This window comes from Bacillus rossius, chromosome 7 (assembly GCF_032445375.1).
Source record: "Bacillus rossius redtenbacheri isolate Brsri chromosome 7, Brsri_v3, whole genome shotgun sequence".
Classification (NCBI taxonomy): Eukaryota; Metazoa; Arthropoda; class Insecta; order Phasmatodea; family Bacillidae; genus Bacillus; species Bacillus rossius.
This window is the reverse complement of record NC_086335.1, coordinates 23,276,078-23,335,333: the sequence shown is the minus strand read 5'-3', so window position 1 is coordinate 23,335,333 and position 59,256 is coordinate 23,276,078. Positions and strand designations below refer to the sequence as shown.

General features: G+C 36.5%; 2 protein-coding genes and 1 long non-coding RNA gene across 6 annotated transcripts in view; 1 reads left to right on the top strand and 2 right to left on the bottom strand.

Moving 5' to 3' along the window:
• Positions 1–17,335: 17,335 nt before the first annotated feature.
• LOC134533722 (uncharacterized) lies at positions 17,336–20,155 on the bottom strand. The gene is made up of 2 exons (XR_010075377.1): positions 19,600–20,155; positions 17,336–18,951 (listed from the first exon to the last, which is right to left on the bottom strand). It is a non-coding gene; the product is annotated as an uncharacterized LOC134533722 (long non-coding RNA).
• On the top strand, positions 19,783–39,961 carry LOC134533721 (ataxin-3-like). 4 transcript variants are annotated; one of them, XR_010075376.1, is made up of 7 exons: positions 19,783–20,188; positions 20,370–20,534; positions 25,197–25,333; positions 27,315–27,487; positions 30,603–30,935; positions 36,498–36,700; positions 37,398–39,961. XR_010075376.1 is itself a non-coding variant. In XM_063371304.1 (6 exons), the coding sequence occupies exons 1-6, from the start codon at positions 20,165–20,167 to the stop codon at positions 36,635–36,637; spliced, it is 927 nt and encodes a 308-aa protein (XP_063227374.1). In that variant the 5' UTR covers positions 19,783–20,164; the 3' UTR covers positions 36,638–39,961. The 4 variants fall into 4 exon arrangements, 3 of the variants coding, with proteins under 3 accessions (XP_063227374.1, XP_063227373.1, XP_063227372.1); XM_063371304.1 differs by having other exon boundaries at positions 25,242–25,333; positions 36,498–39,961; XM_063371303.1 differs by having other exon boundaries at positions 27,333–27,487; positions 36,498–39,961.
• Positions 39,962–55,243: 15,282 nt separating this feature from the next.
• Positions 55,244–59,256, bottom strand: part of LOC134534508 (uncharacterized) — a 130,404-nt gene continuing 126,391 nt past the window's right edge. The window contains exon 4 of the mRNA XM_063372986.1: positions 55,244–58,095. Within this exon, the coding sequence (XP_063229056.1) occupies positions 56,268–58,095 (1,828 nt within the window). The 3' untranslated portion in view covers positions 55,244–56,267. The remainder of the gene's footprint in view (positions 58,096–59,256) is intronic.

Sequence of the window (59,256 nt, the reverse complement as noted above, 5' to 3'; positions counted from 1 at the left end):
GGTGGATATATAAAACTTTTACCTCATCAATCCACGTGGAATCACCCCGCATGTCCCCGGTGACAGGACGATTACTAGTACCCGGCACCGAACCCATGCAGGGGCGCCGATTCCACAGCCAGCAAGTGTTTCTCTTCTTTTCCTTCCATAGTTCTATCATAAAATGCCAATCCAGTCCATCTGTTGCATCCGCAACCCTCTCCAACACCTGCTTCCAATTCCCTTACTTAATCATTCTAGTTCCATCAACAGTTGTCACTTTAGTAAGTTAATAAAATACCAGATCCGAGCATGGGTTATGTCTTGATATTCTTCAACTATTGTCTCTTGTCTAACTATTCTCCACAATTGCAGATGTTATTCTCCTTCTTGATGTTCTTGAAGGTCCATTGCTGCCATCCAGCTATCGAACTCTTCTAATCTCTTGCCAATCTCATTGCAATAATTTTTCCATATCCTTTGACCCTCTGGATCAGCCAACAAACCAGAAATGTTCCAGAGGGACAATTGTAAATTTGATGCGAGGTCTTCATAACGTTGCCGAATGTCATGCACCTTAGAACATTCCAACATAACATGGATGGCAGTATCTGGAAGCCCGCAGACTGCACACATTGGGTCGTCCACCAAGTTCATGGTGTACAATTTAGCCTTGAAATTTCCGTGACCCGTAAGATACTGAGTGCAGTAATGGTCCACTGGAATAGTCCGTCTCTCGAGGCGTTCTCTAATATTCGGAAGTATCCGATACGTATATCTGCCATTGTTGGAAGAATCCCAACGTTGTTGCCATGCATCAAGAGTGAGTTCTCTGGCGATCCGCTTGTCTCCTTTTGAGACTGGGCCACCGGTAGCAAGCAATGACAATTCTCCTCGTTCCTTCAGGAGTAAGTCAATAGGGATTGCTCCCGTGACTACTTGCAAGGCCTCAGTAGATGTTGTCCGATACGCCTTAGCCACAGTTAACAATGCAGTTCTTTGTGCAGTAAGCAATTTTCTCTTGATGTGAACTTGTAGTGCTGTGTGGTACCAGACCACTGCAGCATAACAAACTACTGCAATAAAGGTGGCTTCATAAATCCTCATCATGGTATTATACACTAGCCCCCATCCAGCCGGAGCCACTGAACGCATTTCATGAAAGAGGATAGTTGACTTGCAGCTCGTTTCTTTGGCATGTGTGTTAAATTGACCACATTGATCCAACCAAACCCCTAGGTACTTCAGAGATGACACAGCTTTCACTGGTCTTCCGTCGTACCTGATCACCGGGGGTCTATTTGAGCTAAGTCTTCCCTTTAGCATAACAGACTCCATTTTATCCGGGGCTATCTTAAGCTTGCACCGCATGGTCCAGTCTCGGACAATGGTAAGAGCCTCCTCCGCCTTTTCTTCGAGGAGCCGTCTTGAATTGCCTGGGATGATGAGCAGGCCATCATCGGCATATCCGAAGATGTCACACCCATACGGGAGCTCCAATCTGAGCAGTTCATCAAACAAGACATTCCACAAGAGAGGACCCAGGACGGATCCTTGGGGGCATCCCTTCGTAAGTACCTTATTGCAGGAGACATATCCCATAGTGCACACACATGTTCTGTCATGAAAAAAGGAAAGTACCAGTTTGTATAGGTTCCTTGGACAGTTTAGCTCCTTCAACCTCCACATGATCTGGGGCCACCAGGCATTATCAAAGGCCCCAGCAATATCCAGTGTAATAGCCATGACATACTGTGCGTTGATGGTGTTAACTTTTTGCATCATTCGCAGAATTGCCTTTTCCGTGCTCCTACCCTTCCGAAATCCATACTGCAAATCACTCAGTCCATTATGGACATCCAGGAATTGAGTGATGCGTAAGGTTATAAGCTTTTCCAAGATTTTTCCGAAGAGAGGAAGCATGGTCAAGGGTCTATATGATTTGACATGGCCAGGATCCTTACCATTGCCCTTATATAAAATCTTCAATATTCCCTTTTTCCAGTCACTTGGGAATGTCCCCGTCAACAATGCACTGTTATATAGTGCTAGCAAATCCTTATGGACTTCTCCATAGACTCTAAGAAGTATCTCAGATGTCACATTGTCGTGCCCAGGAGCCTTTTTTAATCTCAGGGTCTTAACGACCTGCAATAATTCGGCTGCACTAAATGGGGCCGTATCCTCCGTAGAGGGAATGGCAATCATTGCTTCTCTCTTGACCTTCTGGTCTTCTGTGTCATTTTCTGGACTATCATCCGGGAGCAATTCATGTAGCACCATATGCAAGTTTGCCCTTATAGATGGTTCCTCATTTTCATCCAACAGAGAAGGTATCTCCAAGGGTCGCTTAAGTTTGTTCGCACACATCTTATATATCAGACCCCATGTATCAGTATTTCCGGTCTCCGTTACGGTTTTCCGCCATGAAGCTCTCTTGGCACCCCTGACTGCTTTAGTATAACTTTTCTTGTTTCTTCGGTATTCCACGAGTGAAGCACTCTTCAACTCTTGATCAGTCTGCCGCTTCATTCGTTTCCTCGACAGCCAGATCATTACATACTACAACACACAACTATACACGACAGAGATCGTGGGACGTAAACAATCATGGCCCATCGTAAGGAACCGCCATTTTAAGAATATAGTTTTGAAATTGACAAATCATTACAGTTGTAGTCATTCTAAAAACACTAATTCAATACTAAGTTAAGGAACCAAGCATTTGGCAGTCTTCCGAGATGATGTGGACGTGTTTCTGCTAGTTACTAATGAAACCCTGCAGGGAAGAGCGCCCTTGCATGACCCTCTAGCACACCTGCCAACCTCATGAAGTTTCAGTAGGAGCTGGAGAGGAAAGCCCAGCAGTTTGAGTCTTTACGTACGATTTGCATGTGGTGGGTGCTCTTTTCTACCAGCTGCTAGTGACATCCTGCAGGTAATGTGATCTCGGGAAACAGGTCCGGGACTAGAACCCGGCTCCTCTACAGCGCGATTCCAGTGTCTTACCACTGCACCGCCTCGCTCAAGCGCGTCTGGGAGGAAACTTCTGATTGCTTGTACATGTTTTAACGCCAGTCGGTTATTTCCGGGGGCCTAAAGGTGACGGCACATCCTCGATAATAGTGGGTCGTGATTCTCCTGCTTACAAGCTTGGTGCCTGTAGTTAAGAGTCTCGTCGATGAGAATACCTACATTAGTTTAGAGGGTTCAGGAGCAAAGCGACGAGAAAACTTTCCGGGTTGACGACCTAGTGCAATGCATTTCTTATAGGCTTTCGTTTAAGATAACTGAGAACCATCTTTAATTTCCCGATGACCTTGACATTGGCCTTTAGACAGAGTTCATCATTTCGTGTACGCTATCTTCATTACACTTAAAGACACTTTGGCACCTGCATATAGGCAGAAAGTATAAAATATTTTCAGAGATAGGAGGTGTTGAACCGTTAAAACCTGTGCAACTTACACACTGCGAATCAGTGGAATTTCCCTGAAAAACTTTTGAAAATGCTCTGTTTGAAATATATTTTAAACATTCCTAAGATATTTTTTTTAATGAAATTCTACTAATTTGCATTAATTTTTTGACGTGACAACGTCTAATAAATCGATGAACGCCGGCTGCACGCACGAAAAAGTGTCCCGTAACGCACATTGTCCCGTTACGCTGTCCCGTTACGCTCATTGTACGCTTGCGCCGCATCTATCTCTCTTACACTCGATTGGAACAAACATCGATTTGACTTTTTCGAGGCACAATAAACTTGAAACACTCCCATTCGTTTCCTACTTTTCCTATCATCGTCCTATCCTTAACAGAATAACACAGATTGGAAGAAGTTAAATAGCAAACATGTATGAAAGTTATAGTTAAAATAATCTCTTCGTTAAAGTAATAAACATATTTGAATTAATGAGTGCAAATAAAAGTAAATTTATCAATTAAATTGTAGATTTCATTTCACTCATTCTTTGTATCCATACAAAATAGTGATAATTCAATAAAAATTATTCAATTTTATTCATAAAAGTATGCAATGATTTCATCAATGTTTTGTCGTCCGTAAACCGACTTTACAGACAACCAATTTTTTAACAGTTTCGAATGTATGGCTGTAAGATACTATCAACTCTTAGACTACACAGCCGCACTTGAAAGAGGGGAAGGACCAACATAATAAATGAGATACTATCGGCAATCGTTAAAATGTTTTAAAACACTAATTAACATAGATACTATTGAGAGCTTCATATTAGCAGCCGTCTTAGTGTCCATCATGAAAATCTTTAAGTATTTAACTGAATCATTATAAGTATAATATGTATTTGAAAAATATTTTAATAGAATTTATTTGTAAGAGACTTGTGTTCAAATCAACAGTAAATACACGTACTTCCACACCGCCACTTTAGACAGCACTCTGGACACTGCTATATATTTTTATAACCCCGACGGTAACTTTAGGGTCAGACGCAATATTTCTGAGAATTTTTTAACATACCTTAGCTGAAGTTAGCTCAGTTAGAAAGGTTTTTAGTCCTTCATATTAAAAAAAATTCCCACGTGATTGGGACAGTAAAGTTTAGTTAACAGTGAAATATTTACTGAGCAGGTTTTCCTTGGAGCGGCAGAGAAATAGTATGATTTCTCAAAAGGTATATTTTTAAAGTATACTGTTAGGACTTTAGACGGACGCCTAGCATTTCCTGTAGCGTTTTCATTAATACCACAACCAGACAGTTTAAAGGTATCCTTTATGACACCGAAATTTTAACTCAGTTTTCATAAACCCCACCTTAAGAGACGATATTTTTTTATTGGACAAAATTATATCTCACTGGTTTGTTTAAGACTAAGTGCAAAGACAATTATTAAAAAAAAAAACGAAACAGTTAAAACAATATTTTAATTTTGTTTTAATATTACCTTCTTGAGTAATTTTTGTGTGATGTAACTGAATATGTTATTTTTTTAAAAAAATAGAGTTTCATTCATTATCTGAAATAAAATTTCACACAAAAGGCTCTCGAAAATGGCTTATTTAGCAGAAACAACCTTAAAAAAACTGCTATTTAATTGCGTTATTATCTTGCATGTATCTGGAAAGTATATATTTTTACATAATTTTCAGATTTTAGGGGCATTCAAGACAAATGTTCAAAAGGATCATAAAATCAAATGTTAATTTGTTAATTTGTTGGGTAAGTCAAAGTCGGTTATTTATCATTGCTATCCTAGGGGGGAAAATTCACTGAGCACTTTCAACTGCAGACTAATACACACACAACAATCTTTCTAAAATAGTATATTAATACCTGGTTCATTCACAAAAACTATCCTTAACGAAGACAAAAAAAATTTGAAATTTTCATAGGCTCCCGTTACCATTTATTTGTCTAGAAAATTCGCTTATTTTTTTAAATTTTAATTTTGGTAAGATTATCATTAACGTAAAAAATATTTAATGTTTGGATTGCTTAAAACACAATGAAAAATTAATTTAAAGGCAGATTATCGCAGTGTTATGAATTTGTAATGTTATGTTTCTAGATACTTGTTTACTCTAAATTTAAGCTGACGCTAAAGTAATGAGTAATTACGCTACTGTAGTCTCTGGAATATCAGTGCGGGTAAACACACAAGAACCTTTATCTTGACGTCGCTGCACTGGGACACAACAATCTCAAGATTTATCTTGCAGGGGTCATGACAAAAAATACATATATTCTTGTTTGCAACTATGGCTCAAAAAAATAAAATCTTCAAGTCTAAAGTGCCATATAATTACAAGAAATCTATAATTATGAAACTACTACTACTCTAACAGATTGAGTGTTGACGTCCATGATGTAACAAAGAAAGATACTTCAGCAGAAATTATGTAAATTATCATTTGTATGAGCATATGTAAATATTAGAGTCTCGAACACGCATATTGTCTTCAGGTACTTAATACATATGATTATGACGATGATGGTCATTATTACAACAATGATGATGATTTTAATCACAATGATGATGACGGGTCTTTCAGCCTGAAGGCTCGTTTGAATCCTCAGTCATCTCCATGGCGAAATGACAATGGCGAGATTACCATGGCGAGGTGACAATGGCGAGATGACCATGGCAGGATGACAGTAGCTATGTGACCATGGTAAGATGACAATGGCTAAGTGACCATAGCGAGATGACCATGACGAGATGAGTTTGACATGACTGGTGTCTACTAGCTACTAGGTGAGATGACTCAGATACCGGCTCATAAAAGGCAACCAAAAAACATTATTAGTAACTATACGAACGAGTTTTTCATCCCAAATAGTGAAGGTGAAACATCTTAAATGCACAATAGTAAAAAAAGTAGCAAGTGTAGCAGTGTCTGCAGGTATTTCGTATTGCTGGCGTGAAAACAAGCAAAGGGATCAAACAAATACCATTATGGATGGGTATTGTATAGGCAGAGACAATTTGATCAATTTAGGTGTGTATTTATGCATCCAAATATAGTATTATACAAACAGATATTGCCAAAATTTTAAGTGATATTTGTTTATTGTAAATAAACTTTTAGGAGCCCCTTTTCACGAGGGCAGAGATCATTATTTGAAATAAATGATTAGTTTCTATACAAACTATTTTTTTTTCTTAATATATTTTCAGCCGAAATGTTAGTTACCATTTTTTCCAACTATGCATTTTCAACACTTTCGCGAGTTTATCGAATTAGGTTTTTAGGCCCTGTAAGTATACTGTCCACACGCCAGTGTCTTATTTGATTCGTTGCTAATGTTATGACGGATGGTTAATCAGGAACACCTTAAGGTGAACTCAGTATGAACCCAGAACTTATTTACCTTCTCAAACACTGGCCTTCAGAAGTTTCGTGACATAGGGCATGTGTCAAAAATTGCGATAGCAGGCTAAGTAAAAGCTTGTGTTTTATGTCGCTGAGTCTTACGTGGCGGTAATCGCTGGCGTGTTCCACCCAAGTGACTTATAGGGTCAATGTCAATCCCCTGCGTTCAGAATAGTTAGGTATTCAATTAAATAAAACAGTTTTTTTTTTAAATTTTAATACTAATTTTTTGTGTGTCAAAATAAGATTGAAATTTTGTTAATATAAGGAACCGAATATTTAAGTTTTATAATAAAAAATAATTAATTAAAAACAAATTCAGTATAATATTTACTTTAGTATATTAATAGATAACATGTTTTTAAAAGTTTATTTCATGTATTCTTTACAAACAGTCAAGGTACAATTTTTGGAATATTAAAACATTACTTTTCCAATATCCATAGGATATATTCGAGAAAAAAAACTGCATTTTTTTTTGGGATAGTCACTAGATGTATTTGTAGTATTATTTAATATAACCTAAATAACCAACCCTCAGAAATAAAACTTATTTAATATCTGCGATAAATATACATTTCAATTAATCAACAACTAATAATTTTTTGGTACACTGCAAAAAATATATATTGTTTTATTTCTTGAATTTATACTTTATCTATTATTGGATATCGTTTGGATATTATTTCTGTGAAAAGCAAACTTTTTGTATCATTATTTATTGCTTTAGTTTTCCTTAGTTCACGGTTAGGAATTATTGCACATTTACGGACTGTTCAACAAAAAAAAAATGTACCCAAATAAACAAAGAGTAATTTCTTTATTTTTCATAGCAACTACAGTAAAATCCAGTTTAATAGTTGTGTATTTGATTATAAACAAGGTAAAGATACACGTCAAAGAACTAAATGTACTGCTAAAGTATAAATTTTAAAGATATTTACAAAATTAGTGATAATTAAAAACTTCAAAATTATTTTCCTGGTTGCATTTCTGATTTATCATCGTACTTCATCGGTAGAATGACTGACTTTTCACCGCAAACGTTAAAGTTTTGACAATTAAGTTTCTTCTGCAAAATTATAAAATAACATGAATGTGTTATATTTTTTAGTTCAAATCGTATACTCACCTCGTAACAAGCTCTGAAATTAATTTCACAAATATTTAAACTCTAGCATATAGTTATATTTCATAAATATTGTATTTTTATTTAAATAAAAAAAAACATTGGAGTATGTTCGAAATAACGCTAAGAGATAAATTGGCGATACAAACTTCAGGAGTGTTATCGATTGGATGGTTACTACTAGACAGTACTTCGGTGAGCTGAGAGCTGAGAGTGATTCTGCGGAGCATGAATTGTGTAATTTGAGGTTCAGGAAGAGTTGGAGGAGAAGGTGGGTGACGTATGTGGACTCGGGAGTGGGCCACACTCGATGAGCTGTCGACCTGTGGTCTCCATCACTCGTGAGTCTCTACTCTTCTATATTTAGCATGTAGCAAACATATTGAAGTCTTCAAAAAACGGTTGAGACCGAGAGGAAAGTATAAAGTTGTATGTGGAGGGATAGAAGGTGTCAAGAAAAGGTTGAGTGAGGAGGAAATAGAGAAAATACTAGATTTAATTAATAAGATTTAGGATTTTATTTTGGAGTGAGTAGGGAAATGTGTGATTACCCTGTAAGTTCGAGCTCATGGACAAGAAGCCTGTTAAATGTTCCCATACCAATGTGCTCCCCCCAAAAAGAGGGCTACTAAACAAATTATCAATGATTTGGTGGAAGTTAGGATTATTGTTCTATTCAACCTAATGCTTCACTCTATTTCTTAGCTAAGAAGAAGAAGCCTGGCCAGTACAAATTGATTCTAGAATATCGCCAAATAAATGGTAAGATACGGCTCGAAACATTTCCTTCGCCCAAAATCGTGGTACATTTCCAATATTTGAGTAATGGGAAATTTTTACAATTTTAGATTTAAATGAAACTTTTCACAAGTGTGTGCTTAAGAAGAAAAGCCAACCACATAACAGGTTTGTAACCCCTTGGGCACACTATGAGTGGTGTCGGTTTCCATTTGGGATGAATTTTGGCACCCAATGCGCATCACAAATTTTAATTTCAATTTTTCAAGAATTGTAATGGAAATTCGTTTTGAGTTGGCTTGACGATATCTGTGTGTATTCGGATTCTCTAGAGGAACATCTGGAACATTCACGATAGGTGCTACAAAAATTGTATGAAGCAGGGATTACAGTAAACTCCGTTAAGTATGTTAGGCTCAGAGTAATGGATCCTGAGCAGATATGTCGATTGTTAATTTCCCTCCTCTTAAGAATGTTAAACGCATCATGCATTTATTGGAGATGTTAGGGTACTTTAGCCGATTATTGCTGATTACACGACTATCTATAACTCCCTTCCCCCCGAATGCTTTTAAAAGGAAAGGAATGGAATTAGTTTGGAGTGAACATCAGGAATAAGCCATTAACGAATTAAAGAAAGCTAATTCTCAAACCTCTGTAGTCATTTTGCCGAATATTAAAAAAGTCTTAATGTGCAAGTGAATGCTTCTAGTGTGGCTCTAAGCACAGTATCGCTGCAGTAAGGAGATAAAAGAATTTTACCTTCATGTTCGCCAGTCGCACTCTAAACCACAACGAACATCGGCACAGTATTTGTGAAAATGAAGCCTTGGGTTGCATATTTGCTGTGGAGAAGTTTAAAAATTTCTCGAACATGTTGAGTTTGAGTTGTGAATGGATAACCAAGCTTTGACTGGGTTATTTACTCATTCCCTTCAGCTCGGAAAATTAGGAAGGTGGCATCTCACCAGATTAAAATTTAAGATTAAACATATAAAGGATAAGGAGAACATTGTCACTGATGCATTGTCTCGGATATATGAACCACAGGATATTTGTGATGAGGGTGGTAGTGATAGTGAAGGTGCGGAATGGGAATAATGGTAAGGTGATAATAGGGAAGATTCAGTAGATTATAGACAAGGATGTATGTATTTGTGAAATATGAGGGAAATTACAGAAGCTAGGTTATGAAAATAATGAATTTATTAAGGGGGTATTATACCTACATTGTGTTAAGAAGTTAGTGGTTCATGATAGTCTTAAGAACAGGTTGCTAAGATGTTTCCACGATTGCATGGTTGGAGGGCATGGTGGGGTGAACACATTAAATAACATTTTTTGGACTTCTATAAAAAAGGATGTAAGTGAATATGTGAAAACGGGCAAGTTGTGCCAAATCGCTAAGCAGCCCGTGAATTGTAAAATCTAGTTAAAATATATAGAGAACATTAGACACCTGTGGGAAATAATTAATGTTAACATTTTTGAACCCACTTCTTAAATGCGGGTGATAGTGCAGACCTCTAAGAAAGAGAAGATACCATATTTGCTGTGGGTGATGGTGCGGTCCCAAAGGCATAAAAGGATAACATATTTGCTGTGTGTAATTGTAGGGTTCTCAAGGCAGGAGATAGGATTAGTTATACATTGTTGGTGATGGTACAGTTCTCTAGGCTGGAAAAAAATGCCATAATTGCTTAAGGTATGGTATGGTCCTTGAGACAGGAAAGAATATAATTTTAGCTGTGGGTGATGGTGCAGTCCTCAAGGTAGGAGAAGATGCCATATTTAACGTGGGAAACAGTGCAGTCCTCAAGGCAGTAAAGGATACCATTTTTTCTGTGGGTGACAGTGCGATTCTCGAGGCAGGAAAACTTGCATAATTTGCTGTAGGTAATGGTGGGATTCTCGAGACAGCAAAGTATGTCATATATGCTGGGGGTAAGAGTGCAGTCCTCGAGAAAGGAAAATATGCCATTTTTGGTTGTAGGTGATAGTATAGTACTCGAGGAAGAAGAGAATTCAAAATTTGCTGTGGGTGACAGTTCTGTTCTATAAGCAGTAAAGTATGCCATATTTGTTGTGGGTTACTGAGCGGTACTCAAGTCAGAATATGATGCCGAGGCAGGGGAGGATGCGATATTTTCTGTGGGTGATGATGCCATCCTCAAGGCACTAGAGTAGGTTTTATTTTCTGTAGGTAAAAGTGTGTTCCTCGAGTCAGGAAATGATGCAATATTTGTTGTGGGTGATGGTGCGGGTTTCGAAACATTAGGTGATGCCATATTTCCTGGGGGTGATGTTGCGATCCTCAAGGCAGGATGTGATGTCATATATTCTCTGGGTGAGGTTGTAATCCTCGAGGCAGGTGAGGAGTCCATATCTGTTGTGGGTGGTGGTAAAGTCCTCAAAACAGGGCAAGATGCCATATTTGAAGTGGGTTAAGTTGTGTTCTCGAAGCAGTACCTGGTACAAAGCAGAATAAGAGACTATATATTCTGCGAGTGAACGTACGGTCCGCGAGGCAAGAAATTATACCACATTTGCTGTGGCTGAAGGTGCAGTCCTCTGCCAGGAGAGGATGCCATATTTTTTGTGTGAGATAGAGAGGTTTTAAACAGAGGAAACGGTTCTATATTTGCTGTAAGTCAAGGTGTAGTCTTTGAGGCAGGAGAGAATGCCATATTTGATGTGGATTGCAGTGTGGTACTAAAATGCAGGAAATGATACCATATTTGATGTGGGTGTCGATGATGTCCTCGAGCAGAAGAAAATACCATATTTGCTGAGTGTGAAGCTGTGGTCTTAGAGGTAGAAGGTGCCATATTTGCTGTGGGTAATGGTGCCATCCTTGAGGCAGGAGAAGATGACACATTTGCTAAGGGTGATGTTGCGGTTCTCTTGGCCTGAGTTGATTCCTTATTTGTTGTGGTTGATGGCACATTCATCATGGCAGCAGAGGATTCCATATTTGCTTTGTGTGACGGTGTGGTATTCAAGGCAGGATTGGATGCAATTTTTTTAGTGGGTGAGGGTGCTATCCTCAATGCAAGAAAATATGCAATATTTGTTGTGATTGATGTTGCGGTTCTTGACATATCAAGATATGTCCTATTTTCTGTGAGTGGTGGTGCAGTCCTCAAGGCAGGTGATAATGCAATATTTATTGTGAGTGAAGGTGCGGTGTTCAAGGAAGCAAAGTATTTCTTACTTCCTGTAAATGACTGTGTAGTCCTCAAGTCAGGAGATGATGCTTTATTAGCTGTGGGTGATGGTGCAGTACTCAAAAATGTAAATGATACACAATTTTCTGTGGTCCATGCTGGGGGCCAATAGGCAGGAGAGGATAACATATCTTCTGTGGATGATAGTGCAGTCCTCAAGACAGAAGAGTACGTCATATTTGCTGTGGGTGACTGTGCAGTCCTTAAGAAAGAAGAGAATATATTTTCTGTGGGTGAAAATGCAGACCTCAAGGGAGAAGAGTATTTCATATTTGCTGTATATGATAGTGAAGTCTTGGAGGCAGTAGAGGATGCCATAACTGCTGTGTCTGACAGTGCAGTCCTAAATGCAGTAGAAGATGGAATTTTGGCTGTGGGCGACCATGTAGTACATAAGGGAGGTGATATTGCTATATGTTCTGCATTTGATGGTGTTGTATTCAAGACAGGAATGGATTATCTTTAGTACTTTTGTGTAAAAAAATGTATTCACTCTGCTCTGTCTGCCTCGCTGTAGAGACTGTAAGTCCATAAGGAAAATAAGTGGGTTCCAGGGTTCAGTTCGGCTATGTGACTAGAGGCAGAGGCGTGCCGACTGAAGGACTCCCTGAGTTGTTTAGGCTACCCAGGATGTTGTATTAAATAAAAATAAGAATACACAGATAAATTATAGTGGTTTATTAGCACTGGCACAAGGTATACAGTGCTATTGTACTCCTGACCGTTTCTGTTATTGGATAGACGTCTCTGCACTAACACAGCCCCTTCCAGTGACAGCATTGATTGCATTGCTAATGAAGGTCTCTTCCCGATGAGTGATACAGTGGACGTTTCTGTGTGGGCCTAAGTCCCCACAGCTAATACTAAAGCACATACATGAAACCCAAATAATTTACTTCAGATGTAGATACTTTCATGCTGACTGTGCACGTGATGTGCGGCACTATACTACCATGGCAGACATTCTGCATTGAAAAAAGTCTCTGAAGCTAATACTAATGTACATTCATGAAACTCCGATACTTTACTTAAAGCGTAGATATCGTCGTGTTGACAGTGCGCGTGATATGCAGTACTAAACCAACATGGCAGATGTCTCCACTAAATGCTCTTTCCACGCAAAAGTGCTGTTTTTGCATGGTATGGAGCCTGCCGGCCTCTGTGAGCTCCCGACGGTGACTGCCTGTCTCCCCACCGCCAGGCTAAAGGGAAACGCTAAGTCTTGCCAAAAAGCGCAGACCACAGGAAAACAGAAGTGGCAAGTTTTAAAACATATTTGCACATTGAACAAATTATATTTATCAGAAAAGTAATTGAAAGCTGTTACAAGTTTTAGTTTGTCCCTGAAAAGAAATACATAAACCCTTTTGCCTGGTTCGACGGAAGCTTCTTGCCACACCCGGCGAAGTGATATTGCCAAAGTGGCCTGTAGCGGCGCTATCTTTGTAGCGTTCGCGCACTGCTCACATCTACACTATACTGCGCGCATGGGCGTGTTCATCGCACATGCTTCTGGGCAGGTGTTGATGATGCATAACGGCCTGTGCGATGAGAGGAACATCAACAGGTGACGTCAGTATCAATGGTTTCAAAATGTGACTAGAATGCACTTGAATCAGTTGCTATCCTCGTGCAGAACACAGCTTATTAAAATGGTCGCTTTTTTGTTACTTAACAGGGATTAGAATATATGTTCTGGAATATGGCCGGTTGTTTACGTTATGGTTGTATCCCAACAAGGTAGTACTTATTCGCTATCGCTACCTATCCCGAATGTCTTGGAATGCCACCCTAAGGTATATAAAATAAAAATGCAACATAATATATTATTGAGATTTATTGCTAATGTAGAGAGTTTAAAAAATATAGTAAAGCACTTATATCAAATGTTAACTAAACAGAGCACTAAAATTATTGCTAAGTTTATGTTGCAAACTGACTGTTATCACATTGGGCGATGATTGCATTGTCCTCAGTTGATGGTGTTGTTGTTATTGAGTGTGCATACTGAGTGTAATCATATTGGGCGACTGTTCTGTTGTCCACATTTGATGACGTTGAAATTGTTGAGTGTATGTACTCGGTGACGAAGTACGAAGATAAACATTACGAGAGATGAGTTGCGATTTTTAAATTCAATAACAATTTGCAAGGATCTCATTTTGTCTTCTTTTATCAAATTTGGACTTCGGTATGCTTCGGATCTGTTCGGGTACCCAAGCTTCACGAATGTAAATTTTCTGGCGTGCTGAAATGTTTTTTGCTTCGAACGCTTCCTAATGTTTAGTTTGTTGCGCACTCTTTGCAGACAGTGTATTGCAACGACCATATATCATAAAGACCGGAAACTCAACGCTGTTTTTCTGTACCTACAAACAATCGCCGATTACGCTGCCATCTATGAATCTACAAATGAAATACCGTGATCGAAAGTGCGTTAACGATATAAATCGATATGTATAATACAAATCGATTAGCAACGTGTTTCGAGCTATCGAACTGGCTATTTTCCGTCGTATAATAATAATATTAATAATAATAATAGCCTTTTGAATTTGTTTCATAATCTTATTTGCAGGATGCTCGATACAATTTCAATGTGCTGAAAGTGATCCTGTGTTAAAAAAACTGTTCATTTTTTTTTTTAAATTTAAACTTTGGACTAAATGAGATCTGCTAATTAAAATTCTCCTTAGTTATCACAGACACGATCAGGTGGTAACTCAATTCTTTCAAGTCACGTTTGGGCACTACATTTTTCTTTTTCAAATGGAAAATCATTAAAAACCCATTTAACCTAGCGGGATGAATAAACAAAAAGAGTCAAAGTTACAAACATAACCCAAGAAAAAAAAAAGGAACATGAATATAACATTTGATGATTTCACAATTTAAATGAACTAAAAAACTAAGTTTTGTGTACATAGTGCATCTCACACAACTATGTAAACCATAATATGGCAAGGTTGAAACAACACTAAAAAGGCTATTTTTAAAGTTCAATACATCCATCCTTCACTGTCCACAGAATTTTGTTCTTTCGACTCAAGTAGCGACTTGAGTGGTGCAGTACGCTGGGGAATCGGTGGCGGGAGAATGGGGAGGAGATACCTAGGCATGCACAAGTGTTCCATTGGGCCATAAGTTTTGAAAGTGGGAAATCGATGCCACATATTGCATCCGGCAACCAGCATCAATGAAGGCAATATTCAGGCTGTATGTTTGGTCCACTGAAAGAGGCATTAGGAGGGTAATGATTTGAAGACAATGCTGCAGTCAAACAGTACATGTGCAGTTGGCTGCTGGAGCACCAGTCTTCTTTTCATGAAGGGATCAAAAATGGGAGGGGGGGGGGGGGGGAAGTATATATGCTTAAGGAAACTATGTACAAAAAAAAGGCATTCCACTTGTAGTTTTCGTATATCACCAATAAATCTGTATAAAAATATTCCGGTTTATATTTGAATGACCCTATTATCTAATTCACTTTTAAGAATAATATTGTATATTGTTGCATTCAAAATTTACATTAAAAAAATGACATTGTGACTTACAAAAAGTCAACAGTAAATACAATATTAAAGTTTACTAGTCAAGCCTTGAAATTTTGAGTTAAAATTCAGCATGAATTATTTTTGTGTTAAGTCTAAACCTTTAGACCTCATAAATCATAAATATTTTCTTCAAAAGTTGTTATTTCAAGATCAAAAGTAAAGTAAAAGACCTAGTAATTGTATCTCACTTACACAACTTTAAAGTGTACAAATAAAATCATATATAGTTCTCAGAATGAGTTTCCTTGGCCCACTCGTGTTTCAAGTATACCAGCTTTCTCACATTACACAAGGTAGCACACCACACTTTTCTGATGGTTCATAAATTTTTGTGAAGGAAAATAGTATAAATAATGCTGTAAAGACCTAATATAATTTCTGGTTTGAAGCTAACTACTGCTAAATAAATCTAAAACCAACTGTATAGCTCTTAGAAACATATGTACTATGGAGTAGATGAAAGAATTGGACTGAGGATACCTTCTTTCTCTTCACCCACAAGATGAAACAATTTATATTTAAACACAATGTGGGTAAATGTTCCGCACAGCGTATCCAAGCCTATCCCTTGATCCTAATGGCATGATCCTGAATATATTGATCCTGTGGTACATGATGCTTGCTGTTTTAATTTAGTACATAGAAAGATCCTGGATACAATAATGGGGTGATGTAACAATGAATTCTGATGGTATTATCACATCAAATAAAAATCTGAAAGTAATTTTTTTTTTACTTCCTAAAATTATTTTTATTGTAATATTTTTGTTATGTCCAGGATCTTTGATGTACTAAATTAAGACAGCAAGCATCATGTACCACAGGATCAATCATACAGGATCAAGGCTTAAACTTGAGTACGTGATAAGGAACAATTACCCACATATAACAAGAAGATACCAAAATTTAATTATAACTGAACAAAAAAATAAGATGCAGTAAAGGAATGCTAAGGGTAATGGAAAGTCCTAAATAGGTAATTTCATTTTCTGGTTTATAAAATAGCCTATTTGAAGCATAATATAGATTTTCATGTACACAGGTGAGATTGGCACAATTTTAATTGTTTCGCTATCAACATTTTGCAGAATACTTTATTTTATTAATTTAATTGGAGGTCTATGTGCATTTTAGCAATGCAGTCAGCATACAGAGAGCAAGTGCAATAATTAAAGTTATCATTTTTTGTCTCTGAATATATTATTTTCACTCATTGCAGTAATGTTTGGTTACATTAAAGTTTCAAAAGATATTTAGAAAGTTTTAAATAAATAAGAATGGATGCGATAGTGTACACTGTACAGAAGTTTTATTATTATTTTTTTAAATTTCCACCCACTGGTATTTTCAACTTCTTGCAGCACTGGTTAATCCTAAAAAAATTGTTTCAGATCAAAGTTTTATACAAGTTTTAGAAGAATTGCAATAATTGTTATAGATTTTATAGTTAACTTAATAGAGTAATTAAGAATATTTGTTTGTCCATTAACCCCTCATTATTTTACCCACAGCACCCTTGGTGGTTATCAGGTGGTTATAAAATTTTTTAAAATTGACAACAAATTTGAACAGATTCTATGGTGTGCCTACTAAGATAGTTAGGAGTTTTTTGTCCTCAAACCCTTGTTTTTTCCCACCCCTTAACAGTTATGGCTGGTCATATTCAAGTATGTAGACAAAATTTTTGGTAATACTCCTTTAAGTTATAATATGTTCAAACAGATGTGATATGTTTCATGTTATGGGAGTTGAAGTGATTTAAATGTTTTTCAAAAAATCTTCCCCATTTATACCCCTTTTGTTGGCCTATATCCATTAACAAACTCAACTGAGAATTTCCATAACCATATTTTATGTATTAAGTGATTTATTTGTACAAAATTATGGCAGTTATAATGACAATAAAAATGTGGTACATACACATGGTAACGACTGCAACAGGTAGTCTTTCTTCGAAACATACCTAACAGTACAATTTATTCTAGTCATGAGTTTGCTTTTTTCAGCTAATTTATAATACCTGAACAATTTTAACTTACAAGAAATGTAACACATATTTAGTACTTACAGTTAAATTGATCAATACTACTTTTCACACTTTATTCTACAAATGATATTTAATCCCTACAGTCAAATAAATTAACCAAAAACAATTCATTTGAAATCAAATAACAAAATACTACTAGTTTATAAGATGGTAAGAATTCATTTAAAAGCATGTGTTATTTTTTAGTATGCAGACTTTTTTGGGAGCTGCATGTATATAAAAGCTTGTAACCTTTTAATTTTATTTTAGATATTTCAATTTTCTCATGTTACTCAATACATGTATGTGTCCACTGGCTTACGTAAAACACTTTTACATACATAAAAAACTTTTGTATAATTGTGCGCTGTGAATACAGGTAATCCTGAATGTTCTTATGAAGTGACATCCAATTTTAAATATCATTTAATTTAACACAATAAATCAAATGAGTGGTTGTAACTTATAATGAACACAAAAGTAAGAAAAAAAAGGCCACACGGCAGAAATGGTAGTTAAAAAAAAGGTAGAGGGCTCAGTGGAATTTCATTACATTTACAAATCGGAATACTTTTGTAGTTTATAATGTAAAAAAAAACCTTTATACTGAATAGTTATTGAACATAAAACATCAAGTAAAATAAGTTTTTAAGTGTGGATGTAGAACTTATTGAAGGTTCAATTGCATACTATACTACAACTTACTTTCTAACTAGCTGTATATACATCACATGATCATAGGTTATAAATATGTTGAAGATCAACATTTTAAATTTTCCTCTACAATTTATGGTCAGCCTTGCTATGTTTAAACTCGAATTACAATTCTTTGAAGAGAGTGGCCCAATCCCATGTATTGTGACTTTTTTTGCAATGTGATTCAAGGAATTGGACTGATCGGAAAAAAATGTTAAGGCAACAGATAAGGGAAACAGTAGAGAACTGTGTAGGAGGTTTAATAAAAAAAAGTATCCCGGTCACCATACCAATCTTTAACATCAAATAAAAAGTGTGAAATACCCCACACATATATGTTTGTATGCGCCTGTACAAAGGTTGTAATGATGGACTGCATGTTGACCAATAATGTTAAATACTGCTTCATCACATGTAAATGCTACCTGTGAATAACAAAGGACCTTAGAGGCAGGTGAAAATATATATCTGCACAAGTAGATCTTACAAGTTATGTTATGTAACATAAACATTTCACCTATATTTGGCAGCATTCTAGACATAATAAATTATAACAATAGATCCATACTTCACTGTCCACAGAATTAAAATATGTTGTAGCAGCACCACGATTCAATTTGATGCAGTCACATGTAGTGAAAGCTCCAATATCAAAATGTTCGGAACATACATATTTAGTTTTAAATGTTTCAGCATTACTGGCATCAAGGTCATAGCCAATTGCAGCAATCCACTTCAATAACCTGGAAACAAAACAAAAAAATTTTATAGTGTGAGCTAGTACATACTTAAATCAGTATTTCCAGATTATTAGCTAGCATGTAGCATACTATAAATATAAGGTATAAACATACATGTGTTTAATTATGTGTATTTAGTTTAGCATTACCACTCAATGAACGTATATATTTCAGAGGTAATGTTTTATTGTTAAAGTGCTGTAGAGTGTAATAAATTTGGTGGGTTTCTCTTAATTACGATATATTAATTTTCATTGAATCACATATTGTATAAATAATATAAATTCAGTAACACAAAACGATTTTTAGGGTTCATATCACAAATCATTACATTTAAATTACTGATTTATGGTAATTTTACTAAGCCCATACTATCCCCAAATGGGTATATGTATATATATGTGTATACATATGTGTGTGTATGTATATATATATATATATATATGTATGTGTATATATATGTGTGTGTGTGGGTTATTAAAAATAAATAAATGATTATACTACGTAATTACAAAATTATTATGTGCGCAAATTCAGGTCTCGATAATATCGCTCTATAAATCCTGTATAATAAGCCTTAACATAAATGCCTAACCCTTAACATGTTAAACCACTTATTGTAATTTTTTTAATATAAACATCAGTACTCACTTGCTTCGGCTTCATGGAAATCTGAATGTTGTCACATCAGGATTAACAGTAATACTGTTCCTGCACGAAGACACAAAACATTGATGTGTATTCACAGGCATCTTCATCGGCTTCTTAATTCACAATCATATAGGAAAATAATTCAAAATGATAAATCAAACTCCATTGTAAAATCCATCTTTCACTCGACCAAAATCTACTACAAACCGAAAAAAAAAAGAGCGACTATAATGCTCAAATCAATCTGTAAACGAATATTACTGCAAAAAAAAAACAATTTTTACAAATCAACTGTTTTTGAAATCAAAATAAATTAATATTACACTATATTTATTGCATTATTAGTATTTATTGCATAAATTTAGTTTCTTATAAACATTCAATTGACATTTGATTATGAACACTAACGCTACCTATGAATTTACAAAAGAACTAGGTCAATCTACTAGCGCTATCTGTTGTGCAGATTAAAAATAGTATCTGGGTACATAATGGCCTATTAGAGTTGCCACCCCCGGTGTATTGTATTGTATTGGTCTGTTTGGGTGTGCTTATTTGCTTAATTATGGATATTATTTTCCATGAAAAGGTACGTATTTGTTTTACTTTGGTAAGATAATTTTTATTATTTTAATTTTGATTGGCGTTTAGTTATTTATTTTTTTCAATTTGTTAATATTATTTGACATAACCTGTTAATGCTGCGTAGCTGTGGATGACAGAGCGCAGAAATTGTAAGGTAGCCATAATATTGCTTTCTCTTTCCACAGCAAGAGGGGTCGCTTTGTGCACAGCATTGTCTTAATGCGTTGCTGCAAGGTTCCTATTTTACACCTGTTGACTTGGCAGAGCTAGCCCAGCAGATGGACGACGAGGAAAGGAGTCGGATGGCTGAATGTGGCGTCGATAGTGAAGAGTACAGAAGGTTTCTTGAAGTAATGCCGAAAAACAATTTATTTTAATAATAGTTTTAGTTTTCGTTATTAATTCTGGTCTCCTGAGTCCAAATATTTTCACGGTAGTAATCTATATCCCAATACGAAAACAATATTGATGACGTCACTATCATGGCGGCGCTCACGTTATTACCACCCCTACGTTCGTACGGGACAAGCACGGGCATAGGGGGGTTTTGTGCAGCAAACATTCACATCTTGTCTTGTGATTAAAAAAAAATGTTTCCCAATGAAACTCTATATTCTCTGATATTTTATTCTAGGTTCTTCCTATCCTAGACTAGGTCACAATATTAAACCTCTATTACCTACAGTATCATATTCTATACCACAAACCCACTCAGTTTAGTATATTTTGTGATTCCACTTTTATATATTTGGTTTATTAATATTCAGCTACTATTTAAAAGTCAGTGGTATCATTAAGTACATTTACTGTAACACTGCCCATTCTAGTATAGATGACGATACCAAAGATATATTACCCATCGTATTGAATTGTGAATTACAATACCACTTTAGTATATTTTGCAGTACGCTTTTATATAATTTTATAATAATAGTCAACTTATATTTTGTGTCCAGGTTTTGTAAAATATACTACAGCCCTACCTTTTCTAGTGTTGAACATGATACCAAAGATATATTTTTTTACATATCAGGTAATTTCCTCAAGATACGTTTATTTAGCCAAACAAGCAAATTAAGATTTTCTGTCCAAATGCCCTGTTCTCATGCATACTGGTACCTTCAGAACATACAGGCTGTACTTATTTCAGCACCGCCTTGTTGATGACTTCATCAATATCGCTACCATGTTGCAATGCAAAATTATGAAACCTGTTTTAATGTGGCCGAACTAACCTTGCCAGACCTTTCATATTGTTACTATTTCTTCATTAAGTACATAACTAACCTAATATAAGGAAACAAGCTGTTTTTATATTTCCGAATAAATTTTGTGATTCACCTAACAAATGCCTACAAATATTTCACCCAAAATTGCAAATGAATGACACAACAACCGCTTACCTTTTGTAGCTTAATGATAGTCAATATAACTGTCAATATAAATCTTGTATTTTTAATTTTATGCCAAAAATTTTAGCCAAGGCATCATTGCTTTCTTGAATTATAACCTCCATTTTTGTGCCAAAATTCATTCTATCATCCAAATAATTTTCACGACACTATTCAGTCTTTCTCTGTTACCAATGGTTATTACTACATATTCTGTAGTTCCTCCATTCTAGTCTATCATTAGTCAACTTTCATGATATACATTTGTCCTACTCTCTTTCCACCCAATAAAAATCATTTGTAATGCACTGTATCTTGTTACAACTTGCTTGTGCCATTTTGCAATAGAGTTATGGATTATCTCTAGCAGGCTGTGATACATTTGTGCAATTCACCCGAGCTTTAGGTAGTTTGCAGTAACCGCGAGAACATAATAATATAAAATAGATACAAACCAACAAAGAATTTTTTTTGCAATAACTTATTGCATAAAATTTATAAATGTACTAGCTGCAGCATCCAATATTGCCCAGGTTGAACACAGAATGAAGATAAATTTTTTCTAACTCAGATTAAAGCAGTAATTGTCTTCTTAATTTGAATGTAAATTTTTCCTTATGATCGGTTGATTGTTATAGTAATTGCTGCGCTGCAGTGCCATCTAGTAATGAGTTATTGCTAAATGGATAGCGAGATAATATTCTCAGAGTTCAAATATCAATATATACTAATTTTAATGGCGATTGGTTGAATGGTGTAGAAGTTGATGCGCTGCAGTGGCAAGTTATTCCTCTACTTGTGCGACTTGGGGGATGAGCATCTAAAACAATGTCTGAGACATCAGTCGCCAGCACTTCACGACATGGTAGCCCTACTGTGGAAACCACTTATCTATGCAAAGTTATTTGTTATAAAATTGGCAGTGTTCAAAATCTGTTTGATGTGTGTCTAATTTTCTCAATACTGCTGTTTGATCAGATTGCTTAATTATATGATTAATGCTTAGGCAGACACCAATTAGAAAGGAGAAGTATGAACAGCTAATCAGAGTTTAGTCTTATCCGTTGTAGACGCTTTACTGAAAATGTTTAGATAGCACTGAATTTTCCATGCTACTTAAAAGCAAGGAAGTATTGCATGAAGCTTTTTGTTTAGTTCCTGGCATGTTTTATAATCATTCTCTAAGAGGATGATCATATAGGTACTTGAAGTAGTTTACCAATTTCAATTAGTGGTTAGGTTAGGTTTGTATATTACACATACTGGAATATCATGAGGATGGGCAGTTGAGTTAGTTAGCTACATTTAAAATTACTGCAAAATCATTTAAATGGTTGGTTAGGAATTGTCATTTTAAAATGTAGATAACCATCCTTACTAGTAGTATATGAAAGCCGGTACTGGAACTGGGCGTGGAGCAGGAGCAGGTGTCCGCCATCTTGAATGTTGATGTCATGGCCGCCATATTGGTTTACCTTGACCCTGGACGCCATTTTGGAATCTTTAATTTTGGATTATGATGTTACTCTGCGATCTTGGATTATAGAACTTTCCACCATTTTGGAAAATGGTGTCCTGTCCTTCCACCATTCCCCCCCTTATTATTCTCACCCTTTCTATCCCCCTCACTGTCCTTTTACTGTATAAATATTGATTTGTGGACCTTCAGTTTGCAACAGTAAAAGAAATCCTAACATTCAGCTAACACGAGTAGGTACACATTAATTGAAAATTCTAGAACAATGAGTCACAGTGCTAGAATCGGCTGTCACAGTAATTCTCACAATACAACTACATCATTTAAATTCATGAATCAGAGACAACATTAACCTTAAAAATTTAACATAATTACAGTAGCAGCCCTTAGTGGCATCACGCAACATGCCCTTCAACATCTCCACTTGACTCATGTACATTCATCACATTTTTTGACGTCACAGATCTGTGAATGGAAACTTTCCAAGCTACACATACAACATGATACTTATCAAACTAGTGACATAATATCCAATTACAACTTACAATAAGCTTTCCAGAATAAATAGGCTGCAGGAAGGCCCAAGAACAAAAGGACCTCGTCACAAACTTGCTCCGCCTTTCAAACGCAAGAAAGACGAGACTCGAACATTAAGACAGGTTGTGCACAAAGCAAACGAGTAATGGACCTGAAGCAACCCACGTTCATCATTAACCGGGCAAGAACGCGCACAAAGACAGGTGTAAACTTAAACATGACAGGCCGCAGCGAACTGCGATTAACAACCCACTTGTGACGCCAAGAGACCTGGCCACAGCCGCTTCATGACTCAATAGTTCAAATAAAATAAGAGCAAACATAGGCACTCGCAAAACACCGGGAACAAAGTGTAACAAAGCTAATAAAGGAAATTTTAGAGGGCGGGCCGGAACAGAATTTAAATTAAAGTGAAACACTAAGTTCCTTGAATTACCTTACATGACTTGCGCCTCCCTCGCGAACGACTAACCAAGACTGGCCGAAGCTAACACGAGCTGTTGCTTCCTCAAAGCTATCGAAACGAGTAGGGCAGTAACGAAACGCATACGAAGCTACAACAGACACACACACGCACACACAGCTTACGGCACATGCGCAGAGGGGAGGAAACTTTGGAGGGGGGATGGAGAACATACTCATCAGGGAGGGGAGGGGGAAAACACGCGAGCCGGCGCATGCTGTTGAAGAAAGGCGGGCTCTTCTACTGACGGCAACTTGCTACTAAACAGATAATCTGGACAACGCAACAACACAGCATCAAACAGATGTACCAAGTGATAATACTAAACAGACAACAGAATGACAACAGCACAGTTACAACACAGTATGCTTCCTACAACAAAACAGTTGTGACATTTCCGTAACCGACATCTGCACCAGTCATCAGGCTGGAACTGACTTATCACTCAATATTGAACATTAAAAATTGTTGTGTCCTAAAATTGTTACGGATATTTAAATTTCCTGTCTCCCCCAATTCAATAAAATATTTTTTTGTTAGGGCATCGTTGACTGTTCTGGATTGTAGAATGAAGCTATGATGATGTCTTGATGTATTTAGTGTACTGTTACACTCATACAGAGTATTTTACGTTAATTGTTTTGGTTAATGAGCATCAAAATTGTAATTATGTTTATGGTATAAAATTAGTACTGTGATATGTAGAAACAAATTTTGCTCTATGGCACCTGATATATCTTTGGTAGAAAGAAAAGAAAACGGTTGTTATTACATGTAATGGAGAGGAGAATAAGCAGAAGAAAATAAAAGTGTGTGTTCATTTGGAATGGTGATGATTATTTTATAAAAGATATAAATTGTTATAAACTTGGTGTTCCAGACTATATCAATAAGGACCTTTATTACTCACTCAGTGGTCTGAAGTAAGTGGTCTTATGCTCGTTACGTAAATAGCTACGCCGGCGCGGAAACTTTTCATATTCATCAAATCAATGTAATAAATTTAAATAGTTACTGCTGAAACCAGTACATTAGACTTAAAGAGTTGCATTTCTTTGTTTGAGGGTAGCAAGATGTGTGTGGTTGCTTGTTTGGTGTTTGTGGTTGGAGGTGTCGGACTAAGCAGTTGGTGTTGGTTGTGCAGCAACCGTCGGGCAACTACGACGACAGCGGCTACTTCTCGGTGCAGGTGATCAGCGCGGCGCTGGAGGTGTGGAACCTGGAGCTGGTGCCCTACACCAGCACGGAGCCCTGCGCCCTGCAGGCACAGAAGTGTCCCGCGTGAGTGTCGACTGTGCGTCTTGTTTCATCCACCCACGGTCATCCCAGAGCTTTCGAAGCTAACTTCTGGAACAACATACACATCGGCCCCTTGAAGTAATGCACTGAATTATTGTTCCAATAAACCAGAGCACTAATCAAATAGTTTTCTCTCTGTATTTGATGAGGACAGTTAAAGGCAAACCAACGAAGACAATTGCTTCTCCCCTGGCATCCTTCATTCACGTAGCCGGTAGCCCTTTCACACACGGACTTCCTTGTGATTGGCTTACGATGTGGGCTGCTGTGTCCCAGTACGTGAGTCACCTTCCGGTTACTAATAATCCAGTCCATACAAAAATTCTTCACTTTATTCTTTTTAAAGTAAATAGACACTGAATAATTTTTTTTTTTTAATTCTATAAACTTCACAGAAACTAAATAAAATGTTACTATGCATTTTCAAACTTACAATTATTTTTATTTTGTATCTAGTTATAAGTTTACTCTGTATTTAGTATATCGTCGCTTAGCAAATACCGGCTGACATTTTTAATGAAATTGACTTTTTGGTTCTATTCCATTCTAGCGGACGTTTCGCATCCACCAATACGATTTTTACGGCAAAAATCCTAGACAGCAGCACCATAGCACAAAAATGGAACCACTTAAATGCACAAAGCAGACACTGCAGTAGGCTCCATAGGAGAATAGTTGGTTAACCTGCTTTATCAAAATATTGTTTTAAAATAAAAACAAGTACATTAAATACACTCTATATACATACTTGAAAATAATCAGTTTTTTGACCCTCCTGTAAAGTTACTGAAATGTTAATTAGGCTGTTTTGTTAGCTAAGTGACGATATAGAACAGTATCTAAGTATTAGATTAGTATTGTGAGAATATGAACTGGTGTCCACATTCTGGAAAGGCCAGGAATTAGAAACTGTCAGGGAAAGTCATCAAATTTACTTGAAATCCTGGAAGTCATGGAAATCTCCATTTGATAGTCCTGTTTTGTTAGTAAAAAATGTCATGCTCCAGTCTGCCAACACTCAGACTGGGAAAAAAAAATTTTGTTCAAATGTTTTAGTGTATAGACATACACACTATAAAGTGGTATGTGCAAGGTTGTTTTAGTTCTAATTTTTGTTAATATAGGTGAGCTGATGGGATGGTGGTGGTTGGAATTTTTATTTCTTTTACAAAATTGCGAAATAGGTAAATTATTTAAAGAAATTAGTCAGGGAAATTGTATTATAATTTGGTCAAGGAAACTCAAGGAAATTTTATCACAGACATTGATAAGGAATCCCATTTTTATTCTGACGTTCAGTTCGTAGCAAGCTAGATCCAAAAAAAAATCTATAACACTGCAAAACATTAGTCGTAGTATTATAATGTTAGAAAATTTCTCTGACAACAACTTTAAAACCATGCAATATCATTCAATAACTTTCTTGTTTACTTGGTAAGAAATGCTATGAACACAAAAATAAAGATAGTTGACAAATAGACATTAATTAAATTTGATTATTTTTAAGCATAAGTGTAACTTAGTCTATTATGTGTAGTATAAAACATAAACGTGTGATGCATGTTAGACATTCTATAAATCTAGAAAGTAAGTAATATTTCTTTTTGAAAATTGGTTGATTTAGTTTTTCACACCAAATAGAATTTATGTATTTAGATTGCAATACAGTAATACCCTGAACTTTCGCGATAGGTGGGTCCAAGTAATAACCGTGTAAGGGTCATTCCACAAAAAAAAAAAAATTTGTAACTTTGTCACATAAGAAGTACATATTCCAACAGTGCAACCCTGAAGGTACTGATTTTTATCTGCCACCATTTTGATCTTAGAGACCAAAATGGCCACTGCCGTTTCCGCCGGGGGGGGGGGGGGGGATATTAGCTGTTACAGGGAAAACTGGGGAAAATTGGTTGAAGTGAGAGCATGTGAATCACACATGCAGTGCAGTGCTGACGGTCGGCAGCGGGGTGCTTGCTCGCAGGGACATGCAGGCGTACATATGCAACTACAGGGACCACTGGTTTGCCATCCGCCGCCTGGGCCACCAATGGTTCAACCTCAACTCGCTGCTGACCGGCCCGGAGCTCATCAGTGACACCTACCTGGCAATGTTCCTCGCCCAGCTGCAGCAAGAAGGTATCTTCTGGTTTCAACCAACCTTAGGCCCTACAGTCAACAATATAGTCGTAATGCTTGGCTGTTATTCAGTGGGGAAAATGGTTGGCTCTTTTTTTTGTGTCCACAGGAAATAATGTGCGTTGTGAATTGTCTCGAGTCTATTCCACTACCTGTATGTTTTGTATATTTTTTCATCTGACCTCAAAGATTTTCTGTTTCCCGTCCATTCAACTTATTTTAACATAATCTTTTATCATCTTCCTATCCTTCGTCCTATTGTCTTATAGTTGAGGAACAATATTCTATTTTTGGGAAGTTATCCTCAATGAACTGCCACATCTAGGGAATAGCTATGATGTCATGGTGGAAAGCATGCCACAGTATTACAGTAAAACCCCTTATTTGCACTTTTCAAGGAACCCCAAGGAAAAAGTGTAAATTGCGGGAAAGTGTAAATTGTGGGAAAGCACTTTTATATGCAGTTAATGCTAAATTTTAGCTTAAAAAAATGTATCAGCATTTACTGGTGCTACAAGACAAACAATAGTTGTTTACAACACATTTAGGGCACTGCAAAAATATAATTTTCTTAAATATAAAAAACAATGCAACATAAAGCCTACATTAAATTTTTCAATAATTTTAATTTTATCTTCAATAGATAAAGTATTTCGTGGAACTTTATACCTATCCATCTTCAATCAAAATCTTGCCATAAATAATATCGTGAGCGATAAAAAAACACGTGCTAACCAAAACGAACGTTGACTAATGTAAACAATGAAAGCCATCATAGATATGTACTGTACATAATGCAGCACTACTAAATATACGTACTGTGTATGAGCGCTTTCCGGTAGTATCGATAGCTCAGCGCTTCGGACTATGCTCTGCTACGAGAGTGCTCTATGACACCATAAATAAAACTGTTTGTGGTTCTGCTACGAAAGTTCTCTATGGCAGCAAAGATTAAAATGTTAGTAGAGGAGAGGCACCATAGAACTTGTCGATACATCAAAACGAAAGGTTACAGACAATAGGCGAACTACTTCAAACTTTTCACATCTATGACTAACGTGACGAGTATTTACATTTTTACCGTGTTTTGAAACGTACATTCCGGGTTTTTTGGTTACGTAGCGGTGTAATTTCAGGGAAAATGCAACACGAAAGTTAATGTACAATAAAACGGACCTACATAAAATGACGTTATTTGCGGGAAAACGTAAATAACGAGAACGTAAATACGAGGTTTTACTGTACACACTATTTACATGTATGTTGTTATATTTCTGTTCATTATTTACATCATATATTTGTTTTTTGTAACATCTAAAATAGATGAGAAAGTATTTTTGTGTGTGTTTATGTGTCTCATATTTATTTGACATATGTAACCACTGAACAAGAGGCAGGGAATTGTAACTTTTAGTTATGAATTGGTTTCAAACAACAGGACCCTTGGCAGTGTATTTTACTGAAGGAAAGAATAGGCTTGATTTTTGATTATTTGAGCCTTAATGTAAAGTTAAAGTATTCGTTGAAGAAGGAACATATACAGGAAATGAGGTTCATATTAGGCATGTGCGAGAAAGACTTTTTTGAATTCGAGACGAGATTGAGAAAGCAATTTAAAAATTCTCGAGAATCGAGTCGAGATCGAGAAATCTGTACTTTAGTTAACAGGATAATATGATCCAAACAAGTAAAACTCAATAATCTGACAAACATACATAATTATTCAATAATTTTATCAAGTATCCACAATTGCAATTACAATTACAACTTTACCTTTACACTCAAGTTTATTTGCCTACTGTCGTATGTAAACATACGTTATTGACTCCATAGTCTATACAGTTTCCTTGAGCCATGGACGGTACTTGATCATGAAAGTCTGAACATTCGCCACTATCGATATGTCACTATCGATACGGACCGCAATTTAAACATCATGTTGCTTGTTATATACTGCTGGCCGTGTGTATAACCTAAGGCCATAAAACAAAATGCAATCGCGGAAGAATTCTGCAGTCATGTTTATATTTTTATTTTTTACTGTACCGTTTTACGTTGATACTTGATATTGATACCGAAAATGATTTATTTTTAACTTTATTGTTGGTTTTATTAACGGAAAATAATCATTTTCTTCTGTAATTTAATGTGATAACCACAGCACAATTCATTGTTTACGTTTACCGTTTCATGTAGTGACTTGTGAACGGAAGTTGTTCGTTTTTAACTTTTTAATAATTTATCGTGTATACTATCCTAACAAGTATATTTTATTTTATTCGATCTACGTTACGTTGAAGATATGTTAATTATTTCAACACGCAACACAAAATGCTGCCTCAATATATTATATTACCTAACCTATTTCTTGTTTAAAAAATTCTCGAAAATTCCGAGCCAAAAAAATTATCTGGAGACGAGATCGAGAAAATTTCTGTCTCGACTCGTTCTCGATGATGCCGAGACTCGCACATCACTAGTTCATATGTATTAGATGAGTTTGAGTTATCTCCCAATTTACACTTACTCGCAGCTTACACTTGTTTCTTTATTCCCCCTTAAGTTTAAATAAGGGGTTTGCTGTTTGTTTCCAATCATAATCTCACTGCCGTCGTCTCTCGTAAATATGGCAGGCACCCGCCATTTCCTAGACTTAAGATACTGTCAATTCTTCAGAGGGCCATGTGCACTCACGACCCGAGGTCCAGAACTCGTGGAGTACAATGAATAATTGATTTAGTTTTACTGAGCACTCGCACACATCTCACACATGCACTCACGGAGCCATTTTTACACTAACTACTGTTTCTGACATAAATTACCAACATCCCCCAAATTGTTCACATACGTAAATTCCCTACTTTGGTTGCGATTTAGTAAATTCTGTCTCTGCCAATATTAGCTTCGCTGAGGCTGACGGCGATGCCACAGTGTGATGATAAAAACTAATTAATTACTCTTCAAAAAAAGTATTTACAAGCAATTAAAAAAAATCTTTTAAAGAACAACATGTAGTTTACATAAATATAAATAATATTTTTTTCATCATTGTTGAGAGTATTAGTTCTCTCTGCTGACAACACGCATGGAAGCGAAGCCGGCTGTGTGCCCGCAGGCTACTCCATCTTCGTGGTGCTGGGCGCGCTGCCCGAGAGCGAGGCGGACAGCCTGCTGCGCCTGGTGCCGGCCGTCCAGACGGTGAAGCCCCGGGCAGTGGCGGGCGGCGGCTCGGAGCGGGACCCCGAGCTGCAGCGCGCGCTGAGGCTCAGTCTGGGCGCGGGCGAGGCGGCGCGCCGGGAGGAGGAGGAGGGGCGGGGGCCCGGGCAGGAGCCCCGGGAGGACGGCGAGGAGGAGGAGGAGGCGCTGCAGCGGGCCCTGCGGCTGAGCCTGCAGCAGGACGACGACGAGGAGAGCGAGCTGGAGCGGGCCATACAGCTCAGCCTCGAGTGTGAGTGCACCTTTGCGGCTCTGTGGTTCGACGCAAACTCTCTGCTCGGGTCGGGCCGGAATTACCCAAGAGCAGGCGGAGCCTACGGAACCAAATGCAGTAGTGTCTCGTTTTAACCGAGCTTCGATCAACAGTGTTTCGATATCATCCGAGCCGACCTGAAGCACCATCGCTGGCAGACTGTTGAAAAATTTGCTTGATACAACCATTGTCAATAACCTAAAGAAAAATTATCCTCAATGATGGCGTTTACTCGTGCAAATCATTGAGTGATGTGGTGTGGAAGAACCTACACTAAAGAATAGCTAGAAAAACATCACCCTGAAAAATTTTATCTCTGGGCCTAACTGACAAACAAGATGATTCATGTTGTCAGAGATTATGCTTATTTAAGGTTGCTATGGTCCACATTAACTCGGTTAATCAAGACTTACCGTAGTGCCAATCAGGCATGGCGCAGTTGCACACCAACTCTCATAACATGGTTGCTTCTGTTATAGAAAGCTGGGAAAAGTCAGGGAAATCATATATATATTTAGGGAATGTTTTGTTGTTCTGACAATTAGGAAATTTTTCTGTTGTGCTGACAAAAGTGAAATGGAAAATACAACTTTCTTCTAGTTATGGCACCTCAAAAAATGCTTAAAATGTTTAATATCATGAATTTTGATTGATTTTCTTTTACGTGAAATGGAAGGGATTTTACTGTAAACACTGAGTGTAATAAGAAAAAACCTGTGTCCGCATGTTTACATTCAAGTTTGGAACTATACTTTCAATGTTTCAATATTTGTTGGCAAATCAATAGTAGTTGTTTACAAACACTTGTATCTCTCTAAAATGGCATTATTTTTGCTACACTGCCATTTATTTTGATATGCTGGCATCACCTATTGTGATCAAACACAAACTTTTTTTTCCATAATTTTGGATATTGCAGACTCTGGTTACTAACAGCGGTATAATTCTAAATAGTTATTAAAAAAATTGTGAAATATATAATTTATATTGCATCTTTTAAAATTTCCATTATTACCTTTCTCATGGGAAAGAGATCAAGGTCAAAGTGTTTGCAAGTTAAATATGTTTATTTGTGATTTATGCAATGTTTGTGTGGACGGGATGTTAACGTAGGGCTTATGTTTTAAATATTAAACAAGATATAGCAAATGAAAAACCAGACCGTACATTTTTTGATGCTGGCGAAAAGAAAATGGCTCCAGGAATCATTTAGAAATTCAAACCTACAACAAATACTACATAATAACACGATGTGACAACTATCAGCAAATTTGAAAGGGCATCGTTATTATGGCACTTCAAAACTAACTTTCAAAATCATATAACTTCATCTGGTGAATCTGGGAGGTATACATATATAAATAAGTACGTAATTGTAATTACATTACTTATGCTTTTTAAGAAGTACTGCCTTTAGTATTTTTTATTTTTCTCTTTTATATCTTAATTGTAGTTTGTTAGTTTACTTTAGCTTATAGTATGTCATTCTTAACCACCTGTAAAATGCTTTCACAGTATTTAAATGTAGGTAACTGTACCAACTGTCCATGCTATTTTAAATTTAGCGGACCTTACCAAACGAACTGTTCACATTATTTAATTTTTTTTTTAATTTTAGAAAACATAACCCAACTGAACATTCTTACAATATCACAGTATTTGTAATATATAAAACCTAACCTAACCACTCGTTAAAGTGGTAAACTACATGAAGTATCATGACACCTTCTTAAAGACTGATTGGAAAACATGTCACAAAGTGAAAAGATCTTTTTGGTTTTTTTTCTTTCAGAAAAGAGACACTCCTTCAGAATTTCCCAAAAAAAATTAATACAAATAGGGTGAGTTTTACCAAGTAAAATCATATTGTAGGTGTAGGTAAAGTACCGTATTTACCCGCATATGGGTCGCAGAATTTATGCAGATTTTTTTTTTTTGCTTGGTAAAATGTACTGTGATCCTTATGCAAATTTTCCATTTTGGGTTAAAAAAAGAATAACACTGTACTGTTGTGGTAGTACTTTCTCTACTATGTGCTTTAATAACTAGCCTGTGTTTGATTTTAATAAATATGTTACGAGTAAATATACATTTTTTAATTAAAATATCTCAGCAGTGTGAGTACTGCGCCATAAGCTACGTTTGCTGCCTGTTGTGCGGCTACCCAGCCGGTGCTGGTAAGTGACGTGGTGGTCTGCTGCTGGCCATGAGCTCAGCAAGAGTTGGGGGGGGGGGGGGGGGGGGAGGATCTTAAAATAAACCAGCCAGAAGAAGAGAGAGAGAGTGAGAAAAAGGGGAAGGGTGTACGTGTGTGTGTGGGGGGGGGAGGGGGCGCTTAAATGTCCACGAACATCACGCTTCTATCTCGTCAGGTTTTTGTAATGCATCTTTGTCCAAAGATTGTTTTTGCGTGAGATTTCCTATGCTTTCTACTGCAACATTTTATGACAAAACTGCTGTAAAGAGTGTTCTTGTTATTATTGAAGAATGGTGGTCTTTTCTCTCTTGGGGTAAGCGACAGGTAAAAAAAATTATAGGGGGGAAAGGGAAACACTTTTCCTTTGTATTTTTTGTTAGATAGTGCTTAGACGAGGAGGGATGAAGGATGAAGGGGGGAAGGACGCCGTGTTTCTTACATGGCAATAAGCTGAGACATGGACCATAAAGACATCACTTGTATTCTTCTGCAGACAGATTTATGTCGCGACTCATATTCGAGGGCAACTCTTACAGTGAAAAAGTTGGATTATTAAGGATGCAACCCATAAGAAAGGGCGACTCATTTGTGAGTTAATATGGTATTTTGGTTGAGTTTTCTTCAGAAAAAAAAGATTTTCTCATGTAAAAATTAATTTATTTTGGTAAGTGTACATTTTTAAATTAAAATGGCAAATTTTAAAGCATTTAGAACCTGTCTCCATTGGATTATTCTTATCTGGAAAGTCAGGGGAATTTGTTGATTAGGTCTGGAAAATCTGGAAAAGTTAGGTATTTGGAATTCCAAGCTTGTAGCAATCATTTATAAAAACATGAATTTCTGTAATAACACTTTTGTGTGCATCTATTGGCCAGCGTTCATTTTAAAAGGGTATATATAGCCCTCTAAGAAAACTGCAGCGACCAAGAATATTTTGACCTCCTTAGGCATCCCACTAATACACATTCTCTACCCTACTTTCTCTTTTGGCCTGCTGATGTCTCATGCTCCTCACCCCTAAGGTGACAACTTGTAAGACATGTTACATGCACTATACAATGCAGTTACATGATGATAAATTGACAATTTTTATTTCTAAAAAAAACATTTGCAACCAATTCATTTAATTTTGTCAATTATAAAAATAGGATAATGCTTTGTGTTTCAGTAAAAGCATAGTCATCACTACATAACTATGAGTAAGTTATCACGATTAGTCATAAGTACACAACACATTAATTCAGTAGCTTTTTAAAGAACAGAACTGTTGTAAGAATTGCAGGAAAATTATCAACATAATTTATTTAAAGCTCCGTCTGGTGTCTCACCGGGGGAAATGTGTGATGCAGCACCAATTTTTGCAGACGGTTGAGATTAGTTACCGAGATGTTTTGGTCCTTTCAGCGTGTATGTCTTATGATGGGAAAAACAGCTGGCGTCCCATGGGAGGCAGTAAATTTATCAGGTTATGGTGTCAGTTTATTATAAAGGACTTTGGGTCTGTTTTTTTTTTTTTTTTTTCAGAAATGCCTCAATGCGAGTGTAATGTATTTTATATGGTATAGTGTCCTTGTATTTAAGATCTGTGTTGTGGTTGGTTGGTGAGGTTACATGGTTGTCCCTTCCCTGCATTGTGGTAGGCAGTTACGTAGCCTCATCAGTTGTTGTTAGAGTGCTGTGCTGACAGGTTGCGCCATCTGGCAGCTCACCAAACAAATTTTGTGTGCACTTAGAGGCAAACATCTTCACATCTTGGGTTGGGGCTGTGCCACAGCTAGTGTAATACAACCTTATTTTTTTTCCCCTTCATTTTTCAGACTTTTTAACCATTAATGTGGGCTCCGGTCATGCGGTGTAGGCCCGGGTAGGCAGGTGCTCCACCATATTTACCTGAATATAGTGCTGTGATTCTTACCAAACCTGTGGAAACTAAAAGGAGCTGTCGTATTATAATTGAGAACTTGTATCTAGCCATTGGAAACAGCTTAGTTGAAGTTCAGGCTCAGCCTTTTAAATGTGTCACTCATGCCGCTTTAGACCGCTGTTAATTACCACCCTAGTTGAAAAACTACATGCTCTGCCTGTAAAATGCATCACTAATGCCACTTTAGTCCGGGGCTTCCTGAACCTCTGCACGTATGTGACAGATTAGAGAAGGATAAAGGAGAGGGTGCAAATTGAGTTTTGTCACTGGGACGTTTCTGCTTCTCTTCTTCATTGTGACTGCTGGGGAAGATGCTCTTCACAGACAACCACTTTATATCACCACATTCTTTGCTTTCTGAACATTTCCTGCTTTTGAACTATAGTCATAAAACACATTTTTTTAAACTGTGGCTTGGTGTTTCAAAAGAAACCATGTAAATTACTTTACTGACGAAAGTGGCACCAGAAAGGGTCTAGTAAATACGGAGTAAATTTTATAATTTAAATAATTTTCAAGTGCTGTGTACTTGAATTGTCTTTTTCATAAACTTATAATCGAAACGTTTGTGGTCGCAGAATATTCAGAGAATCGCTAGGGACATTCTTTCGTTAAGGCACAGGACTGTGAGGAGTGATTTCTTTCGGTCGCATCATGTAATGGACATGTAAATTCAGCTTGAGAAGAATGAATAGCAAAATTATATTTAATATCTTTCATAGAAAAATTACCATTAAAAATTTCAAAATAATTAATCAGAGATAGAACTTAACACCTAACTACCTGCAACCTCAGATGAAACATTTTTCAAGTGTTGTCTGTATGTGCAAGGAACGATTGTCATATTTAGCCGGGCACAATACTTATCATACTGTATGCAATTTAGTGACAACTGTTAATGTCTATGTAATAAGTGTGTGTGTTGTGACTGCATATTCAAGTCAAATATGATAGTAAATAATTTTTAACTTTAAAATATATTATTCTATTAACCAAGCTTCGAAAACCTAACTGAGGTTCTGTATTATCTCAGCTGACCTAAAGGAACATTATCACCAAATTATTTTGAAACATTTGCTTGAGGACCTAGATAATGATTTGACTGTTGCGAAAACCTGAAGAAAATTGACTTCAATGATGCCATTTACTGGTTGGGCAAATCAAAAAGTGATGTAAAAGAATCTTCATCGAAGAAAAGTTGGAAAAAAAAAAAAACATCAACTTGAGAAATCATATCGGTCCTTGGGCCAGCTGAAAACCAAGATGCTATTTCATTGTATCAGTGATGTCCGGAATTGTGCTGTGGTCTACATATTCTCTGTTAATCGAGATTCTATGGTATATACTCAATCTGCATGCAAATGTAGGTGTATTGCGGAATGCCTGGGAAAGCGACAGCGTGTGGCGTGGGCTGTTGCAGGCGAGGCCTCCGCGGCGAGGGTGGACGCAGACGAGGTCCGCAGGAAGCGCCTGGCCTACCTCCAGGGACGCAGCGGGGGCTCTCAGCAGAGCCTCGACCTGCCCCCCGCCCCCCTCGCCGAGTCCCGGGTCAACACCTAGTCCCTCGCGTGTGTCCGGTCCTGTTCGGGACAGGGAGAGAGTGTACCTGCTTAGCTAGTGTCGGTATGGCCAGTAATATTCCTCCTCCGTAACCAGCCTTTTAATACTTTTAACCGTGTTCACTTTATTTATTACCACTCGTCAGTAGAGATCTGAGAAAGTGATATTTCAATAAAATCACAACAAAAAAGCAAGGTGATTTTATTTTGCACTTATTTGGCAGAAATAGAATTTAAAAAGAAAATTGAAAATATTAGTTAGTAATAGTTGTAAACGTCATAGAAATTACAATTAATGAATATCTTAAGCTTAATGAATTTAACATTAAGAGTGTATGTCCCGTTACAGGTCATTATTTTATATTTAAGTTCTATACGGTCCAACTTGCCCACATCTTGAGAGACTGGACTTTCACAAAATGAAACAATAAATATGTATATATTACGTATGTTTTGCATAATTAGCTAGCAAAGCTGCGTTTTTAACATTTTTGTGCAGTATCGATAAGGAGAATGAAATGGAATATAAAACTATACCTTTTTAGGTGTAAAGTCAAATTTACTGACTGCTATGTGATATGGTTTAAATTTCTTTCAGAAATTATTTAATCTTACCTGGTCCATAAAAATCATCAGAATTTTTATGATTTTAAAAAACTAAATACTGTAATAATAAAATAATTTTTTTCTGAAATAATTTTAAACCATGCAATGTCTTCAAAAGATACCATAGTAAACACGTCAATATTGGCTTCTTTCAGGTTCTACCTTCTGTCTGTGATGACTAAGTTATGGTGAGTAAGTAACTGTTTACTGTCAACATTGCTTGTAGGTTTACAAATGGCATGCAGGACGACTAGTGAAAACAGATTCTAATTTACACTTGGAGAAGTCAGCACTTTATAAAACATTTCTTGCACATCTTCGTTAAGAATGTCATAACCTTGAAGCGTTTAGTGTTTTCAAACTGATGAGTTCGTAAATGGAATTCATAAGTGCAATAACATCTTTTGATTTGTTAAGGATGACAGTCATTGGGTTAAAAATTTATTTAAAACTGAATGGTGCAGAAGGTTCATTGTTCAACATTTGCTATATGCTGTATCTATTTGGCATTCATGCGTAGCAGGAACTTGCTCACTTGTTTTTTAATTAAGGGTAGCATTTTTAAACACCGAACTAAATGTTCCCTTTGAAACATTCTTTAAAATGTCCATGGTTGCACTCAAAATTACCATACAGAATATAAGCCATCAAATACATTGAACTTTTAACAGATGTGTATTTACTATTTTTACGTAGCGTTCACATTGTAGATAATCTGTTCCGTGAGATCCGTCTGCGTTTATGTGATCCGTCTCCGTTTCCCCGTTGTAAAACGAGCCTGAATGGGCCTTCGGTATGCATTGTTGTCCCTCAACGTAGTTAGTAAAATATTTTTTTTTTCATTTGACACATAAATTTAATGGCATTAGATGCATAAACAGTTAACACTGTCACTTATAAACTCGTCAGCCTGTTGCCTTCCATTTACTGCATTTTTGTCATTTCTTATGTCTAGAAATTATGAAGTTAATGTTTAAGACTGGAATTAAAAATAACAACTTTTTGGATATAATATCTAGGGGATGGAAACATTAGCATCTTGGTATAGATGCTATTTATTTATTTTGCTAATTTTCTCTTAAAATGCTATTTTTTGTTAATTTCCAACATAAATGTTATTTTAGCTATTTTTCTAAATAATCAGGGGTGCATAAGCATTGGAAATTTTGAATGGAGTAGAGTTTTAAGTACTTGACTTGAGCCTAATTTTAATGCTCGAAAAATTGGAGTAGTTCACTGTTTGGTCTAGGGACATAATAAAACAATTATGAAACCTCACTGTTACAAACCTGGAGTACCTAGTCTTATAATTATATACCTAATAATTGTGAAGTTCTTAAAATGCAGTTAAGTAGAAAATGATTTGTTGATGCAAAAATGATTAAAAAGGCATTTGATAAAATTTTAGATCTTAAACATGCAACGATGCAACATTTATAGTCTCCAGTGGTTTCATTATTATGAATAATGACGTAAATGATTAAGTATTGAATTTGCTAGCAATGGTGGCTGATTTTACATAATCTCGTACTGTATTTATAATTTTAATTTTGGTTTGAACATATTTTCTGTCATTTAGCGCATCGCGATCATAATGTTGTCTACCTTAACCTATACTACAAAAAATATATATAACTTCTATCCAAGCACTATACTCAAAATTTTGTAGAATTCGCTGCAGTAACCAAAGATTTTTTTTTTAATGTGCTTTGAATATCCTTATCTTCATAAGTAATATTTGTACCGACCGTCACTCACTGAAAAGAAACAAATATACAAAATACACGTCCATTTTACCTGCCTAGCTGAATATAATAATGGCACACGTGAATGTGATGTGAAGACAAATGAACAGCGAGTGATAAATAAACACAGATGAAGCACTATAGTTAATGCACAAACACAATAGTTACCATAAAAGAACTACAGCTACTGTAGATGCACCATACTTACCACAGAAGTACAATAATTACCACAGATGCACCATAGTTACCGTAAATAACATGATGCACATTGAGCTAGTTAAATGTTACGGCAGTGCTGCTAGTCCTATAGTGTGTAGGGCAATAAAAAACTTTAATTTTTAAAACCGCAATAAAATGATTTTGTCTGTGTGAAATGTTGTTTTCCTTTTAATGTTACAAATTAACATCCTAAAATAAGTCTTTAACTACAATTAGGCCTGTGTGAATAACAGTGTTTTTAGTTCGAATCAAATACGAATATGAATAATTGAATATCAAATTATTCATGGATACAAATATGTATCAAATTTGAATAGTAAAAATGAAAATTAGAATCCCACTAAAAAATATTTTTCATGTCATGTAACAATTTCTGGAAAATTAGACAACTTATACTAAAGTGAAAGGTTGGTTAAATTAAGTCAGCTACAAAAAATTTTAAGGAAAAAAGGTTTTATTAAAGTATTTTTTAAATTATGAAATAATTTTTTGGTTTTTTAAATTTTGCAGCAACCAACCAACCTATTTGCCTTATTTTCTACAACCGGCTACTCTGCATATTGATCCAGAAAATTTTTGTGAACTTCAAAACAGTGAAATCCATTGCTGTTTATTTAATGAAAACCGTTAATTTTTTTTAAATACTGTATTCCCAAATTAGTGATTGAATGAGCTCATATTTACATATTCAAACCGTAGATATTCATGAGTTTTCATTGTTAACGGCTGCCAGGTAAATTGTATTTTAGTTCAGCAATATTATAAACACAATTTCTGCCAATTTCATTTGGGAATTTAAACCATTTTTTACGTGTTTTTAAATTTATTTGTGAGTTGTAACATCTATTTTGTAATAGATACATACAGCAAGTAAGCTGCTACTGTATCACATGTGTGATCAAATGTGACTATCGATTTATACGGCGTTGAACCTATGACAATTAGGTATGTACTTCTTTTAATGCCCATCTCAGTAGTGGGTGTCTATGTTTTTTGGTGTTGTAGTTTATTTTTTCCCTCTTCTGGTGTGTGTGATGAAATGAATATAAATAATATTTGGTTTCCAAGTTAGAAATGGCAAATGTGCCGTGTTTTGAATCATTCCCGCGATTTTTCTGTTACTGTTTAGCGAGACAGTAGTAAAAAAAAGAACTTTGAATACTTGTTGCATTTTTAAAAAGTCACCTATTGTTCATGTTTTTGATAATGAAGCCCCATTAAAATATCCAAAAGGGTATTTATAATGCAGAAATGTCTTAACCGCAACAGTGAACGTTGATATAACGATATAAGATAAACTCACGAGGCATGCTATGTCCACTATTCGTAAGGAAACAAATATTCACTATTTCAAAGTGTTTTTACTATTCAAAGTGTTTATACAAATCCAATACGAAGTTTATTATCCGTATTCATATTTGAAAATTTGAATATTCGCACAGGCCTCACTGCAATGCAACTGGACAAGCTTCAGAGAAAGGGTTAATCAATTTTTTTATCTATTTTTTTAATTAATACAAATGACTAACTTACATTGAAATAGTATACAGTTGTAAAATTATTTTGTAATTCTAAATACTACTGTAGATAGGGACTGTAGGCAATCATGTAGTTAACAGTATGATGAGAGATTCAAAAACCATTATGTGCCACTGTTTCCTGTAATTTGAGCTTAAAATAAAATGCAAAAAAAAAAAAGTTATGGGGACTACTCGACTCAAAAATACTCGATTTTGTGCACTACCTGACTCTGCTCAACTAAACATCAAAATATGATACTCTTGTGCCTCTATAAATAATTTTTTTTTTGTTAAATTTGTTTAAAATATCCTTCATAAAATGCCACAACTGCTACATTAATTTTAACGGTTTTCAAAATTATTGTACAAATTATATCTTTTCACACTTTGAAAACAATATTTTTAGCGACTTGACTCGCCCTATTTTCATACTTTGCAGTTCGTATGGGACACATGTGCATGCATAATTATTTTAATGTATTTTTGTCACTTAAGACTTCAGTGAATACACAACCCCGTCTACCATCTTTGCCACTGATTTTTTTCATCTCATGAACCAAAGGTTTACGGTTGGCTAGTAAGATGAAAATCAAACGGGAATTTTGCTTTAGTGTGATTATGCAGTACTACAGGTGTTTGGTGTTTCCTTAAATGTTACCCTTGACCCACGTGATGAATTCCGGTTATTTTTCTCTACACTAGTTTTTGTAACCAGCGTACTTCGTGATGCAGCCAAGTTAGATGCATTTGAGATAACTTCAAAATATAAGCCCAACCCAGTTAATCCAGTTGATGTGTGAATTATTATGAATGAAACCTTTTGCTTAATGTTTGTAAGCATATTACACTACCAATTTTTTAAAGTAAAATTATCATTAGTATATTTTAATTTTTAATGTTTTAATCAAGAAAGTCGTCAACAGTTTGTTATTTGTACAAAAAATAAAGAGTAAAATAAATAAGTGCTAATTTAAAAAAAAATAGATGCTAATTTTTTCAACTCTTAGTAATAACGGTAACCTAAAAACTGGGAACGGGACTTCTAGCTTCTTACTTACCAAATAAATATATATTGCTGAATGCCATCATGGTGGATTTATTCCATATAACATTTGGTGTTAGTTTCAACAGTAACATGTATTGTATACATTGAAAGAAGTCAATATATTTATTACATTTGTCGGAAAAGTCGTGAAAACACAACCTTTCTAAAATGCCAAATGTGAGCCTATTATAATGAATTTGTGTAAAAGATTAAAATAATTAGAAAATCTCATTTCAACTTCAAAGCATCACATAGCCTTATTTTTAGAGTTTATATCTATTGTAAATTTTTCAGGTCTCTATTTACCAGTAAATGAAATTGTTTTCAACATTTTTCATGTTATGCATGATACTCTGTGTTTTTTAAGTGTAAATTATAGATTTTTATTAGGTGTAAACATACTAAGTCATCATTCAGTAAGTAGTGTAAGGTTTTTTTAAGCATGAAGAACATTGGTTTTGATAACCTCGAGAATGCATGTGAAATTGACAGCGGGAATTCCAAACGGTGCAAAATCTGTTAGAACTGGTCAGTGGCAAAAAAAAACATAGCTTATTGATTTGAAACTAATGTATTGGTACCTATACGTATAACAGTGATGTTCATATAATTTTAGTTGCTGCTATGTATTTACTATACTTTGTATGAATCAGTGTAAAAATAGTTTAAAGATTTTGAAAGTTATGTGTCTGTTTTGTCAATCTTTAAACACAGCACTAGTCTGGTTAATTTTAATGCTGAGTTCCGAACCAAAAAATTATTGGCAGACCTTAAAGATTTTTGTTATTATTATAATATTCATTGTGCAGTGAGCAATGTTAGATGTCATAAGTGATTTTGTTGATAAAATTTTTGTATTGTTAGTTTTACAAAAAGTAAAAAAAAAAAAAATTGATGTGTACATACCACAGGATTTTTGTGGTTAGGTTATGTCTATTCTTGGAAACAACACAAGTATTGACTTAACCTCAGATACAAGCATTCATTAAAAATGTTAAAATGTTTATGTGGAAGTCAAAATTTAGTTCATTGGGATTTTCAAAAATTTCTTTTAAAAATTAATGTAAGTTAATTTATTATAATTATTTAAAATTAATTTGATTCTATATATGTACTTCTCAGGTGCTTGTTCAAGTCATTTTTTTCCAACAGTGATTACTTTGGAAATATGCATGTTTGTAAAGCTCCTTACAAAATAATTTGCTAAAAAAAAATTGTGTGCTGTAGTACAGTGTACACATATATTTTAATGTACTGGCTAATGAAATGTTAACCAGCAGCTGATACACAGGCTTAAGTAAATTTAAGTACTTGTGTGAAGTCAAAGTTTTTAGATTCATGTTTCACTGTAATTTTGATGTTTTCCTTTTCTGTAAGTTTAGAAAAGATGTATTAATTAATTAAGTAGAATAATTATGTACAACCTGCCATAAAAGTAAAATCGATTTGCTAGGAAATATAATATTGGTTCATCTTAATTAGTTATTTGTTGTAATGCATTGATTTTACATAAATGTTAATTACCGTAAATAACCATACTTGACGCGAGGGTTCAGTAACCTTAAATTTTATGGATTGTGTATATACTATTCAAATTTATGAATTATATAGTGATAACTGCCACATGTAGTAAATAAATTACAGTTATAATACAACTTAATATATGTTTTTATGTATGGCTGTATTACGTGTAAAAATGTGATACATTTTATTGTAATTGTTTCTGTTGATGTATTATTGAAAAATATGAATACAATAACCATGATTAATAATTATAATAAATCAATTCTCTGTTGATAGATTTAAATTTATTTTATAACCTTTGTGTCCATCATTTAATATTAGCATATTAAGGTATAAAATAACAAATTAGCCAAAAAAAATAGTGGATTTTGTCTTGACCAAATAAAATATTATATACAGTAGAACCCTGTTATAATGTTCCTGCATATAATGTTTTCCTGCTTATAATGTCATATTTTTAAAGTCCCAATATTTCCCCCATAAGGACAATGTATTTATTTCCTGCATATAACGTTCATAAATAGTTTCATTTCCTGCTTACAATGTTTGCTTTCTAACATTCAATAAATGGGGAAAAAATGTTTTAAAACCAAATTATTCCAACACTTACGATAAAAAGTTTCCTTTATGTATGTTTATGTTTACAATCACTGCCATACAATACATGAAGTTTGATAAAATACAATTTTATGCAATATACTGAAGGTACACACTACACAATGTTCATAGTTACGTGTCAGTTGGCACCCTTAGTCAACTCTTCTTTTTCTTGCCATTCCAGTGGGTATTCAAATGCAAGTACATAGTCCTACGATATTTAAGTTGCCAACCATTGAGCGAGGGCATAACTAAAAGTGTTTTCTATTGCTTATCAATAATTTTTTTTTTCATTCATACGTAGGAATCCCAAAATTAAACATTTTCAGGTGGCGAAGGAGTAAACGTTCTCACTTTTAATGTTGTCATCATGAATCGTGAGACAATTTTACAAAAAATGTGGCAGTGTATCTTTAAAGACAAACAAAATTTAACCAGGGAACAAGACGAAGTTGAAAAATTGTTGGCTTGTTTCAGAAAATTCATGTATCAAGTATATACTATCTTTGGTTTTAACATTTAAGTTGTTTACATAGCTTGGTGAGTCCATTGGTACAAAGCTCGAACATTGTTAAGTGCTAAATTGATATTTCCTGCTTATAATGTTTTTTTCTTGTGCTACCTTGAAAAACATTATAACAGGGTTCTACTGTATGTGATAATTAGTACATATCAACCACAATAATGATAGAATTCATTAAAAATGTACTGCTTTTGTTCTCTCAAATATGTTTATATTAATTGCATTAGAAAATTATTTCATAAGAAAAATATTTTATTTTTTGTTTATAATATTTCGAGATGGACCAAGACTGAAACTCAAGCCCAGTCGAGCAAGTAGCCAAGTGGGGTAACACTCCAAACAAAAATATTTTGAGGGGAAAGTCCCATCTTTGGCAGGAGGGTGTTTAGGATTGTTATGACGTAATATTATTTCTGGTAAGTTTTTGTGTAAACAAATTAGGCACATTAAAAAAATACTTAAAACTGAACAAATTATATTATTATGGTGCACAACAATTATAATTTTATTAATAAAAAGACAAACAGTTGTAAGAATATATTACCATTTATTGGAATAATTTTTAAAATATTAATCAAAATTTAAAAACCAACCCTAATACAGTTTTAAATGAGTTTTCTGTAATAAAAATGAAAGACAAAATTTGATAAGACATTTATTCAAAAATAAAGTTTTTTTACATTTGACAATAATTCATCCTCCATCGTACATATGTAGAAATGCAAAAGATGGATATACTTTTCTAGAGCACCTTGAGACATACTTCCAGTAGGTATTATTATACAAAATGCATTAGGTACTGTTTTGTTAAGGCAGACAGTTCCCCAGTAGGCCTTTAATTGCCATATATAATTACAATTAGATGTGTAGATGGAGCCCAGAGTAGAAGTCTTTGGTAGATGTCACTGGGCAATATTTGTACTCCAAGAAGTTGGTTTCTCTTGCTCTTGATTAACAGTTATTTGGAAAGGTTAGCATGACTTGTGTAATCCAATCTTGTTTGCACTTTCAGTCTATTTGAATTTCATGTTTCCTGTTTGAGGATATTTTGTATTTTTAAATGAATGCTTTAGTTCTGAAGGGGAGTAGAATGTGTTTGAACATTCATCTTGATGCTTTATGTTGCGTGCCACAAATTTTGTGCTAGTACTTCTAAATAATAAAAAATTCAAGTTTTGTTCTTTGTAGTTGGCCATAAAACCAATTGAAATGTTTTTGAATGAGTTTCATCAGTAAAGATATTTTTTTTGTTCAGAAAAAATTTCACTTCCAATACCTATGACTAGATTTTGTGAAGATTCAAAACAGTACTTGTTTGTCCTTGTGTTAGTAGTATTTAATTTGTTGCAAAGTAATGTGATCAGCGACTGTTTTTGGTGTCTTAACGAATTACAATTCCATTAGTTTGGGTGAGGATAGCTAGAAAGATTTTTCTGCAGGCATGTGTGTGAAATGAAAGTTGGTTATCGCAAGGTAGAAAAGTCTGCATCGAAGCAGAAAGTTTGGGGAATAGATCTCTGCAAGGGCATAGATGTGCGAGGGAAGTAGTTGCAAGGTATTGTTCAGGGGCAAGTATTCCATGGAACACATGGAACTGTCGGTTCACCTACTTTCAGGATGGATAAAATGCCTTTTTTTAAAATTAGATTCTGAATCTGTTATTGAAATACATTCCTTCTCCACTTACCTCTAAAATGCAGTGATGTATGGTCTGTTGTCCGCTTACGCTAAAACCAGAGCTTGCTTATCTTCATGTACTCCGATTGTACTCAAAGTCACACAGCTGGACTGGTGAACCAGGCCAATGCACTGCTTCCCTTCCGCCAACAATAAACACGAGTGTAAAGTGAATTAATCTGTTAAAGACTGGCATGTTATTGCGGAAACATTGTATTTCTAACAACGCATTACAGCAAACGTCTATTAGATCCTTAAGGGGATTGGTGCACCAGCATCGTATTAAAAAAAACAATATATTTGTTAATGATTCAGCTGCTAGAGAAGATTTAAACCATTCTGGTGTAAAATTTAATTTTTTATTTTTTTATTTTAATTAAGTTATTGCTGTTTTTCGGGAATTTTTTTAATTCAAGCTTTATTAAAAAACTATAAAGAATTCAGTGGTAAAACTTTCGCAGATAAATTTTCAGACACGGGAGATATGACTGTGACCATTATTTTATCTGTAATCATTATTAATTTAACGTATTTACAATTTGAATTTTAATAACTGAGTTGCTACGAAATTGCATGATATTCATTTGCGAATTTAATAACATTCACGTTTTCATTTGTAATTCAAACGCCTACATATATGTCGGCTGAATGATTGACTTTATTTTAGTCTTTAGCTTATTGCAGTCGGACCTAAAGTAAAAACGTAGCTGTAGAAATTTGAGCCGCGTGCAAGCTCGGATACGAGGAATTATGGAGCGCGCTGGACAGTAGTGACACCTTGCGACAGTTTTCAAAACTTTTTGCAGCTCGTTCCCACTCTGCCACAGCTGTCTGCTGTTTACGAAGGGGAGACGGGATTTCGCGGGAAACTGATATGAAGGTCAACGTACTCATTTTCAGTAGATAAGAGAACGTGTTTGGTTTAGCTCGGCGTATAATTGAATGGTTATTCTCTGTTGTTATTTAGCACAGTGATTTAGCTAGATGTTTATTGTTGCAAGCGTAAGATTTATTCAGGAATAAAATGCAGAAGAAACCTCCACCAAGCAGAGTACACAAAAGAACAAAACTATCGAAAGCCATTAGAGCACTTAGAAAAAAGAATAAAGAAAGATAAGAGATTATTTTATTATAGCTTTTTTTACCATATATTTATTTTTCAGAGTTGAGTATGTACAACGCGATGGACGCGATGCGACAACAAAAAGATGTGTAAAATTGTAAACATGTTTTTTTTTTTCAGCAATGCGTGAACCATTCATAAACTATACTCAACATGTATCCGTATAATTACGTTTGAATTTTTTTTTTATGGCAGGCATCAATGTTAACAAGTTTATTAAGCCACAATAGACTTTTTTCAGAAAACTAAGTGTAGCAGAAAACACTCAACATAGTCTCACACAAAATCAGTTTACATGAATGCAGTTTTAAGAAGTAAGCAACGTAAATAATAGTTAAACATCATTTAATATCTGCTGGTAACGTTTCCAAAGTATCAGCTTCGCCTTCATTCACGAACAATATTCGTGAGCTTATTTATGTATTTTTGCTGGCTATTCGTTGGTGACTGTTAGGACTGCAAAATTAGTAAATATTTTTCACCCTATCCTGAGTTAAATCTAAGTGTGCGCGGTTAGATGAGGACCTAGATGTGTCTCAGGCTTACGCCTTTACACTCTACTCATGCGGGGTATTAACCATGCGCGTAAGAGCGCGTTGCCATTGACCTGTAGGATAGTCTCAACAATCCTCTACGGACTCGAAAAATGTCACCTGCTCATTGGCTACTTGACTTGTGATAACTGTTTGTTGTAATGCCTGTGATTCATCGTTGATTTGGATGAGGAGTTTTCAGTGATTCAGAGCCTCCCATTTAACTGTGGCCGAATTGAAGAAGCAGTACACATGTTACATGCTTGAATTCATAGCGAATGGAAACCACAAATATTTACTGATGTAGTGGATGGTAAAAAAAAAAATATTATTCGTATCGCGTCCATCGCTTCGCGCCATGTTGGCTCCTATATTATATGGATTTACAAAATATAACGATTAATTTACGACACTTAAGATAAGGTGTGTAGGATTTTAAGAATTCACTTGAATTATTATTTAAGAACATATTTCAGGATAACTTGAGAAGACTCTCGTACAGACGGCACCGGTTGTGATGACTCATTGTTACCAGAGCAGGGGCCATCTCGTGTACACGAAGTGGCATACGAAACCTCAACATAACTCGAAAATCAATAAGTGTTACATTGAAATGTGTCCACTACAAATTTTCAGGAATTATAATTTTGAAATCGAGTAGAAATATTCCTGCAATTAGCATTAAGTATATTTTAATAGACATTGAAAGCGAATCATTAAGTAGCTTCAAAATCCAAATACCAGAATACAGATAGTCTGTAACAATACAGACCTCACCGACTAGATATGGTCCAGATTGTTAATACTAACACATTTGAAAAAACTGACTAGTTACTGAATATGTTGAAATTTTGTAAACCTGTTACTTTAGATGATTGGTGATGTAATAATGTCTCTTGGAAACTACATAAGATTTTAACTGCTTTTATTTCTCCATAAATTCGCAAATCACCATGGCGGCCATTTTACGATCACGATTTAGTTCTTAAATTTTAAATTAGTTTATTTTTGTTGAGAGCCTGGTACAATGTGTCTGACCACTAAAGCGATCCGAGCCGCGTAGTGTATACTACTGCGAGGTTGCCGAAGTAGGCTCGGGTCGGGACTAATTTCGCTGTGAAGAAACAAGGTTTTTAATACATGAAAAATTATCCCAAAGCCGAAAATTTGTACAGTAGTAGAATGAACATTTCTTAGTAACACGTCAAAAGTTTAAGTACTGCCACAAACCTTGTGCGTCACACCAAAAACGAGCAGTTAAGTCCAAAATGACAATTTTTTGCAACGATCCACAATAATGGATATTGAAAATGTAGTTTATGGAGTAGACCGTCAGTATGGAACCCAAAATAATCTAGAAACATTGCCCCATCTGAGGATAGTGATAAAAAGCACAAAGTTTAAACATGTTTCTATAAAATAGACCTTTTAAATCATTAAGGTTAACGAATTCACTTTCATTCAATTTTAAGGAAATATAAATACATCTTACATAAACTTAAAGAGCCCAACGTGGAAATCGCTTAGAGTAAACGTTGTTGCATATTTATTCATCTTTAAATTGGTATATTTTTTAAGTGTCTCATACAATTAGTCTGACCACTAAAGCGATCCGAGCCGCGTAGTGTATACTACTGCGAGGTTGTCGAAGTAGGCTCGGGTCGGGACGAATTTCGCTGTTAAGAAACAAAAATTTTTAATACATGGAAAATTATCCCAAAGCAAAAATTTTGTACAGTAGTAGAATGAACATTTCTTAGTAACACGTCAAAAGTTTACCGATGAAACCTTGTGATCACACCAATAATGAGCAGTTGAGTCCTTAATGATAATTTCTACAATGATCCACAAAAATGTTTCGTAAATTTAATAACTTTAATACTTTTTTAAGCCGGTTCTCATTATGGCACCAAAGTAATATAAAAGAATGTCCTACATGGTAACTGTGATAAACACCTCAAAGTTTAAACGTCCTATTATTAAATTGGTAATTTTAATCATAAAAGGTAAGAAATATATATATTTTTTATAGAAATTTGACTACATGTTACATAAATTTGTTGAGCGTAGCGTCAAAATCACTTCATAAATATTGTCTGTGTTTTTTTTTGTAAAGTTTAAATGTGTATATTTTGAGTGTCTGGTACAATAGTCTGACCACTGATGTATTTCAAGCTGCGTAGTGTGTGTGCAGCAGTGTTAAAGTTGCTCGTGCTGGGAAGTTTTTTGCTCCAGAAAAGTAAGGTTTTTAATGTATGGTAATTCCAGACTGAATTTTACTCTGAAAGAATAAAAGTTTCTTAACTGCAAGTGATTTTTGCTGCAAACGTAGATAAAAATCTTCCAGGATGCGATTTGCTTAGGTACAAATATTAGTATGATCGACTCTTTAATTTCTAAATTATAAATAAATAACAATAGAACTTCCCGGAAAGTTGTGATAAACTGACGATATTGCGCGAGTAGCAGACCCGTACGTGACTACAGAGAAAGGCTATTTTCCTTGACCATTAGGATTTCTGGGACGAACACCCTCTCACAGCTGGGGTCATAAAATACGGCCAAACTCTTGCAAAAACATCCACCACCGCTCTTTGCCACTAGCAATTCAACGAAGTAAGCTAGGCGCAGCACTCCAATGAATTAACTTAGAAAAAAAATTACTAAATATGTAATTCTATCAATACATTTTACAACACAACTTATGTTTTATTTATTTTCTGGAAAAAAATAATATCATACGAATTATGTTATAAAAGTGACAAAACTCAATAAGCACATTTACGGTGTATCGTTTTCTTCAACTATTATGTAGTAAACTAATTTCATACAATTAAATATATATATTTTATAATATAGGCTACATTAAAATTTTGCACAGATCTGATCTAAAATAATATACTTAATGTATTAGAAATAAAAAATAATTATATTTTTTGGTATTAAAATAATTTTTAATAATAAAATTTTTGTAACCAAATACGAACACACGTATATAAAACCAGAGGTCCTCTAGAATTTTGATTTACAAGTTCCAAGCAGATTTTATTGTATCAAAAATCATTCATATAAGAAAAAAGAATATGAATATCTAAATAGATGTAACATGAATACACCCTATCATATGCATTAAATATATTTTAAGTAATCCCTAAATAAGACCAAGTTTATTAAGTGTCGCAGTACGCAGCGTGTTTCAAAGCACGCCGGCCGTGAAAGATCAGTACGGCCGCAGTACACTGCAACGCTCGGGCAGCTTTAATGAGGCAACTAATTATGCTAGACTCTTTATAAATATACTATCTTAAAGCTAAAAGTATAAGTAAAAACATTTATTTAGACATTTTTTCGCATTGGGCTCTTCAAATCGGTGTAAATCGTATTTTTATCTGGGTGGCAAATATAAAAAAAATATATGTCGTGAATTAATCGCTTTATATCATATCTGAAATATTAAAAAAAAAAAATTTTTCTAACATTAATGGGTGTATTACAGTTTCTAGATTATTTTGGTAAGTTTACGGACAGTCAAAATTAAAAACTGTATAAATGGGTAGCATTTTAATGGACTAATGCAAGTTGCTGTCACCTAGGACTTAAATGCAAATTTTCGGTGATAACGCACAAGGTCTACAGCGGTAAACTTTCGGTATGTTATTAAGCATAGTCAACTCTACCACAGTACAAAAATTCAGCTTTGGACAAATTTTTCAAAGGTTGTCTTGGTTTCCTGGAGTAACACGAAAGTCTACGCGGGGAAGGGCGGCTACCTGATCCGAGAATGAAGGATAGTGTGAGATGGGAAGCGAAGATAAGAGCTGGTTGGGTGTCCGTGTTGGAGAGAGAGAGAGAGAGAGAGAGAGAAAGGCGATATTGTGGATGACCTTCGAAAGATTCCCGCTAGATGGCAGACCTCAGAGCTGTAATCTAGAGTAACCTATATAGGTTACTCTACTGTAATCTTCGACAACCTCCCCTCACGGAAGCTCTCTCGCCACTAACTTGCCAAATCTCACCCGCTAGCTTATATACGTGCTAGCTGGCCGTGCAGTAGTAATAAACAAGCATTTATAAAACACTTAAGCTCATTTCCAACAAATTCTGACGAATGACTGTTTTTTGTCCTGCACCAATCCCCTTAACACATAAAATTGATTGTTGAAAAGTAGTGAATTATGCAAACTCGGATGGCCGAGACCTGCCGAGGGAACTTTGTGTGAGGAAATGAGGGGGAGAAAGTAGTCTGTAGACAAAGACATAAGGCCAGTGCAGCTGTGGCTTTTTTTTTTAAATTTTCTCTCTATATTACTATTGTATTGACATTTAATTTTTAGTGTAAGACCATCTCCTTACATGATGCATGTGTTTACTATCAAAAATCAGGGATTACAAAAGCATTTTACAATAAGATTTTACAGACCTCTCAAATGCCTGGTGTGTTGGGAACAAAAATTAATTCTATTTTGTGGACCTTGTTTGACGTGCACTAATGATAATAGGATGTAGATTAATGATGGGATTAAGTTATTACTATATTTCTGGTTGTGGTAAAAATTACACTTTCCCATATTCATATTATTGACATGATGAATTATGAAGGATAATAGTTAAAAAATAAAATGAAGTCTTGCATCTTAAAAAAAAATTGAAGAGCCTTTAGCAGGGTGAAAATTCCTAATACTTAAAATGGGTCCTCTGATTTGAAAACTATCGCCCCTGGTATTGTTTCAGGTAGTATGTATTTAGCGAAGCCACCTTGATTACCTCAATATTTTTTCCTCATGCTGGATCCTCCAGTTCTTTTGATTGCTTCAATTTAAATCACTGTTGGCATCAGGCATGACTAGGTTTTTTTTTGTGTGGTCTTTATTTTTCTTTTGGTATCCTGAAACTATTTTATAAATTAGGGTATGTTAATTAATGCTATAAGGCAGAGTCATCTATAAAAATTATGGGCATGGGGAGTGTGTTTATTTTGTTCATCACTTCAAAACATACAATAAAAAAAACTGTAAACATTACTTTGGCCATATCTCTAAACATGATCTGTGCATACTGCATAACTTGTAAATTCCCTATGAATTCTATTTAAAATACACTGGTGATTTTCTTCTCAAAGATAATCGTCATGGGGAAGAATATATATAACGGTTACTTTCTGAATTAGGAGTTTCATCAAAAGTTGCATTGATGTTAGGGTATGTATGTAGAATGTAAAATTGATATCTTTTGAATGAAGGATATATGGTGGTTGAATGACTTGTTTCTAAATTTTTGTCCTATTTGTAGATTCAAATGACTGAAATATTCTCATTTCTAGAGGTCTTCTTCATTGGATTTGCACAAATTACAGATAGAATTAGTTGTCTTGAATGTTAGTAGTCTGGTTATTAGTTCTTTGTGTTAATGCTTCATAGCTGTGGTTATTGTTTTACCTTCTACTAGTAATTTCCATGTACTTACACTTGTTTTATCAGTTAAAAGTTCTTTAAATAATATTGGTATTGCAGAAGGTAGTTAGTTGACCCAGTTTGATCATGGTTTTTTTTGCAAAGTAGCGTAGGCCTAAGATTTTCTGTCATAATCCTTATCAGCATTGATTTTATAATGTTAGTAGGCCATTGGATTATGAATTTGTGGTCTTATATGACATGGTGCATTGGTTTTAAATTAAGTATGTGTAGGAGAGAATTGGATCCATGTTAGCTACATATTTAATTTCTTAATTTTTTTAAATTATATGCCATGGCGAACTCTGCAAGGTAATAAGCGTTGAGAATATATTACTTTATGAACCACATTTCCTTGGTAATTACTAGGGCAGCTTTTTGTTTGCAGTACTTTATAAAACTTGAAGTAAATGCTACTTATTTTGTGCTGGAGTATTTCTTTGTACTCTTATCTTCCTTTAGGCTCCTTTTTTCATTGAACATCCTTTGGTAGCACCACAAAACATTACAATGTTTCAAAATGTTACACAGAAGAGCACTGACCTGCACATGTTTCTTCAACATTATATAAACTATTTTCAAGATTATTGTAAGTCATTTAGATTAGCGATTGCCAAAATTGTGCCGGTGTTTACTAAGCATCAAATAAGTAGTGTACCCAAGGGGAGGAATATCCAGCCGGAGTTATTAAAAAATTGGAAAAAAATATAAGACAGAGCGAGTACTGTTACGGTGTGAGAAGCAACATCGCCTATGGCTACTATTGTAGGCTCATGTCAGTGTATGCCAATATTAAATTTTTTTTTTAATCACATTTTCAAATTTTAATTTTTGTTTTCAAAATCCTCCCTTAAAAACATTTCCTGTATCCACCACTGCATCAAATGATTCTGCACTATTTCCTGTGAGTCATACATTTCTGTCATCACCCTAAGTTGTGTATAAGCTAATTGAGAAGTTTTCCAGATCCTACACTTGTAGCCAGTGAATATTTGATGCAATTTACTTTAGGTCACTCTTACACAGAGTCCTCTGGCAGGCTGAGATCGAACCCATCACATTGAGCATCAAGCCTTATTTATCATGGCCATCGCCTTATCGATCATGGCCATCGAGAACATGTCTCCAGTCTCTTCGTTAAGTTTTTTGATGTGCAACATCTTAGCTCTCGGTATACGGCATTTGGTGGGAGTAATACACTGGTAGAACTTGAACTATGGCTAGACCTTTACTAGATCTGTGCGAGTTCACTTTTTTTTATTTGTTACATTCTGGACCAAAATATATTAAGTACCGTACTTTTAGAAGCAGAGTCATAAGTGACTCTGCTCAAGGATCTACTGTTTGTAGCAATTTCTAGAGTTAACCAGCAACATCTAACTTACTCCCTAACACCTTCCAACTTTTTTGATTGGGAGTCTGAAAGATGTCAGACATGAAATTTGTAAGTTATTGATATATTCTTTGTTCTCCATGATACAAGAATTTAAACAGATAAACACGTTCCTCAAATGCTAATTTTAAATTTTTTTTTTATCCCTATTGTATGTGTATAAACTTGCACTCCTTGTATCTGTTTTGGAGTATCAACTTTTAGTTTTTTTATATTAAAACCTATGTTATTTTTTATCTCAAGAATCATGCATGATACAGTTTTTTGGATGTTCCACTGCTACTAATTTTGCTACATTACTTAACTTTTGATGCCTGTTCACATTTTTTTGTTAACTTTTTAAAGTGCTCCAGCTAGATCCAGGAAGAGAAAAGAAGGAAAGGAGGATAGGAGGAAAGCACTAAAGTGTGGCATGTACTATAAAATAATAATGTGGGAGGGTGTGCTTTCAGCAATGTCTGGCTTTAGCCAAGCCAGCTTATATACCTCATTTAACTTCAGCACACACTTCAAAACTGATACTGTACTTTAATAATCTTTCTAATTAACTATAGTTTCATAGATGAATCTATTCAACGTACATTATTAACCAACTTAACAGTTACTAAATACAAAGGATGTTTTGAAAGCATGAAAATAAGTAGACTATCAAAAGTCAACCATTTATTTCTTAAAACATTGCTGTTCAAGTATAAAATATTGCTCTCATAATGATACATTAAACATACTGTATATACAAAAGCTATCTTTGGAGCAAAGGCACAGTTTAATCTAAAAACACACACATTTAAGTGTTTACAAAATGTATTGCTTAACATAATCATATTCAGTTCTACTTTCACAGCTAGGAACAACTTTCAGAATAAAATCAATGTCATCACTACCAACACTGTAACAAGTGTCACTTCATTAAAATCTATTCCAACATGAAGAAAAACACGACTGAAACGCACAACACCCATAACTTCTGTAAGAAAAAATATTTATGATTAAATTAAGGCATATGTACAAGAAAATATAGTGTACTATTATTGTCCCTAAAATAATCATTTTGACAAACATTTTGTACCCTGTTTATACACATTAATTATGAAATGTTTCTGGACTAGATATGTTATGTGACCCGTTCACGGATTCAGGCACAAAAGTAGACGGTTTATTTGGTTTTTATTTTATAGATAAAATAACAGTTGCAACAAAACACCTAGCTGAACAAGCAAAGCTGCAATGCGGTACCGAATCTGCGATCACAACACTTAAAAAAAGAAGCAAGTTTGCGGGCTTGGCAAGCTGATGAGTAACCCCACTGATAATTTTGGCACCAAATTTGCACACATAAGGGTGAAAAATTACAGCAAACAATAAAAACTTACAGGTATTGCAACAGGTATGACAGTGGGCATTATAAATTCCATCACACGAAAAAAGTTAAAAACTATTGTGCATTTGAATGTAGTTATTTTTCCACCAACACGATTCTGATGTGAACTAGATCAGCCGAAGAAACAAAAATTGTTTTATTTTACACTTATGAAACGGAGTATTGCATAGCTGTCGAGCTGCTATCAACACGTGCTTTCATGCGCGAGGTAAACTTGCGTTTATAAACAGTGATAAATAAATAACACGCAGTAATACAGTTGAAGCCCTGATCGCAGAGGTGACGCAGTACTAGCTCACTTGGACGCGTGCAAGGAGGGTCTGTGCATGTTGTTGGACAGGTGGACGGGGGACGCCTTGGCCGGCTCCTCGACGTACGAGGCGCGCGGCGACGCCTGCTGGCGGTGGAAGGAGGCGCGCGGAGACGCCGTGGTGCCGTCGGCGGGCGACGACGGCCGCGGGTGGAAGCCCATGGGCAGCGTGGACGTGACGGTGTACTGGGACGGGTCCCGCGGCAGCGACGTCATGGAAGCGCCGTCGGGCATGGAGTGCAGCGCGTGGCGCAGCATGGGCGTCACCTCGGGCTCGGCGTACGGCGAGGACGCCTTGCCGTCGCCGTCGCCGTCGCCGTGCAGGTCGCGGATCACGTGGAAGCCGGGCAGCGTCTGGCCGCTGCTGTACAGCTGCTGGTGGCTGGGGAAGCCCGCCAGCTGCTGGTGGCGTCGCTGCAGGGTCAGCTGCGTGATCTGCCGGTTGCGCTCCTCGGGCGCCACGATCTCGCACAGGTCGATGCGGCTCTGGCTGTCCGCCGGCCGAGAGCGCTTCACCCTGTACGTCACGAAGGCCGCCGACGCGATGGCGGCGCCGAACAGGAAGGCGCACACCACGACCAGGTACACCCACCAGGGGAACGAGCGCAGGGAGAAGTCCCCGCCGGCGTCGGGCGCGGCGGTCATGGCGAGGCACAGCGAGGGCGGCTCGCAGCGCAAGGACACCAGGTCCTGCAGCAGCATCCTGCGGTCCGTCACGTTCTCGGCGGCGCACGTGGCCAGCACGTGGATGCCGCGGTTCACGCTCCACGTCCACGACTCGAACAGCGCGCAGTCGCACTCGAGCGGGTTGTCGCGGATCCCCAGCGACTTGAGCGCCGTCATCGGGCACAGCGTGCGCACGCGCAGAGTCCGCAGCTCGTTGCCCGACACGTCGAGGCTCGTCATGTTGCGGGCGTGCGCGAACACGTCGTCGTCCAGCAGGCGCACCCTGTTGCCGTGCGCGTCGAGCACGCGCAGGCTCGCGAGCGGCCGGAACACGGGCGTGGCCAGCGAGGCCAGGCGGTTGCCGAACAGCACGAGCTTCTCGAGGCGGGCCTGCGCGGCGAACAGGCGCGGGTCCAGCACGGACAGCTGGTTGTCGGACACGTCGAGCGTGCGCAGGCTGGGCAGCGGCGCCAGCAGCTCCGGCGAGAGCGCCGTGAGCGAGGCGTTGGCGAGGTACAGGTGGCGCAGCGCCGCCGACTGCGCGAACAGCCCGGCGTCCAGCCTCTGCAGGCGGTTGTGGCTGGCCACCAGCTCCTCCAGCTTGCGCAGCCCCTGGAAGGCCGCCGGCGCCGGGAAGGTCACGCCGCACGACGACACGTCCAGGATCTTGATGCCGGCCGAGATGAAGGGCTTGTTGGCGGACAGGTCGAGCCGGTTGCCGCGCAGGTTCAGCGACTCCAGGTGCGCGCTGTCGGCGAACGTCTCGGGCCACAGGTGCGCGATCTCGTTCTCGCTGAGGTCGAGGAAGGTGAGGTAGGGCAGTCCGAGGAAGGCGCCCCGCTCGACGGAGCGCAGGCCGTTGCGGCTGAGGATGAGCGTCTTGAGGAGCGAGGGCGCGGCGCGCACGAAGGCCTCGTTGCGCAGCGCCGTCACGTTGTTCTGCGACATGTTGAGCAGCTGCAGGTCGGCGGGCAGGCTGGCGGGGATGTCCGGCAGGCCGCACAGCGACAGGTCGGCCTTGAGGCGCGCGCTGTTGGCGGCGACGGAGCAGTTGCGAGCCAGCACGCCGGCGCCCGCCAGTGCGTGCACGATCACGACCAGCAGCAGCGCCCTCGCCAGGGCAACCATCTTACTGCCCGCTCTGCACCTGCAACACACGCCTCTCCGTCATCTGTCTGCGGCTAGGCGTGCCGCAAGTTGCCGAGACATCTCATCCAGAACGACCATCAGAGACGGAATGACTCATCACACATGATGCTGGGAAGGAATCAGGCTAGAGTATGGGACCCTTCCACAATCAACCTGTAGTGATCTCCGAGAAGCCATTGGAAACCCGAGATCAGGAATGAGAGTCCAGCCGCTACGTGGGCAAGACAGCGGCCGAGTCACCAATGATGCAAATTGCGATGCTCGCAGTGAAAGCGTGACGGAATGGAACCGTAGAGGCGAAACAAACATCCTGTGTTCACACACATACAAATTTGTGCAAGAGGGTCTACAGCGAGCCCACGGCGATTCGATCAACTGGTCATACGAGCTCGTCGTCTTGGGTTTTCTCCCTATCAAAGTTCGAAGCCATCTTAATCAGAGGCTTCTAATGTTTCCCTGCACTACTCATGAAGTTTAATTTAGTTGTTGTGAAATAAGAATGAAATAGTTCCAACAACTTACTATAATGAATTCGTAATGAAACACACGCATTACACACACGTACACACAGATATTTAATTAGTTAAGTTAAAGAGCACGTTTTCTTAACTCACCCCGCGAAGTTTAAGTTACTTGAAAGACATGTACTGACGAAATTAAGCCTATTTCATGATGGAAAATTACATAAAATTCACTATTATAAATACTACACCAAAGTAAATGTCAAGAGTATAAGCATCCACGGTGTTTTTTTTTTACTGGATCTGCTATAATTTGCACAAAACATAAGTAGGGTGATTAATCAAAGACCATTCGAGGAACATTGGCCCCGCTCCAGCTAAATGAAATGCATCACACAAATACCCAATACGTATTTTGGTTAGGAAATGAGGGCCTGCTTCCAAGAAAAGTTGTTAAGGATAGTGTATTAGGGGTTCGCCTGGTCAGGCGTATGTTAGCGGGGCGGAATGATAAGCGCGACGCTCGCTGGTTCTTCTAGCGCGGTATCGCCTCTAAGCGCAAGGCTGCGGACTTGCACGCAGTCTTCTCGTCGTGCATAGGAAAATTATGAATTTCGAGCGGTGATCGTAACATTATATGGCGGAGAAATTAAGATAAATGTTGTAATTCAAGATCTATTAGTGCTTCCAAGAATCTG

Bases quoted from the DNA above. Each gene is read 5' to 3' on its own strand.
- LOC134533721 (XM_063371302.1), top strand. From the start codon at position 20,165: ATGGATATTATTTTCCATGAAAAG. The intron at 20,189-20,369 runs GTACGTATTTGT...CTCTTTCCACAG, and splicing joins ATATTATTTTCCATGAAAAG to CAAGAGGGGTCGCTTTGTGC. The intron at 20,535-25,196 runs GTAATGCCGAAA...TTGGTTGTGCAG, and splicing joins AGTACAGAAGGTTTCTTGAA to CAACCGTCGGGCAACTACGA.